At 28.6% G+C, this 51355-nt stretch overlaps 8 protein-coding genes across 13 annotated transcripts; 6 read left to right on the forward strand and 2 right to left on the reverse strand.

The window, feature by feature from the left end:
- Positions 1–13271: 13271 nt before the first annotated feature.
- Positions 13272–14974, forward strand: LOC105256911 (protein fuzzy homolog). The gene is made up of 5 exons (XM_011267188.3): positions 13272–13429; positions 13519–13911; positions 13981–14178; positions 14316–14515; positions 14605–14974. The coding sequence occupies exons 1-5, from the start codon at positions 13352–13354 to the stop codon at positions 14972–14974; spliced, it is 1239 nt and encodes a 412-aa protein (XP_011265490.1). The 5' UTR covers positions 13272–13351.
- Positions 14975–15290: 316 nt separating this feature from the next.
- On the forward strand, positions 15291–17956 carry LOC105256912 (programmed cell death protein 2-like). The gene is made up of 4 exons (XM_011267191.3): positions 15291–15757; positions 16206–16639; positions 16725–17177; positions 17275–17956. Exons 1-4 carry the CDS (start codon positions 15647–15649, stop codon positions 17537–17539), a joined length of 1263 nt encoding a protein of 420 aa, XP_011265493.1. The 5' UTR covers positions 15291–15646; the 3' UTR covers positions 17540–17956.
- A 218-nt stretch (positions 17957–18174) lies between these two features.
- On the reverse strand, positions 18175–20350 carry LOC105256913 (acyl-CoA dehydrogenase family member 9, mitochondrial). The gene has a single exon (XM_011267192.3). It carries the CDS (start codon positions 20256–20258, stop codon positions 18375–18377), a length of 1884 nt encoding a protein of 627 aa, XP_011265494.2. The 5' UTR covers positions 20259–20350; the 3' UTR covers positions 18175–18374.
- An 804-nt stretch (positions 20351–21154) lies between these two features.
- Positions 21155–22540, forward strand: LOC112638106. Its single transcript, XM_025409156.1, has 5 exons — positions 21155–21463; positions 21705–21814; positions 21899–21997; positions 22170–22289; positions 22420–22540. The coding sequence occupies exons 1-5, from the start codon at positions 21155–21157 to the stop codon at positions 22538–22540; spliced, it is 759 nt and encodes a 252-aa protein (XP_025264941.1).
- Positions 22541–22714: 174 nt separating this feature from the next.
- Positions 22715–30036, reverse strand: LOC105256914 (glutamate receptor ionotropic, delta-2). Of its 2 annotated transcripts, XM_025409161.1 has the most exons (10): positions 29974–30036; positions 28843–29023; positions 28294–28478; positions 26887–27074; positions 26015–26410; positions 25479–25649; positions 24801–25024; positions 24318–24520; positions 23811–24076; positions 22715–23483 (listed from the first exon to the last, which is right to left on the reverse strand). In XM_025409161.1, the coding sequence occupies exons 2-10, from the start codon at positions 29012–29014 to the stop codon at positions 22874–22876; spliced, it is 2415 nt and encodes an 804-aa protein (XP_025264946.1). In that variant the 5' UTR covers positions 29015–29023; positions 29974–30036; the 3' UTR covers positions 22715–22873. The 2 variants fall into 2 exon arrangements, with proteins under 2 accessions (XP_025264946.1, XP_019884848.2); XM_020029289.2 differs by lacking the exon at positions 29974–30036 and having other exon boundaries at positions 28294–28465; positions 28843–28918.
- Positions 30037–32420: 2384 nt separating this feature from the next.
- LOC105256915 (acyl-CoA Delta(11) desaturase) lies at positions 32421–36970 on the forward strand. 3 transcript variants are annotated; one of them, XM_011267194.3, is made up of 6 exons: positions 32421–32538; positions 34594–34877; positions 35542–35672; positions 35740–35945; positions 36241–36423; positions 36527–36970. In XM_011267194.3, exons 2-6 carry the CDS (start codon positions 34619–34621, stop codon positions 36801–36803), a joined length of 1056 nt encoding a protein of 351 aa, XP_011265496.2. In that variant the 5' UTR covers positions 32421–32538; positions 34594–34618; the 3' UTR covers positions 36804–36970. The 3 variants fall into 3 exon arrangements, with proteins under 3 accessions (XP_011265496.2, XP_025264945.1, XP_011265497.2); XM_025409160.1 differs by having other exon boundaries at positions 34602–34877; XM_011267195.3 differs by lacking the exon at positions 32421–32538 and adding an exon at positions 33988–34047.
- A 2207-nt stretch (positions 36971–39177) lies between these two features.
- Positions 39178–40645, forward strand: LOC105256916 (acyl-CoA Delta(11) desaturase). The gene is made up of 5 exons (XM_011267196.3): positions 39178–39373; positions 39478–39608; positions 39749–39954; positions 40060–40242; positions 40351–40645. Exons 1-5 carry the CDS (start codon positions 39202–39204, stop codon positions 40589–40591), a joined length of 933 nt encoding a protein of 310 aa, XP_011265498.1. The 5' UTR covers positions 39178–39201; the 3' UTR covers positions 40592–40645.
- A 3007-nt stretch (positions 40646–43652) lies between these two features.
- On the forward strand, positions 43653–50647 carry LOC105256917 (acyl-CoA Delta(11) desaturase). 3 transcript variants are annotated; one of them, XM_025409165.1, is made up of 6 exons: positions 43653–43775; positions 47397–47667; positions 49339–49469; positions 49538–49743; positions 50035–50217; positions 50318–50647. In XM_025409165.1, the coding sequence occupies exons 2-6, from the start codon at positions 47418–47420 to the stop codon at positions 50589–50591; spliced, it is 1044 nt and encodes a 347-aa protein (XP_025264950.1). In that variant the 5' UTR covers positions 43653–43775; positions 47397–47417; the 3' UTR covers positions 50592–50647. The 3 variants fall into 3 exon arrangements, with proteins under 3 accessions (XP_025264950.1, XP_011265500.2, XP_025264951.1); XM_011267198.3 differs by having other exon boundaries at positions 47401–47667; positions 50318–50646; XM_025409166.1 differs by lacking the exon at positions 43653–43775 and adding an exon at positions 44194–44212 and having other exon boundaries at positions 47401–47667.
- The last annotated feature ends 708 nt before the right edge of the window (positions 50648–51355 follow it).

The following is a 51355-nucleotide window of genomic DNA, read 5'->3' on the forward strand; positions in this document are numbered from 1 at the left end:
GATTAATATACATGTATTGCATATATATATATATATGTATCAATAATGAAAACAACAAATTCATTACGCGTAATAATTAGTTTTACAAAATGAATTATTTTGAGTTTTATAAAGAAGATTTATAATTATATATCTATTAATTATATATTATATTATATATAAAATTATATATAATATAACCCTCCCACGGGGTACACCTTGTCGCGGTGGGAGGGCTTAGTACTTGGATGGTGCCTTGAAGTTTATTTTAAATTTTTTAATTTAGAATAAATCTCAAGGAGCCTGAAGAGGAAGCTAAGTACCCTTTCGCGTCGTCGGTGCCGTCAACGTGTCGCGGATGGCGACGTCTCTTACCGCGTTTTCGCGTTTAGCTTTTTCGCGTCATCGCGTCATCGCGTTTTCGCGTTGGACTTTCTCGCAATCCCAATTTCATTTATATGTCATCGAGTTGTCATCTTCCGACGTCAATTAACTGGGATGTTCATTGAGTCGTTGCTGCAACGATCTTTGTCTCACGCCTGGTGCAACGCGGCATTTAGGTGATGCCGGCGCGCATGCGGATGCCAGTACTGTGTATGTGGGCGCGCGATTTTGAGCTTTTGCTCAAAAGTCCGGCTGATTGAGGTCACGCTCTGCTTCGGGCTCCAGTTCGGTACGGATCGGTTAGAATTCGATCGATTGCTTGGAATCGTCGTTAATGGATCCCTTCTCTTGTTCCGTCTGAAATAGGATATTAGGCGTGGACAAGAGTCGAGTGAACTTCATTCGCGTTAATTCCATCAATCGATAGTTTTCTTCCGTTTCGGACTTAACTCTTGTTCTGAGGTAAGATGCGTTGAATTCCCGACCTGTTGACTCGAAGATGACTCTTGTAAAAGTGAAACGGGATTTTCGCTCGTACCGAAACCGGGAGTGCCGTTTAAAGTATATATATATTAAATATATACATCGCGCGACAAAACAGAAAATTTTTAATCGTATCGAATAGTGCGGGAGTGCCGTTCAGTATCGCGCGTAAAAGTGCGAAAATAGCGATATAAAAATATCGCTCGTGAGTGCGGGAGTGCCGCTAAAAGTATCGCGCGATTAAGACTGAGAGGAGGAGGAGGCCTAGGAGAGGCATCGAGCTTCGGCAGAGCAACTGTCTGGTAAATAGTTTATTTATTTGCAATTATATATATATATATATATATATATATATAAATTAAATATTGAATATATTTATTATAATTTAAATTAAGCAATTAATCGTAATTTGATTTTTTTATTCATATGATTTAAATACGAATTTTAAAGAAAAAGATTTTTATATAAAATTTATAATCTTGTAAAGGTTTTATAAAGTTATTCAAGAATTATTAGTATTATTTTATTTTATTAATTTGCTATTATTATATGCGTCGGATATAAAATTCAATGCATACAATAATTTTTAAAATATTAATTATTTTGAACATTATTACAATTTAGATCTTCTATTTGTATGTTATAGAACAACCCAGATGATCTGAGAGGAGGAGCAGGCCTAGGAGAGGCATCCTGCACCAGCGGAACAACCTGATGGTGAATATTATTATTTATATTAATTGTATATAAATGAATGAATTAATTTATTAATTTGATTCATGTGAATGATTTAAACAAGAAAAAATTGGGAAAATTTTTGTAATATTTCTTTCTATATAATTCTGTCTAAAGGTTCTACTTGAAAAAATTAATTAATTATAAAATTATTTTATATTTATATATCTATTTATAATTGCGCACATCGGACATAAAATTCAATGAATCCAATAATAAATTTCTTAAAATATTAATTATTTTAAACATTGATGTAATTTGCATTTTATATTTGTATGTTACAGACAACGTAGCTTCAATATCAGTTCCGCTGTTGCGCATCAGTGCCGGTAAGTGACAACCTTTTTTATTTTGAAGCAAAGGATTTATAAATGCATGAAGAAATCCATTGCTTCTAACTCTCCGTTGGCGGGACAATACGCGAGTAAAAATTAAAGTGAAAAAGTAAAGGAAAAATATTTTTAATAAAGATAGATGATATTTTTGTTGCAATTGTATGATGGACATACATGAAATATTCTAAAATTCTATTATATATTGGTCTCTATAAAAAACAATTTTATAAAAATATAGATAGGTTTTTAATCGATAAATATTTAATCTATAAAATAGAGATATTTCTAACCAATCTGCCAACCGAGAGTTAAAATGCATGCTTTTTATCTTTTATGCATGATAATTTATAACTTGTAATTTTTGACTGAATAACGTGCGTAAAGAAACGATCATAATATCGCATGATCGTTTTTGAAACAAATTAGTCGTCAGAATGAATGGCCAGAAGTGGAGATAACTGGCCTGAAAAATACATGGTCAATATTGGCCAAAAGATGTGTTGCGCGGTTAAGACTCTTTAAATTTTATCGCGAATTTCCGATTAGGGCTCCCCAAATTGCACCTTATCGCGAATTTTTGCTGGTGTAAGCCAGCAAGTAAGGCGGCTAGGGCTGTTAGGACTGCTAGGATTGTTAGGGATGTTAGGGCTGTTAGGGAATATAAAAATTAAATTTATTTTCAGAGAAAAAAAACAAATATTATTAAAAAAAGAAAAAAAAATATATATATATATATTTCTTTTCGTCGTCGGTACCGTCAACGTGTCGCGGACGGCGGCGTCTCGTTACCGCGTTTTCGCGTTTAGCTTTTTCGCGTCATCGCGTTATCGCGTTTTCGCGTTGGACTTTTTCGCAATCCCACTTTCACAAGTGAAACGGGATTTTCGCTCGTACCGAAACCGGGAGTGCCGTTTAAAGTATATATAAATTAAATATATACATCGAGCGACAAAACAGAAAATTTTTAATCGTATCGAATAGTGCGGGAGTGCCGTTCAGTATCGCGCGTAAAAGTGCGAAAATAGCGATATAAAAATATCGCTCGTGAGTGCGGGAGTGCCGTTAAGTATCGCGCGTCTAACTGAGAGGAGGAGGAGGCCTAGGAGAGGCATCAGGCTCCGGCAGAGCAACCTTCTGGTAAGCAATTTATTTATTTGTAATTATATATTGAATATTAAATATATTTATTATATAATTTAAATCAAACAATTAATCGCAACAATTAATTTGATTTGTTTATTTATATGATTTAAATAAGAGAAAAAAAGATTTTTAAATAAAAGCTATAATGTCTTGTAAAGATATAAGCTTTTATAAAATTATTAAAGAATTATTAATAATGTTTTTCTTTAATTTATAGAATTATTTTATGAATCTACTTATTATTACATGGATTGAATATAAGATACACAATACATACAATAATAATTCTTTGAAATATTAATTATTTTGGACGTTATTATAATTTGGATTTTCTATGTATATGTTACAGATGTAACCAACCCAGATGATCTGAGAGGAGGAGCAGGCCTAGGAAAGGCATCTTGCACCAGCGGAACAACCTGATGGTGTGTATTATTATTTACATTAATTTTATATAAATTAATTAATTAATTAATTTGATTTACATAAATGATTTAAACGAAATTTAATGATGAAAGATTGGACAAATTTTTATATTAATAATTCTTTCTATAAAAGTTTTTACTTAAAAAAAATTAATTACTTATAAAATTATTTCATATTTATACATCTATTTATAATTACATCGGATATAAAATTCAATGAGTCCAATAATAATTTCTTAAAATATTAATTATTTTGAACATTGATATAATTTGCATTTTATATTTGTATGTTACAGACAACATAGCTTCAATATCAATTCCGCTGTTGCGCATCAGTGCCGGTAAGTGACAACTTTTTATTTTGAAGCAAAGGATTTGTAAATGCATGAAGAAATCCTTTGCTTCTAACTCTTGATTGGCGGGACAATACGTGTAAAAATTAAAGTAAAAGAAAAAATATTTGTAAAATAACAATAGATATAGACATACATGAAATATTTATTTCCATTATATATATATGGACACACAGACTTTTACAAAACGATTTTAAAAATAGATTTTTAATTTCTAAATATTTAATCTAAAAAATGAAACTATTTATAAGCAACCCGCCGACCGAGAGTTAAAATGCATGCTAATTATATTTTATGCATGATAATTTATTTTGCGATTTCTGACGACTAAATGACGCACGTTAAAATACGATCATAATATCGTACGATCGTATAAATAGTCGACGACTAAACAAATAGTCGTCAAAATGAATATAGCCAGAAGCAGAGATAACTGGCTTGGAAAATACATCAATATTGGCAATATTGGCCAAAAGATGTGTTGCGCCGCTAAGGCTTCCTTTTATCGCGAATTTCCGGTTAGGGCTTCCTAAATTTTTCATTATCGCGGATTCCTAATTAGGGTTCCCCAAATTTTACTTGATCGTGAATTTCTGCTGGCGTAAACCAGCAAGTAGGGTGGCTAGGGCTGTTAGGTCTTTGTTAGGTCTGTTAGGGCTGATAGGACTGTTAGGTTTGTTAAGCCTATTAGGTTTGTTAGGGCTATTAAAGCATATAAAAATTAAATTTATTTTCAAGAAAAAATAACATAAAAATATGTTATTTTTAGGAGTCTGTATTAGGCTTGTTAGGGCTATTAGGTCTGTTAGGGTTGTTAAGATTGTTAGGGCTATTAGGACACATAAAAATTAAATATATATATAATTTATTTCATATAAAATTAAATAAATTATATATAAAGAATTGAAATTAATTATAAAAAAACTATAAATAAAAATAATGTATGGAAAAAAATTAATGTATGGAAAATGTAAAAAATGTAACTTAAATACATAATGTACATTTAAGTTGCATTTTATTATACGTATAACATGTACTAAATTTAATATTTTATTTTTTGTAAATTGTATTAATATTTTATTTTATCACTAAAAATTGTATTTTTTTTTAAATTTTACAATTTTAAATTCAAAGGTGAATGTTATTAGTATCTAATATGATAATATTTATTTGATAAAATATTGAGAGACAAAAGTAATTCAATTTAAATAATTTTTTTTCTAACTTATTTGAAATCATATACATTGATTATCATTGAATAATCATTTTAAATAATAAAAATTTTGCAATTTTCTTATGTTGAGAATATTGATACTAATAGCATCAATTATTAAATTGTAATTAACATTATAATTATATCTATAAATTGTAATTATATTATTTTTTATTTTTCATAATTTTCTTTGCAATTGTATAGAAATTATAATCTAGTTGTAATAATGTAAAAGAAATCTATTGTACATTACACGAAATTAGGTGAATACGTACAATAACAAAATTTGTTTAATTAACACATTTGATATATTTTATTTGAATATTTTTATTGCAAAATTATTCAAATATTTGGATAGCTTATTTTTTATACTAAAAGATTATTAATAAATTCGAGAAACTTTCGTAATCGCGCAAATACCGTAAAAAAAATTTTTTTACATAATATAAAGGTTATTAAATAAAAGTGAATCAAGAAAAACACGATGTTAACCCAATAATTATATATTAGCTTTTTACGTAAAATTTGTCGTTCTTTTAATATTATAGAAAACACAAGTATATTCGAAAATAAAATATTGCGAAATATTAAACATTATCAATCATGCGGAAATTAAAATTTGTAAAACAAAATAATTTTCTTTGATTATCGTTTTTAATTTAATGTATTTCGAGAATTTCGCATCGCGTTAAATATTTATAGATTACGATTTATTGATTTACGATTTTATAATAAATTATATTGCAAACAATTGCGTTCTTTTCACGTGTTTGGATGTGATCGCTGTCTCGACGAAGAAGCCTTATCGCTGTCCCTCATGTCAGGTGGACGCTAGCAAATGCGCGATTTGTACTGGCGAAGAATCGAAACGATTTTCATTGTGGAAAATTATTTCTCGCCGGTTTTTGTGAGATCTATCCGCAACGCTTAGTTCGGTGCCTCATTGAAAATTGAAAGTTTCATTACAGAGTAGGAATTAAACCCAGGTTTTCGTGGCGGTTCCTGGAAACAATGTTTTGGCAGTGATTTAACGACAATCACCGTACATTGTTTGAAATCGAATTACAAAATTCATTATACTTAGAAAGAAGATATATTTTCTCTTTTTGTTAAAAATGTTCTTCCATTAATATCCTTCTATTAATATCACTATTATTTTAATAATGAAAATAATAATTCAAAAATGGATATAATAGATAAAAATCACTTTTTCAAATATAAATTTAATTTAATAAGTTTTTGCGCAAACTTTTTTGTGCAAAATTTTTATTATTTAAAAAATTATGGTTACAAACAAGTATATTTTATTAATTAATTTTGAATTAATTTTATTTTTGGTCTCTTTTAAGAAACCACTTGCAGGAATTACTGGATGCTCCTTACTATCTTATGTATATTATAATTAGTTTATTTTAGATAAGAGTGTACATATAATAAAATACATGTGCGTAAATTGTGACATATTTGAAAAACTATTTTTTAATATTATTCTTAATAATATATTAGGAATGCATGATATGATATAAAATGTGTGATTAATTAAAAAATTCGAGACAAATCGAATGGGTACTCTGATATCAGTAAGATATCTGCAAATTATTGTTACGTGCTAAGTCTTAACTTAAATGCAACAGAAAAATTAATTTCATGATAATCTTTCATTTGATGTTGCTAAATATTCAAGTTGAATTTTTTTTAAATCTTACTGTCATCAGATTTGATTTGTCTCGAATTTTGAGCAAATTTGGTACCCTAAAATTATTATTATTCACACATTTAATCAAGGAACGATAAAAGCGCATGTATTTCATTTTATCTTTAAATATATTTGATTGTAACATGTATATAAAAACTATTATATCCAGTCATTTTTTAGTAAAAAGAAAAGATTTCTTAAAATGGAAGAAGATGTTTTTTTACGCGAATTTTAATATTATATATTGAAAATGATAAGAAGGGTAACAGTCGTTGATCCGCTGCCGAAATCGCTGTTATCGGGAGCAGTCAGGAAGATCGGGGTTTCGTTCTTTCTGGTAGAGAAGCTTCTGATGTTTAATGAATCACTTAACTATTCATTGTGGATCGATTTCGCGAGATCCGAAATAGAAGAAATAAGACAAATTGAAGTCGCTTCCCACTGTTAGGATCGTTCTTCTCTCTGTCAGATATTAACCAGCGTGTCACTTGGCAGAGGGATTTTGATCTGGTCTAATCGTTGGGCCAGTTATTCTTCATTGAGCGTGGCGATAACGCGATTTTAAGGAACATTAAAGTTTAGCCTGTTTGCAATTGTCCGCGGAACAAGATATATTTTTTATTTTTAATCACAAAATTTACATGAAATTGTATATTTGAAAAGAAATCGAGTATTACATTCTGAATACGCGTTTGATTTTTTACGTCATATATTATAATTGCAGATTCCTCGTATATTATAATTGCAGATCATATAAAATGCGCCTGTAATGTCGCAATCTTTTTATTATCATATAAAACGATAATAATTATATTGCGTGTGCGCACGTTGTATTCCGATTATAGAAATTATATGTATTGTGATTAAATATTATTATCAATTTATTCATCACATACATTCGTGAAATGTAAATCGCGATTTTTTCTTTAATTTAATCAAAGTTCAATTTATCTTTTCGCGATAATATTGTAGAAAAGAAAACCTTTTACAAAATGCATTAAAATTCCGGGTACTCTTTCTTAATTGAAAGACATAATCGATAAATTTATTAATGATTCTTTTGGTTGCGATAGATTATCAGCGCTACGCCAATCTAAAAATTTCTAATAAATTTTACATTGTACGCATTTCTGATATTTTCGTGTAATATAATAAAATACTCAATGTATGTAAAATTGTATATATTAACTATTTTATGTATAATGTATTATGAATTATGTATATTTTATTTTATTGTTATTGTTATACATTATACACTTTCAATTTAATTGTATTATTATATATTAAATTAATTTTGTAATTTATATTTTATAACTCTTTATATTATATTTCGAGTTAACATATAGTCAAAATAAAATATTATGTATCAAGTTATACAATTATGGAAATTATAACAAAACTATGTGGAAAAGTTATTTATAACACTCACAAAGAGAGAGAGAGAGAGAGAGAGAGAGAGAGAGAGAGAGAGAGAGAGAGAGAGAGAGAGAAATGGAAAATATATCTCCATTTTCCGAAAAATGGTTTTATTCTCCGAAATTTCCTTTTTCTTTCTTTCTATATACATAATATTATTGTTAAGTCCAAGCGTATATGTTGATGCTTTCAATATCATTATCCATATATTATTGATAATATTTGAATACATTCGAATACACATATTTATTTGATGTTGATAGCACCACCAATTTATAAATTGTATTATAATTATAATAAATATTTTGTAATATATTTTTATATGACTGCGAGCTATGTAATTATACACTATAATATTTTATAATTATATAATATATATTTTATAAATTCTTTGTATTATATTTTCTATTTGGAAAGTTTGAAAAATCTACACTATTAAAAGAAAATAAAATAAAATTTTACCTCCTCGATTGTATCTCCACCTTAACGAAGGCATTTGCCGGGTGAGGAGGTTTGAGTATTCTAATGAACCTAAGAGCTATGCCGGCTGTAACGTAGGCCAGTATTCATATATAATCTGTTCTTATGTTTAAAATTATCTTAGATTGTATCTTAAAATTTTATTTAGTCAATGAAGTGGTCACAGTATTTTCTTTGACTGAAGACGGCCTTAAATATAAAAACAGACTATGAATATTAGCTGTAGTTATCAGTAGGGTCACCCATGCCGGACAGGTCGAAGGGGAAGAGTCTGACTAAGAGAGATACACAAAAATTACATAAATTATATGTATTATAATAATATACAATAATAATATATAATATATAAATTATATATCATTAATCATATATATAAATTATGTATGTTATATTAATATTTTTGAATAAATTGGAGGCAAAAAGAAATAGTAATCGGAAGAATAGAGAAAAGTCGCTTCAGTGAATTGAATATTTTTTAAGAATGCCTAAAGATAAATAACTATGGAAGATATTCCAACAAACATCAAGAAGGAGGAAATGCATGTGCCTATTATCTTAGGAATGCGACAGTATAACAATCGAAAGATTCGAAGAAGAGGATAGCGTTAAGTAAAAATTATATAGTAATAATGAAGAACGAAAAAAATAGCTTGCAATTATATAAAATCTGCTAATATTAATTATATTTTATAATTGTTATATTTTACAATTTAGTATTAGGGTATAGGTATTAAATATTCAAATATTTTGCTGTTATGGAAACTACAATAAAATAATATAAAACATGTTTGTGTGTTATATAGAGGGGAATATATAATTTCATTAATCTACAGAATACTAATTACGTTCAAAAAGATTAAATAAATTATAAAAGATTGAATTATTATTTTGTGGACATTTAAAATCGTTAATTATTACAGATAACGAAAAGTTCTTGAGGTTATTGAAAGAGAGAGCAAAAGTAAATAAAGAGCAAGCCAGATGACATATAATACATATATCATCAAAAGAGTTTTGAAGTCTTTTACATGATACTTCTTTTACTTAATATTATAATTTTTTGCAAGCATTATCTTATCATAAAAAATAAACTGCATTGTATTCGTTTACAATTAATAGAATGTAAATATCCTATAAAGTAAAAACTGAAACTTTTATTTTTTATTTTATTAGTTTAAAATTTTATTTTTATTCTTATTTAATTTTAATTTTAATAGAATAATAAGAATTTTACAATTAAATGACATCAAACAGGACATAAATCGGATGTATTTTATTGTTAAATATATAATAAAAAATTTTTATTATTAGACTAAATTATAAATTATTATTTACGTCGTGTTTAATGTCATTTTAAATCGCAAAAATCTCACTAATTCTTTAAAATTAAATAAAAATAAAATTTCAAACCAATAAAATAAAAAATAAAGGTTTCAGTTTATATTTTATAGGATATTTACATTCTCGTGAGTTATTAATGGATAGAAGAAGCAAGAAAATCGATTGTAAGCGACTTCGAAATTTTTCGATGATAGATCAAGTGCTTTGCGAAAATATTAAAAATTTGTACTATACATCGGAAAGAAAGGAGAGAGAGAGAGAGAAAGATCACAAAACTTATTTATATTGGAAATTTATTTAATATACATAAGCGTATTGTGTTCTTCGTATTATTACAGTTTTTGTATCATAAGAAAGAGAAAATAAAATTAAAGTTGAATACTGAATGTGCTCTAAAGTAAATCTCATCTAAATAAATAAATGCATAAATGTGCGCCCCACATTTCTCATGCAAAAAATACATAATATTAATTTTTATGTATTATTATTTTTAGATATTTATTCTTTTAAATTCTCTAGATGCATTTTTCATTTCTTGTCTCTTTCTTTCCAACTACTAAATATAGATCTATCATTTTTAATATAGATCTGTCATTTTTAGTGTACATTATTGCAGTAAGTGGAATAAAGAGCAAATCTTTTGGCACATTTAAAATGTACAGGAAAGTCAGTTTTATCTGATGCGTTTTTTTCAATAGAAATATCTGAAAAAATGCATACGTCTTTTTTAATCTTAGTCTTTCTAAATAAAAATTAGAATAATAAATTTGCAAAATAATTTGCTTTAATATATTTTTAGTGCAAATATATGAAGTAAAATGTTAAAGGTGCATCACTATGAAAACATCGATAGAATAAAAAATAGATCATATACAAAAAAATTAAAATATTTACACTACATATTTGATATAGCATTTAATCGATATGTGCAGTAATACGGTAAAATCTAATTTTCTCTCGAATTTTTTCACGAAATTTAAACTACTAAAAAAATATCAAATATTCAAATTGTTCAATAGTCTTGTGAGAGAAGCAGTTCTCGCTTAAAGAATCTTTAGAAAAAAAAAAATAAAAAAATTCTAAAGAAAAAAAAGGACAAAAAATTTTAAATCTCACATGGATATTTAATTTTATACTAATATTTTTAATGTAACACTTCATTTATAAAGATTTTATTTTGTGAAACGTTTATACATAAAAGTACAATGATTATACGGCTTCTTTAATCTATTGTTTCATCTTCGCATGGTTTTCGTTTAACTAATAAAATATTTGTGCCTCTGGATATTTTTCTCTGGAAGCTTTATGCAATGTGTGTAACTTAAATCTGTTAACGTACAAGTATTAGAGTAACGGAATAAGTATATGTAATTTGATTAAAAACACGTGTTTTACATGAATTTTTAATTACATATTTTGTTATGTTACAAATAAAAAAATCATGCTTGCGCGACGCGATTCTAACAATTTACCGACATGCACAAAATGATGACTTTACCGGCAGTCGAAGTATCTGGACTACGTAATTCTGGCGTTTAACGCGAATGCAGATGGCGATACTAAACAGCAAAGAAAGATGGCCGCATGAGTGAAACGCGAGGCGTGAAATATTGCATTTCGTATATCGTTCTCTGCGAAAAAAATGTGTGAAAGTGTTGTACGTATTCGCGATTAACAGTTCGGTATTGATGAATACTAATCAACGCAAGTATAATTTGTCGTGCATTGGATATTTCTTCAAACTCTGTATATGAATCGCTCTCAGTCTTTTAAAATGCAAAACTAAATATTATAAGATTTGACTTTGGAAAAGCGCGATAAAACAATCGAATCATTCGTAATTCATATCATTAGCATAATATACTATGAATTTTCTACGTTATATATTGAATCGAAATTGCACGAAAGAGGGAAAAAAGAACAAGCCTATGAATAGACATTTCCATCCTTTACTAAAAGAAAAAGAAATTAAAAATATATCTCAATTTTTTTTTATTTCTTCGGACAAGTCTACATATATGACCAATATGATTAATTGATTCCATCTTTATATATTTATGTGCTATTAATTAAAGCCGTAGACAATATTCGGAAATCAAAGTTGCGCGCAGGAATGGCCATGCGCAGAAACGAATACGCAATGGTTCGGCCGCCATGTTGGCGCGTGACTGCTACGTCATACGCGTCATTGCTACGTTATACGCGTCATACGTGAATCGGAGTCATACTCAGTTACACGGATCGTCGTACGTCCGCATTTTTCGCATCTTTTAACCGTTTTTAAACGAATATCGCGAGTGAAAGAGCGTCGAAAGTGTCCAAGGATGATCGCGCGACTTTCATAATATGTCGGTGAAAGTGCGCGACAGTCGTTTTCGACAATTCAGTGATAGCGCGATCGCGAAGATGGAGCGAAGTCGCGTCGCGTTATTTGCGCCCTTGATGATGATTATCGGATGCGAGCGAATATCGGGAGTGCCGAATAAAGTGTCGCGCGTTCGCGTTGATGATATCGTGTGCATCAAGATCGGAATGGGACGTCCCGAGGCGAGCGAGTGGAGCGGCCTGTGGAACAGCCGGTGAACGGTGAGGAGATGTGATTTATCATATTTGCGTGACAATTCGTGCTCATTCGACGCTTATACAGCATCGCGATGTCCCGAATTACGTTCGAACAAATCGGCGCCGCATCATAATTCGATGCGATGCCGTGCAATTCAAATAAAGTCGATCGCGTGAAGATGGTTAGGCTAGAAGCGATTTCAAATTTATTTTATATACGCGCAGTGCTGCACAGCCTATCTCGTAGGGCTGCCAACTGTTAAGGTGCAATTTCATTGACGCTAAAAATAGCGTCAATGAAAAGGCTGCTTCAATCAATTTACACTAGGTCTGTTCTTTTCAGCTGCACTGCTACACTAGTGCAATTAGTTAGAGAAGAGGGAAGACAGAGCCACTATATACCTGTGTTTATAATCTGTGGTCGAAAAGACGTTAGAGATGCTTCAAAGCATTGCGTTTTAACCAATCAGAAAAAGACACTTTTGCTCTTTTTGTTTTGATTGGTTGTTGAATCGAACATCTCGAAGCTTTTCTGATGTCTATCCGACCGCAGTTTAAATCATTTACAGTCTGTCAATTTTAAATGTTTATTTACTTTTTATTTAGCATATTTGATATTTGATATTCCGAAATTCCCGAGAGATGAGAGATGATAAGAGATAATAAAATAAAATAAATAATTAAGATATTAATTAAGATGGTTGATTTTTAAGTTTAGAATATTTTTTTACAATTTTAAAGATTCAAAGATAATAATAGTGTCAATAATAATAGTTTTGCAATATTTGCAAAATATTAAAGCGAGAATGTCGGTATATGTTATGTGCTTAACTTCCTCTGGAGGGATTCCTTTATTTTCTCGCCAGAAAGGAGATAATGATACAGTTGCGTATAAGTTATATATTTAAAGTAAAAAATTTAATTGTATATTATATAAAATTAGATGTATATATATTTTTGAAACTATTTGCAGATGACATTTTCGAAAATTGCTTCCCTCAATGGAGTCCATATGTTCTTAAAATCTCAAGATATTAGTCTGTTAAGTACCGACTTGTCAGATATGACAGTAATATGGAAAGAATTTGAGCAATGCATTATATTAATAGCAATTGCAAGCGGAGTAACAAAATATATATTAGATAAATTTCTGGATGCTACTTTTGGTGCAATGGTTCTTTTCACTGGCATTGATGAAATAAAAAATTCTAAGAATATAGAAAGACTTAAGAAGGACATGCGTCTCTGTAGTTCTATTATTGATAGCTTAATGGATTGTTTAGACATAGGAGATAAAATTTCTACAAAAACCAATATAGTTAATATGACAGAATGCATCATATCCTCAGAAAATATTTTGCTTCAGGTATTTAAATTTTATTGTGAAATATACAGCATAAAATTATATATAATACTCAATAGATATATATTCAAGACTTGTTTGGAAGGATTTATGGAATATCTAGACTCAATATATGGATGTGTTCTGGTACATGGTTGTGTAGCAGCTGCTACAGAGGGCTGGTGGTCTCTAGATTCTGTGGAAAGAAAATTGTTAACGATAGCAATTACTTCGGAGAGTATTTGTACTACATATGATATTCCAGTTTTTTTACCTTGCAAAAGTCCAAATGTAAGCATTTTTTAAGAAATATATATATATATATATATATATATATATATACATTTAAAAAATTAAGTAAAATATATATATAAATAAATACATATAAATAAATTATATATATACATATATAGTAACATTCTGTTTAGGTGGCTTTCAGATTAGTAGCTATTACTCTTATTAATCATGTACAAATTCTGGCATTATGTGGACCAAATCCTGAATTAACAGAAATTGAGAGATTTGCTGTACAATGCTGGAAGAGTAATATGGATGTATTATGCACTGTTGAACAATGTTATCCACGAAATTTACCTGCATCAGTCTCTTTAGATAATGAAACACTTGGGTAATAGAAATAAATTATTTATTTACATTTAATAGACAATTATATTAAGAGACAATTATTTGTCATATAATATTTAATAAATATTTTAGATTTCTACTGGTAAATTACAAAGTAGAAAAATTTGTACTTGGCAGAAACTTGCAATGTGAAAAAAATCGTGTGATAGGATCGCATAGATTAGATATTTTACGAACGTTTTATCATCAAGCAGTTGAAATGTTTGGATTATCAGTTGAACATAAAGAGAATAGTGATGAAAAGGTAATTACAAATGCTTGGAAATTTACTGGAGCAAAGGAAACATACTTATGTTCTGAGTATCATAAATGTCATGCTGTAAAACATAATGATTACATCCTTTGTGTTTTATATACATCTGTAGTACCTACTCATACCATGAGATTGATTAGTCAGAAAATATTAAAAATGATATTTAGTGATAAACAAATATATTGGTAGATTAGAAATTTTTATTTACATAATGTATAAAATAAAGAATACTCTTTTATATTGATTTTATACATGTACTCTTTATTGTTTCATAATATCACAGGCAAATATACTGTATCATGCCTAAATTCACTTTTATTTTTAATACCGATGTATATAGATATAATATCTATTTTTTTATGTTTTATGTTTAAAATGACATTACTTCTCTAATAGAATATAGAGAATGTAGAGGTAATCTCTTCTGTTAAGTATATACAACTATACATGGATATATTAGTTTCAATTTTATTTCTATACTTCGTTTCCTTTCTTCTTCTCTTTATTATCTAAATATCTCGTTTTATAGAGAATGCATTTACATAAATACAATGAATACGTTTCATTATGTATTGCGTATATATCAATATATCTCATTCATATGGTATTTTGATCCAAAGCGGGAATTGGAATGACATCTTTGCGATTTTACAAAGCATCTACATAACGAGAATACTCGCAATGTCCACTTGATAGCTCAAAAAAATCGATAAGGGAAATGCGCGAACCAGCGAAGGCGCACGCGTCAAGCGTTACTGATGCGTGTCAGCTGTCCTGGTCGTAAGTAAAACGGCTGTGTCAGGTGTTCTGGAGCTCTACGTACGTAGTCTTCCAATGTAGAGCTGCGATTGAATGGTTTAAATGGCTTGCGACAATCGTATGAAAGTGTACCTCGGATACGAGGATGAGTATGTCACGGACAAGCATCGGCCCTTACTCAACTTTACGACGAATAAGATCGGCGGGCATCCGGTGGGTAGAATAAAGAATAAAACAGTTATTTTTAATAAAATTAATCATTTTTATAAAAATTTCATCTATCATGATTTTTACTTTGATTGGAGTTAAATATTTATTAAAAAATATTGTGAACGATGAATAGTATATCAAACGAGATAAACCAATGATATGTATGGAATATTTTTTTATTTTATGGAAAAGAGAATAAATTCATTTAATTTACGTGAATTTTAATTTGTACTGTTGAAATTGAATGTAATTATAATATTAATAAAATTATAAAATTATTCTATAAAGCAATTTCATATTATAACTATATTCAATATACACCATGTATGTATATATATACATTCTTAGAATACAGTATAAATTTTTAAACTATTAATTTGCAATAAAACTTGATATGTAATTATACAATTATATAATAATAAAATATATACAATGTTATTACATTTTTTAGAATTGTTATGGGAAAAATACATTATTGTCACCACAATGCAGACTCTGTGGCTTGTATCAGCTCTTAGCACTCCAGTTGTATGCACCATTAGATAATTCAAAATATCACCGGACATTATACATATTTGCATGTATTAATCCAAACTGCTGGAATCAAAATAAAAGTTGGACATGCCTGAGAATACAGCACTTAGAAGATGAAACAAGTACAAGTATTCCAGACTCTGGGAGTGTTAATGTACCATCCACAACAGCTTGGTTATCTGATGCAGATGATTGGGGGGATAATGTAAATGACAATGCGTCAGAACCAAATGGGAATAACATGTTGGAAAATGATCCGCTACAATTTCATTTTTCTTTGCATAAAGAAATAGATCAAGATATACGAGAAGAATTGTCTATGTTGCGTGTAGATGATCCAAACGCAAATAGGTTTGTATAAAACTATTTTATGTATGTGCGTGTAAAATGTGTAATAATCATTTTATAATTATATTTTTTTTTATAAATGTTACAGTCCAACTAGTGTGGACTCTCCAGTTAGTGGAGGCGCCGTAGGTCGTTTAGATTCTCCTCAAGCCTCAGCAGAGATCGATGGAGATGAAAACGAAGTTGTATGTATTGATACTCCGACGCGACCGCAATGTGATTTAGTTAGTTTATTACACGAAGTAACTCCATTGCCACTGCAAATAATGAATGAAGAAATTAAATACACATTCGACGAAATATTTCTTTCGGTTGATGAAGAAGATTGCAGTACAGATGTGCCCCAACACGTTCGAGATTTATTAGTTGAATATCAGCATGGCAATCCGGATCCATCGATGAAATTTACGCCAGATTCCGGCAATGCTAAGACAATTGAAACGGATGTGGAAAAGTACGAGAAAGGTATTCCTAAGCACGGTGATGAAATGTTCCACAATTTTGTTTGCAGAATACAAAGAAATCCTGGGCAGCTGTTACGGTAAAATCATTAATTATGTTTCATTCTTGATATCTAAGCATTTATATTATACATATGGATGATATATTATGATAGTATATATATTTTTATTTTTTAGTTATTCAAGAGACAACTCTGCACCGTTATTATTATATCCGCTGAGTGGTTGCATTGATAAATGTCGAAATTGTGGTGATGAAATGATTTTTGAGTTACAAGTTTTATCGACGATCATACCAAAGTTGTTATTAAATCCACGCAGTGAACGGAATTTCCAGATTGAATTCGGTACTGTTTTAATATACACCTGCATTAGAAGTTGTTGGTCCGCGACTGATTTATATCGGGAAGAGCAGGTTATTGTTCAAGCGGAAAGACTATAGTAAAACTAGTTGTAAAATATTAAATAAGGAAATTACTAATGCGAAGTCTCTCTCCCCTAAGGTTCTTCCAATGATCCTACATAGAATTTCATATTTATGCATTTAAGACTAGTCATGTTACGTCTGTAGAAAAAAATACCGTCCACCTCTTCATGTATTTGTCAGAAATTCTAAGTAGTGAATGATGGTTGACATAGTGGAAACATTACGAGTATATTTCAAACTATATTAAGCAATATGTGATTCATGATTAAAAAATTTTTAGGAATGCCCAATAGAAAAGTCTGATTAAAAGTATTTAATTTACTTTTTGCGCAACACACACTACACTTACATATACACATATACACAAAATTGATCTTAATATGTAAGATATAACTGTAAAATTGATAAATACAGAATATTGGTGGAATATGATGTACATTCCTTATTTTTAGAGGAAATTAGAGATGCATTATAAATATATATATTGTTAAGATTGTTCTACATTAGTCGCAAACAGCTAGTTGCATGAATATAAACAATACTATTTTCTATGTATTCTTGCATTTATGTAACTAATTGTTGGCGACTGATAGAACAATCTTTACAGAATATAATTTAATTTTATAAAATAGTAGATATAGTTTGGTTGAAATTAATTTACAGATATATCTATGTTATCTTATGGATTCTGCAGATGCTTAACCAATGTGGTTATGAAATTTAAACACATTGCTCAACACATACATTTAATAAACATTTCCGGGATAACTGTTTATTTTTCTTTTTATTATACATACACATGTGCATATTTGTATTCTAAAAGGAATCAAATCTAATATAAAATGAATGTTTAATAACTTCTGCTTAACGGATGTTCGGCAAAATAATCTTTGTTACTGTATATAAGTTCGGCAATATTTTTGTACAATTTGTCACCATTAACCCACTCCCCTGATGTGATTTCATCCGTGAGAGTTTTGATTCTATTGTCTACAAGAATCGCAAAAATGTTGGCCAATTGTCGATCTAAATCGGCATTTCTCAAGCCGATGCAATAGGCTCTAGAAGTTCGCGAGAGAACAGTTAGTAATGCGAATGTTTTCGTTGCTAATTCGCTTATTCTATGTAATTCCATTTGTCGATTCGATATTTCACTACCGTGACGTTGTAGCATTAATATTCCGACAGTATTTAACCTGGTGATACATTTCTCCAGTAATTCACCACCGTTTCTCAAGGACAGATGCAGATGTTCAGCAATGTGTAGCTTTAATTGATATTCTTTACCAAAGACCCAATTTAATACATGTTGAGGAAACTCTAGTGGATTTCGTAATTTCATTATATGTTGGTGCAAATTTTTGCCCATATGTTGTAGACCAAGTAAAGATATGTACATGTTAGAATCAATATTGTAGGAGTCAAACAATGTATAAGATAATGCATCTTCTAAGATTTGTATATAAGGCTTCTCTGTCAAGTAACTTCGTGCTCCAATGATTTGTAGCCCTTCATAAATACGTGTTATACATTCATTTACGCAATACATTTCTACCATAGCTTTTTCGAGGGTACAATCCTGATTCTCATACATGTCCATGATGCCAGTAGTAAAGTACAGTATACTTTCCATGCTATATAAAGCAGTCGATATTTTACCTATTACTTCTTGAACACTTTCATACTCATGCATATTTTCATCCAGATGTTTCCTCTCCAGTACATGCCTCGTTAATAATCTTATAAAAGTTTTTAATATACCAATTGTTTGCGGAGCAAGATTTCTGTTTCCAGGCGCGAGCGAATCTATCAATATACTCATTCCAGATGTTATTTCACCTAATACATGATCCTTTGGAATTATGGTATCTTTAAAAGCAACTGTACAGGTAGAACTATTATGAAGTCCCACTAGATTCTTGATATCCTTATAGGTAATACCATTCATATCGGAGTCTACCAGAAACACTGACAAGGTACTTTGCCCACTGCTGATTGCTTGAGAATGGCCAGATCGAGAGAATACAAGAAATAGATTCGAGTCGTGTCCATTGGCTACAAACAACTTTTCACCATTCAATGTATAAAACGTGTCACAATCTGACAATATTGTCATAGACTTGATGTTATTGAAATTTATTCCACTATCGGATTCGGTATAGCAGATCGTGGGAACGATTTCACCGGTCGCTATTTTCGGCAAGTACTTTGCTTTCTGTTCTTCCGAAGCCATTGTAGAGATGATATGAACAGGCATGATGTGATTTTTGACTATGTAGGAACCCAACCAGGGGAAACAGCTGAGTACTTCTACTAATTTGGCCAATTCTGTCTGATTCAAGTTCAAACCGAGGTACTGTTCATCCACGTGCGCCCGAAAGACTCCAAGATCTTTCAGGTGAGATAGAATATCATCCTTCTCGACACTTTGCGGATTTTCCAGATTCTGCGACAAATACTTTTCGATGGGTTGAAGCCACTCGAAAAATTGTGTATGCCTTTCCTTGGTTTGCGGCTCGGGATAATACATTAATTCGTGGTCAAATACGCCGAGAAATAAATTTTTAGCGAATGGTTGCCGTTGTCGTTGTCTCGTTATAGGAGTCGGCAATCGCATTTCGAAGTTTATCGTATCTAGTGCATGTTGACTTACGCTTTGCGTATATCGAACGGATACGCAGCTGCACGAGGAATGCCATAGTAATTTTCTGCACAGAAATTGACGTGCCAACATCGTTGTTATATTAAAATTACTTTTCTAAAGCTTTGCTAAAGTACAGAAAATATGTATACATCTCATGTATCATACATCCTCATAGAATACGTAATAATAGACTACCAAATCACAGTTTATACCGTGTTGGCTAAAACGCATGCGCGAAATAATGAAGTCATAGATATATAAAATATATAGATGAAGCGACTCGAACCGAATTTATCCGAAAGGAGCAGAACAAAATTGCATCCATTGCCATTTATATGACATTTAAATAGCTTATTTAAATGCCTATATTTGACGGCAATTGTAGGTTTATATATTGCAACAATTGTATATAAGTAAAGCCGAAGGAAAGAAAGAAAAGAATTATTTCTAAAATAAAATGAAAAAACTTTTAATGGCGTAATTGATTACATCATTTGAATTTCATTTAGCTTTTACAATACTGTCATCGAAAAGATTTGTATATGAATTATTTATATAAATTTTTAAATGTATAACTCTCATATCTCATGTCATATTTTGCATGTATATTTTGCTCATATGTCATGTTTTGCATGTATATTTTGCTTTTTGGAATATTAAACAGTTCCGTGCTTCATCTGTTTTCGTCGTTTTCTTAATATATGTTTTTAACCTGATTTGTTTACACAGCATATTAATAATATTAGGATATTTCATGCAAATTAAAAGGAGTTCATAAGAATTGGTTTTTTCGTAAGAGATTATATTAGAGATTAATTTAAAAATTACAAATTATATATTACTTTTTGTTAAAATAAAAAATTTGAATTTGTAATTTCTACATTATAGAATTGCTTTAGTTGACTGCTATTATTTCTTTTTTAGTCTACTTATCTATTTATTCGTGTCAAAGAATTGTCTCTAAAAAACATGACGAGGTCGAAATAATGTCCTCGAGAACGGTATCAGTAATACTATTTTTACTCGTATTCATATTGAATGGCTGCAATTTTAGCAAGCTCGTCAAAATACACACTCGTCAAAGCGGCGACGAGCATGTTTACTCCACCGCAATTCATTATAATCCTTTGAAAGATTCGAATGTCACTGTTGATCCCTATTGCGAGTGTAGCTCGTCCGGTTTTGGAGTGATGAGGATCCCGTATAACTGTGCCGTAAGCATATGTGGCAAGTTATACGTGGATTTATCATCCGCTTGCGTTAGATGCAGCATGTGTACGGTCGTCGCCGAGGAGGTTCGTCTAAGGATCAGTTTTAGATTTCTTTATATTTACAATCATTTACATTACAAACATTTTTTATTAATATAAATGGATAGTATATAAATGCGTAAAATATTAAAATATAATATAATAAATATAATATAAATATATATAATAAAAATATAATAAATATAATATAATAAAATATAATATAAATATAAGAATTTAATCTTGGATTAAAAAAGATACATTTTTTTCTACAATTTACTTTCAGATTAATCAAACTCTGTTGGAGATTCACAATATAATGGCGCCTGACGACTGGTTGAATGATACGGAAGTCGTGTTTGTTCTGAGAACCATCTGCGATCACTCTTTTCAACAGTAAATGCTTTATTTCTTCATTGTGTAATTTTTTGCGTAGCATGCTTATTTACTAACGTAACGCGAATTTTGAAATTCTTACAGTTATAGTTTGCGAGAAATTGATGGTCAGCGATTTATTTCCGTTCCATTACCGGGCGATAAGCTCGTTGCTTCATCCGCCGATGGATTGTGGGAGAAAAAGTGAAATGTTATAAAAAAATTTATATTTAGCTTAGGAAGAATTTAATTTTTATAAAAAGAAGAAAAATTTCGTTAAATTTTCTTTATTATAGAATCGATATATATATTAATTATTTTATCATAAAATAATCCTCTGATTTTGTTACGATACTTTAATCATAAAATTCTCTAGTTTAAAAGATATGTGTCATGAGTATCTTGATGAAATACAAGAGCTGCGATTATACAAAAATTGGAGGAAATGGTGCGAAGATGACGAATATATTCTCAATCTAGAAAATATTCTTTGCAGGTGTAATGCATATTCTTTTAATTTAAAATTCTTTTTCTTTAATTCTCATTTGTTTTTCTAGTTTATTAAGTGATTAATTAAATGCATCTGAGGAACAAATAAAGATTAAAATTTTTTATATTTCCTACAGAAATGAAATCAGCAGTCTACGAGATTGTAGAGGTATAAACAGTATACACAAGCGACAAGGGCCTATGAAAATTGTCAATGCTCATGTGAAGATTCTAGCCAAATATAATAATCATAATTGATCATAGATTTATATCATGTATATTTTTGATATATTATTTAAAAGATTATATATAAAATATTATACATGTAATATTATACACATTAATAATCTGCATAATAATATTTATAATTATAACTTAAATAAAAGAAGAACTTAAATAAAGGAAAGTACTTATTGTATAATAATAATTTTAAACGCTTTCAAGAGACGCGATGTATGATGCGATGTGAAGAATTATCTTGACGGGAGCTGAAGAATTATCTTGAAATATGATAGACATCGTAATAATTATTTTTAGAGTAAAATTAGATTTCTATAACTCTTAAAAGATTTTGAGACGACAAAAGGACAATTAATTGTGAAAGGCCTGGGTTCTAAGAATGGTTTCCACATTCGAAGTCGGCAGGATTTTCTCGATCGATCTTACTTTCTTTTTGGATAAGCCCGAGAAGGAAGACCAAGACGCTCTTTTAGGACCGACCGATCTTCGTATATGGAAACGCGGCCTCAGACCCGGGCCTTTCGATTTTTCAGGAGATGTGTCGCGCTCTTGAAAACCGACGAACGACTGTAATTGACGAGCTTGATTCTGCAACATTGTCAAATACGTGGAATCGTAGCCACGCAATCTATTGGTTAGAAGAGCAGCATGAGAATGAAGATGAGGGTTGAAGCGATCGTGATCACGACGATGATGATGGAAATGAATATGCGGTATCAAATGATGCTCGCGTAGACTGCGCACAATAGTCTTATGCATCTGTTTTCGTTTGTTCCATATCCTCTCGATGATTCCGATGGAAATCGCTATGAGTATACCTGCCGTTAGAAGGAAAAATGCGGAATAAACGTCTGTAAGTCTTGCGCTATGAAAGGCCGCTGATGCCGCACATCGCGGCATCGTCGGCAACATCCGTTCTTGTATTTTGTCCAAGACGCCACGTTCATATATACGTAATATACTGTAAACAAAATTTATGAATATAATATTAAATCTTTTAAAGAGACCTTTTTAAGAAAGGATAAGAAAAATACGTGTATTTATAATACTTTTTAAGAAAGTATGTGAAAGAGATACATGTATTTATATAATAATTTAGTAGTTATAAAGATATAAATCATTAAGAAATGCATTTCTATAAATTTATAGATTTTTAATAATCTATAAATATAATTTTTTAATTTATATTAAAAATCTATAAATATATTTTAATAATTTTTTTCCTAGTATAAAATGTGTTTTAAAATATGACATAAATTTGACAATTTTATTCATTTTATATATGTACTTGAGATTGATGATCTTCCTGTATGGACAACTTTTGGCCATAGGAAGTGCGACGACTGTAAGCGTTTGTGGAAGTAATAGCTCTTTCAAGATACATCGCTCTTGTATAAAAGTTGTTCTGAGAGCTCGTCGTGCAAGAGTCGCGCTGACAAAGAATCCGTATCGTCCTTTAACAGCTTTCATAAGTCCGGTTCTTGTTTCCAAGCGAGATTCGCGACTATTGAATGCCTTTATATACAATTGACGGAGATTACTGTCGTTCGCATTCTGAAAGATAAACGATATAATATGCGAATGATAATACCAATATATCTGAAATCAGTTTTTTTAAGCAAAATTTTTAAAATCTTTTTAAAGATTTCTAAAAAAGAATTTTCGATAAAGTAGAATATCTTTCAAAATCTTCTTGACATTTGATAAATAATAAGGTGTGCATTTTGTGTAAAGAAATTATAACCAAGTATAATCAACCGATAATAATAATTATAATACATATTGATTACAATACTCTTATATATGTATCGTCGGCGACACTGTATCCTAATTTGAAGTTATTAAGGAGAAGATCCGTGATTGATTTGATTCCAGTGACCTGTACCGATAATATGGACGTGATGAAGCCGGCGTAGGCATTGTACATTACGAGAGAGAATATAAGACTGAATAATAGCAGAGTCTTTCCAGATGGGGTTCGAGGACTCCAAGGTGACCCTAAAATTCCAATCGTTATGAATGTACTTTATGAATACAATTATGAAATTAACACACAGAATACTAAGCTAATTCACAATTTTTCAAATTAAATAAATAAATTTATATACATATACAAAAATTATATTTGTTTATGACTAGATAAAGCAATATTTTTGTTAGATATAAGCAATTCAATATTATAATGCTGTATATTTTTTTAAATGAAAAAAGTGATAAGATTAGTATAATATAATAATGTCTGTGTTTTATAATAAAAAGAGAGAGAAAGAAAAGAAACCTTGCATGCACATGATACTCAAACACCAAAGAGCAGATTCCCCGATTCCAATATATCTTTCCTCCTTATGCAAAATCGTTTTTGTGGCGTAAATCACCGTCGCCATTGCGATTAACATTATAAAATATGTTGCCGCGACGCAACCGAGCAATCGGTTATCGAATGGTTGCAGAAATATATCCCTCATCGTGCCGGTCTCCAATGGATGATAATAAATGTTTCTCCTGCGTTAAATGTTGATTGATAATCATGCAATAAAAAATTACTTTAGAAGTATATATAAGTATTATATATATAGTTATACTTATAAAGTTTCAAATATCTTCTGCTATTTAGAAGCATTTTTATTTGTTTCATATTTTTTTTAAATTTATTATTATAACAAAAATAAAAAAAAAACTAAATTTTAATTTTTAAAATGTTTTTTATGCATTTGCTTTGCTTTGAATTTAAAATATAATTTTTTATGCATTTGCATTGCTTTGAATTTAAAATATAAATGTAATTTAAATATAAATGTGAATTGTAATTCTTTTTTTTCTCTATATCACCAGGAAAGAGAATATTTGCATTGAATATATTTACATAAGAAATGAAAATAAGTTTGAAATAAATGTTTAATGTAGCTTATTTGCCAATTAATTGATGCTTTCAATTTTACTTAAAACTTTTACTGACATGTAACGTATCAGAGGATGACTGAATGTCATTTCCGTCCAACGTTCCTCATCATTCGACGTTATATATCCCAAACCAATGTCAACAGTACCTGCCACAACATCACCGAGAAGATGGCTCCATATTTTGTTAGTTAACGTACCAAGCTTTTCATGCGGTATCAATTCGATACTGCAAAAATGTTTATTTTTCACTCAACATTAGATTAAAATTCCATTACATTCACTTGTTTGTTTTGTTTTGCAACGGATTATTCTGAACTATGATTTATTTTTTCGAAAATTTTATTTTTTTCCCATGATATTTATTATCGAAAATTAAAAATAATTTATGTAGAGAAAATATATGAGAAAATAGACTGATATGATTGACTATTTTATTGCATTTGAATATTTTTAAAAAATATTTGCATTTTAAACTAAAATATTTTTTTTTAAATTTCTTGAATATGTATGTATTTTGTGTAAAAAAATTGTACTTGAATATAATCAAGTGATAGTGATAATTATGTTAAATAATTTAAGTACTCTTTTTACCTAGCATTTACGCTGTTGGTAACAATAGTAGCAAAGTCCAAAAGCGGTGCGATATCATTAGCAGTAGCTTCTGTTTCTGCAATATCTGTCTGCCCATCATTGGTTCCATTCAATATACCAAAAATAATAGGAAGACCCCTAAAATCGCTTCTTAGCTTCACGTTTATTGGCGGTTTGAGGGTGTGAGAATCCGGATTCCAGAAACCGAGATATCGGACAATGAGACTTGTATTGTCAGAATGACGTATTTTATAAGTATGCATCAAATAAAACGATACTGAGCGATTCTCTAAAGTGGCGTAGCTTAGATTGATCGTGACGTTTTCGACATTACGTCGTTTCGATGGTCCCATAAATTCGAAACGATCGCCGTAATGTCGAAAAGATCGACATATTCTGTAATAAAATTTACTTGATTATTATTTAATTTAAATTAGTTATAATTAATTAATAATTTAAATTAATTAATTATTAAATAATAATTTAATTATTAATAATATAGTATAGTGTAACATAATTTGTTTAAAAAAAGAAAAATGAAAAAAGATTTATATTCCACTTCAATAATTTAAATTAAAAAGCTTTAGCATTTTTTAAAGTTTACATAAATGAAACATGTTCAAATGTGAAAATTTCGTAGATATTAAAATAAACGATATTTTACGATTCAGTATGATGTAATACGAGCAAAAACAATTAATATGTTTAAATAAACGAATAATTTTCTTTCATAAATCACATTTTACACATAATACGTATATTTTAGGATTTATATATATATATATATATATATATATATATATATATATATAAATATATATATATATATATATATATATATATATATTTTACTTTATATATACATGTCTTACTTATCTCGATATTTCTGTGCATATTTCCAAGAGACGGCATCATTTAATAGTGGCGAAGTAGCTATGACGACATCACTATCGATACCAATATTTAAATCTCGAAGAACCATGTCGATAGTTGAGTCGGTGTTTCTTGTAGTCACCATAAGCCAGGAGATATAATAGTTAAATAGAAATTTTTGAGATGCCTGTCGAAACATTGGCTCAGATTGATAATAGTTTATTATTTAATGTTACAAGATTGAAGAAAAATTTATCAATTAGTGTAATTTTTTATAAAATTATTTTTATAAAGTATAGTTACTAAGATGTCAATCATTTTGGAGTTTTAACTCTAAATTTTAAGAAAAAAGTATTAAAAAGACATTTTTCACTAATTTTTGTATACATATTCCATTTTTAAATTGTTAATTTAATTTAAAAGATATTAAATTTAAAATAAAACAACACAGAGATTATAATAATTTGAAAAAAAATATATTATATATAAGAAACATATTAATATAAAAAATAAAGAGTCTAAAATAAAATTGACAACAAAGATAAAACGGCGATATGTAATCGACCTAATTCTATCATGAAACAGAATTATTGATTATGAAATGTTTGATATCTAGAAAGTTGAAGCATAATTGTATTAATTCCTCTGTGGGGAATAATTCAGTGACCGTAAAAAAATGGTTTTATCGTGTCATTATTAAAGTCGCTTGCGATTATTACACCATTGAAAATTGATAAACTAATTTTTTTGCTAACACAAATATTTAATATATTTATACAATATTTTTATAGAAGATTAAACATTTTTAATATTAAATATTTTAAACAGTTCTTGATTTTTTTGCAAGTATAAAATTCTTTTTTAACGATAATTAAACACTGTTGTCACTGCATAATTTCTTAATATTTAGGACAATTTATAAATATTTGTAATTTTTTACAAATTGTATTAAATATGAATATTATATTACAAATATACACGTATACTCACGCACACATACGTGCGCGCGAACAAATATAAAAATTAACTTGTAATTAATTTCAAATACTAATAATTTTAATATCTGCAAAAATAAGCTTTATAAAATACAGAATGGGAAATAAATCTATATAAAATTGTAATAAAAGAAATTGTAATCACACGAAATCTACATAACATTAAAAGGTTCTTTTTAATTATATATATATATATGTATATATATATACTTTTTTTAATATTATATATATATATATATATATATATATATATATATATATGAACTATTTAGTTTGTTTAAAAAAATATATAAATTACACAATCTTATGTAATGTATAACAAAAGAAGTTTTTAATGTGTATTTATTTAATTTAGCTTGAAAATGTTCGTTTCCGACTTTTTTCAAATACATATAAATATTAAAGTCGTACCATTTGAATAATATTATCAGGCGATGTTAAATTGAGTCCGTCCAAGAGTACAATAGAACCGATGCGATGAGTTGGAATCGTAAGAGCTTCTGGTATATTTGGATTTGTTGCCGATTGTAAAGACACACTGATGCCCTTTTCACCAAAGCACTCAATCAACGGCCGGACATAACTAAGGGCACAATCTATACATTCGCTCGCAATCAATTAAATCTATTTTTATTCGATATTTAATTGATAATACGATTCGAATGCTTCGTCTCCAACTCTATGAATTCTTTTAAAAAATATAGCGGACATTTTACCCAAGAATTTTTTTCATATATATTATTTCTTTAAAAGCATTTTGTTGAAATTAATTAAATTTTTTAATTTTCAATACGCGGTACGCGTTCATTATTAACTTGTAAAGAGAGATAAAAAAGTTAAAGAATCTACCCGATTTATTTTTCGCTTACTAGAGATAAAAATAATTCTATTGTCGGCTGTTAATTCATAGATAATTTTTCTTTCCTTTAAAATTTAACTATTAAGAAAAAAATTACTTACTAAATGGGCTGATATTATCGAAAAGAACCACTTGATCCCAAGACCTCCATTCGGCGTATTCTAATATCAATTGTAGTGTCAATGGTGATGTGAAAATGCAAGGTTTGGCGACAAGGTGAGTTACCGTTAATATCATTAGCATAAATTTTGTTTCTTTAAGCACAATCGACATTATTCAAATCTGAAAAATTAATAAGAATATTGTTACATTTGAAATGGATTAAAAATTTGTTCTTTATCGCGCACTGACTTTAATAAATAAAAAAACAATGCTATACACGACATTATTAAATCTGAATAATGCAATACTCTAAATTCAGATTAAATATGATTGAAGGTATGCTATTTGATTGGTTAATTTTATTACGGATAACAGATGATTTCAAGAATGTAAAAGTATAACAATCGTGATGTGCTATCGCTTGTCGAGACTCGTCCAATTTTTAATTCATCATCCGAATACCGTGTCGATACAAACGTCAACTAGATGATGAATTTTTGACGACAAGAAGAAAGAAAGCTTGACGTTAATTGCTATAACGATGAAAAAAGCAAAAATAACTCATGATTTCGTGCGCGTCACTTCTGATCGAGCAGATGTAGTCCTCTCTCTCTTAATCCCTTAAATTATCTTTCTTTTTTTTTTAATTTTATAGGATTTTTTTTAATTCTATAAGATTGATTTATACAGAATAATATGTATTATAGATAAGAATAAAGATATTCTACAATATTGATCAATAATAATTTTATTTGTATATTACAAGATTTTTTTCGTGAAAATTTAATCTTTTTCTCTAATGAAAAGAAAACTTTTTTTAAGTAATTTAGATTTTTAACATATTGTTTTATAATAATTCTAGTTTATAAAAAAAATAGGATGTTTTTATATAAATAAGTTTACAAAGAATCGGTAAATACACATATAAATACACAGCTATAGAAAAATTTTTACAAATAAATTTTGCACTTTGTATCTTAATATAAAATTATTACATATGAGATACTAATGAGTTGTGTATTAAATAGCTAAAAAAAATTTTTATTATAATAAATATTTTACAAGTTCTTTTATGTAAAACAGATTCTGTTTTAATAACTGATTGATCGATATTACCGCGAATTACTTACATTATTTATTGTGATTCTCTCAAGAAACAGGCTCAGTAACGACAACCGATCACATACTAAGAATGAATTTTCTTTTAGAAATGCTATTTCGATTTGCAGTTCTTCAAAGATAGGAATCAGAATAGACCTTTGTCCATTAATAAATTAGTTGCGTGAATAATGATCATTATTTGCCATTAAGACTCGTGAGTAGCAGCTATATTGAAATAGTGACGTCAGAAGTGAGAAATAACTAGGGAACTTTTCGCATTAAGCGAAAACGCGAATTTTATCAAAATATAACAGGCTGAAGTTGTATATCTGTTTTTATTCGACCAACAACTTTTGAGCAAGATTTTATGCCGCGACAAAATGCGAAATTGATCTCAAATCGCGAATTTTATCTCAAATCGCAAAATTTCATTTTTTGCCTGATTTTCATATTATTTCATTCATTTGAGCACATATTTAACAATAAATGCAGAAGGCAACGGCATTAAACTATAGTATAGTCCGCGATAGCGATTCGATCTCCTTGCAAGAAGTCTCATGAAACGAATCATCGCGCACTATATAAATTGAAACGAATTGGAAGTGGAATCTTGTAAAATAATCGCTATCGATATCTTTCTCGACTCATATTTCTTCATATATTCAAATTTTAGAAACAAAAAATTTATTTTAATTTTCAATTTTAGTTTTGTTCAATGATAGGGGAGAAATTTAATAATCTATTTCCTTTTCTTCTACATTAAGATGTTAAATTTAAAGAAATGCTACTTTTTATTTTTCATAGTTGTGTTATTATTAATAAAAATCATTATTAAAAAAATGTGTGAAGGCCATTTCTCCTCTCCTTTATAACCATAAAATATATCCGTGCACTACAGTTATGAATAACAGAGATCGATAATTCGTTTTAACTAGCCTTTGTGAGCGAGACCATAAAAAGCTCGATAACTTCGAAACGGCTTACTTAAAGTTAGTAAAATTATATTGCTTTGAAAAGGTCTCGAAAAGGTCTCAAGAATGCAATAAAAAGTGAAGGGTTCCTTTTCAAAAATTCAAAGTAGCTTTGTCCTGATCTTGGCGACACCATTCAAGGTCAAACTCATGGCGTCAGTAAATAGATCTTTTTACACATTACAACTTTTGTCGGAAGCAATTTTTTATGAAACTTAAATTTTTTGCGATACGAAATCCGCATATCCATCCCATATATACAAGGGGTTGTTTCTGCCCTTAAAATCGCTTCTTCGCAAATAAAAAAAAATACGTGTGTATTATTTTGCATAGTTTTACAAGTATACAAAATTTCATTAGAATCCGTGAGTGACAGTTGGGTACCTTTACTTGTTAGAGAGAAAGACAAATGATGTTTTCACACTCTATCTTTTTGAATTTATCTGACTACATTTAGTACACTGTTTAATTATGGATAACGCAGTACATGCTCTATGTCGGTGGAAAAAAGGAAATTTTAAGAATTATATTTAAAATAAGTTTTAAAAAGAAAAAGAAAGGGAATAAATCATATTTTTTAAATAAAATTATAAACATTTATTTTCTCATATCTTTAAATAAAACATTCAAAAATATATATTATTATTAAATACATTATCAAATATAAATTATTAATTATTATTAAATACATTATCATACATTATTATTAAATACATTATCATTTTAAAATTTGCAAACATATCTAAAATATTTATGAGTTTATTTACATCTTATAATTGTATATAAGAATAATATTTTCCAAATTCTTATGCTCATAATCTTTTAAATTAAACAATATTGCGTTAATATTTTGTTAGTATTAGTTTTGTTTTTATTGAAAAAGGAAGTAATCAACAGACACAATAGTGTCTCGCGCCAAGTTCATGCGAAGCATGAACTAATTGTATCCGACTGTCATATTGTCTAAAATAGTGATATAAAATAATTGCGCCAACTAAGAATAAAAGTTTGTACAAGATAAATAGAGGTATAAGGAAGAAAAGTTGTACAAGTTAAACAGAAATATTTTAATTGAAAACATTGTTATACAAAATAGTTGCTTTAATTTTCAAAAATAATAATATTAAAAAAATAAAAATTTATTTAAAAATTGGAAACTATAAGATACTTCTGAAACTTTCTGATATCTAATAAAAGAAAAAAAACGTATTTTAAACATATTTTAAACATTTTTTATCAAAAAAGAAACGTATTTCTTAACGTTTTTCAAGTGAACATTTTAACCAATCAGAAACGTTTTCAAGAGTCGGTTATACAAACGTTTCGAAAAAATACTTGTGAAACGTTTTTGAAATGAATATGTGCCTACCTGGAAAACGTAATAAATAAAAGGAAAAAAATGTATTTTAAACGTATTTTAAGTGGTTTTTAAACGTTTCTTTATCAGAAAAGAAATGTATCTCTTAACATTTTTCAAATAGACATTTTAACCGATTAGAAACATTTTCAAGAGTTAGTTATACAAACGTTTCGAAGAAACACTTGTGAAACGTTCCTAAAACGAATGTGTCCTATCTGGAAAGCTACGTGAAAACAACGTATTACGTGGGAAATATTTTGTGTGTAAGTTATATATACAAAATTGAATATATATATATATATATATATATATATATATATATATATATATTTCGCTAGATGCGGTATTCGTGAGCTGATGATTAAAAAAAATCCAGAGGCGATCTGATTTGTGTGCTAGTCATTTTCAAAAATGTTAATTTTTACATCAGATATGATTTGTATGTGCAATCTAGTAACAAAATTTAAACGAAATTTAATTCAGAGGCCATAAAAACACTGCCAACTACAAGATATATTTAATGAGAATAAAATCCAGAAATGATGAATTCGATCAATTTTTATGCGTCATAAGAGATGATTTTCATTTTGAAAGTGTGCTATATTTGGATTATTCTTATGTAATTGTAGCATGTCGTAGCGACAAAAGTAAATTATAATAATAGTTGATGATTTTTTTTGACAACACCAAACTTCGAGTGTACGATAGTTTATCCGGCTGTACATATGAAAAATTAATTGTGTTCAAATTTGTATGCAAACAGATCTATGTCCTAAAAATGTTGCTTGTGTTTTGCATATTCTTATAGCTTACCTCGAGAGCTTTCCAAAACACTATAATAAAATATTTTTCTTTTAAGTACTTTTCGAGTTACGAGACTTGAAATCATTTTTTAATTTTACATAAACCATAAAATATCTAGCAAGATATTCATTGTTTGATTATCTTACCTTAATACTTTTATGTACAAAATAATAAGAGCAATCGATTAGTGTAAAGAAAACACATAGTTGTTTTTGAGAAAAAATATGTAATTTACAATTAAGAATGACGGTGCTATTCAAAGTCAAACTGATATAATCATTAAATAGGTTATTTTAAGCCCTACAACTTTTATATGAAACATTTTTCTCTAAAATGCTTAAGTTCCTCAAAAAACTACTTACGATCGTTCTGATACATCCTGTATATATTCGCGAAATTTATAATTATTATAATTTAAAATTTATATATATATGTATATATATTATATATATATAATTTATATATAATTTATTTTAGCATTTAAATTTCCTATGTAAAATAATTTTGCACAGTTAATTTGAGCAAATAATCGTACAAAGTTTATACTAATTAAAAATATTTTTATTACAAATAAACGAATTGCATTATTATTTTTAATAATTGAAGATTTATTATATCTTTTGTTTTTATTAGTATTAATTTTTAATTAGAAAACAATAATATGATCATTGTATAATGACTATAATATGATTATTGCAATGATTGTAATTGCAAAGTTGTTTACATTATGTTGATATTGTTTACATTATTTATATATATTTCCCGTTTATGTGAATGTATCAATAATTTTATATTTACTTCGTTGCTTTTATTGCATTATGTTCCTGTATTGAATCATAAGCATCATTGTTTTAAATGGAGCAATATGCTGACAATGCAATTTATAAAAGTGCAAGATTGCAACTCGAAAAAAACGGTGCAGTTATTGTAATTCAAACCTGTGATTAAGAAGCACTATTGGATATCGGGTAAAATTTTTAAGAACGCTTAAATATTTCATAAAATAATTTTTAAGTATAATTTTTTTAAAAAACTTGTTTTTCTGAATTATATATAAATTGTTATACTACATATAAATGTTATAATTACAATTATAATTACATTTCATGCAAACTGTGTTATAATTTATAGAAATGCGTTTCATTTCATCGAGTCATCAATTATGTACTTTAATAATAAAAATAATATACTAACAATCTACCTTTAAAATAATATACTAACGATCTTGATAACGAATTATTATTTATATCTATGATGATGTAAAGATATTAATTCTATAACAATAAGATTAATTATCCTAAAAATTTGTCTCAGTAATAGTTCAAAAATTACAGAACAATACACAAAGAAAACAGAATATTGAAATGAGCGATTGTTAACATCAAATTAAATCAATCATTAAAGCATGTCACCTATTAACTCGCAAAATTTAATTCGTAACCGGGAATTAAAAATATCTAAAAAGAAATCAACAATCTACTTCTTATTGGTAATACAATGTTATTTTGAATTAGCGATTCAGTGATTTTCATAAACGAGATGGCACCCAATACGAGTCCTGAAATGCATGTGGAGGAAAATTTTTGCGGAGGAAAAGAGGAATTTTCAACAATCACCACAGATGATGAAAATGATATTCAAACCCGAGACGAAACACGTAAAAAGTTTGAAGAATTGTTTAAATTCAAGACGGAAGTGAAGTGGTTGAATGTCATATCCATTACTCTTCTTCATATGATCATGTTATATGCCTGTTTCACTGTTGAATGGTACAAAGATCTTAGGACGAACATTTGGAGTGAGTATTCTTTGGAAAATTGCAAATTCTTATAATTCGAATTTTTAAATTACAGGAAAAAATATTTAAATAAAAAAGATGAAATTTATCCTTTTTTCAATATATAAGACTGATTTTTTTTTTTAAATACTCTTTTACAAATATATGTAAACGTTTCACATATATAATAATTTCATTCAAAGTGTATAGCATGTTTACTAAGAATGCCGTAGTTATTAATTACAGAAATCGACATTGACTGACTGAAAGCAAATCGATTAGACTTACGTGATAAAAGAGAAGCATAATAAAAGTTTGACAGCAGACAAGCCAGAGCTTTCATTTCTATTGTATAACTTTGATTTCATTACAGACATTGCGTCAGTCATTTATATCAATTACCACAAACATATTGTGAACAAACATATTAGATTTTGAAGATATCCAAGTTAAAAATGTTAAATTTAATTATATGATCAAAGATAGATTTTAATCTTTACATAATTTTTTACAAAAATTTTATATCTTATATTTAAATAAAGTCATTATAATTTAGTAGCGTTTTATAATGGACTTATTATAGATCAATCAATATATGACATCAGTGCAAAATACGTATAATTACATTATTAATTATGTATAATTTTATAAATATATTAATTAATTTGATCCTTCTTGCCTTAAGTGTTTATTGTGAGTGTGATAGGAGCGATCGGCGTTACTGCCGGTGCTCATCGTTTTTGGACTCATCGAGCTTACAAAGCAAAATGGCCGCTTAGAATTATACTTTTGATTTTCTATGCTACCGCTGGCCAGGTAAACAAGTTTTTAATTGATTTTTGCGCTAGAGGGAAAAAGTTTTCTTTGTAATAATTTTTTATAGAATAATCTTTATGACTGGATTCGAGATCATAGAGTACATCATAAATACACGGATACGAATGCGGATCCGCATAATAGCAACAGGGGATTTTTCTTCTCTCACGTTGGCTGGTTGATGTTGAAGAAACATCCAGATGTGATTCGAAAGGGTCGTCAAATCAGTATGAGAGATATAATGGCAGATCCTGTCGTTGTGTTTGGTTGCAAGTAAGTCCATGTCTTAAAGATATTAATTATGTTATATTATGTTGAAATAATTATCTAAGAAGCGGAAAAGAATATAAGATGTGTGTGAAATTTATTTATATCTACACATATAATTCATCTTGAAAATGTATTTATTATTCTAAATACGGTATTTTAGCAATTCTTTCTTCTAAATTTTACACTTTCGTGTTAATCTTCTTTCTTTTCAAGAATTTTTTTGCAAGATCATTCAACATATGATTTAACGTAACAAGAAATTATATATGTGTACTAATTAATTTATATTTCTTTGCAGATATTTCTCGATAATAAAATTCATCTTTGCCTTTCTACTGCCGATAATGGTGCCTGTTTATGGATGGAATGAAACCTGGTCCAGAGCCTGCAAATCACAGATTATACGTTATGTTTTAAGTTTAAATGGTACATGGAGTGTCAACAGTGTGGCTCACATTTGGGGTTCAAAACCATATGATGCGTAAGTAGATAGAAATTACACGAATGCATTTATATAAACTTGACTGAAAGAAGCTTCAGTGTTTCTTTTACAAGTAATTTTATCGGATACATTTTAAAAATAGGTCCATAAATCCGACGGAAAACAAATACGTTGCCCTTATAGCGCTCGGTGAAGGCTGGCACAATTATCATCACGTGTTTCCATGGGATTATAAGGCGGCCGAATTAAACAATTACATTTTCAATTTTACTACAATGTTTATCGATTTCTTCGCGAAAATTGGTTGGGCATATGATCTCAAGCAACCATCCGAAGAGCTCGTAAAAAACGTTGTAATGAAGAAAGGTAACAGGAATCTGCGACAAAGTGTATCACATCCAGACAGTAAAATTGATTAACAAAGATAAATATTTCCTTTTTTTTTCGAAATCCAACAACAGATCATTCGATTAAAATAATGTGAGCATTTATCTTCAACAGATTCATCAGATTATCAGGTTTAAAAATATTAATAATTGTATCAAACTTAACTCTTTATAGAACACCATTACAGTGATATACAATGATATAATAAAAATATAATAAAATTATTTATGGTATTTATTTTTGAATCAATTATTAATGAAATTATTTATAATACTAAGTGCAGCAGTGATGATAGTAAAATAATAGATTTTTTAAATTTGATATAACATTTTTTAATGTTCACTGAAAACAAAAACTGACCTCGAAAATGCTTTGGAGTTGTTTGAAAACTCATATAATAAAATTAATTAGAGTGCAAAAGATTAATATATAATAATTGCATTATATTAATATATATTAATATAAATTAATAATGTACTATATTTTGATATAGACTAGTACTTCAATTTTTAAGATAATCGAATTTGAAATTATTCAATCTTGAGAATACATTTGAATAGTTTAATCAGTTCAAACTGATTTCCGTAGACGAATTTATGTATGATGTAAGCTTGATGATGTTTAACGAAATAAATTTATTTCTTTTGTTTCTCTTTTATTTGCAACAAATATTATTATCGTCCAAAAATTTTCTTTAGGATTAAAAATATACAAATAGTCAAATATTTGATTCAATTTAATTAAATTATTGTTCAATTTATTTAAATTTAAAGCTCAAATAGAACATAATTCGTGAATTATCGAATGTTTTGTCTAATTATAAGATCTAATACAAAATATAATCGTCTTTACATTTTTTCACCAATCAATTTATAACTAATAACTAATAACTAATTTTGCAGCATTTTTCTCTTATATGTCTTTAAAGCTATTAAGAAATGCATATTATATACAAACCTTTCTGTACATATATTATAATTGTTAGATTATTATAAATTTTATTATTATTTACAATTATTTAAATGTTGTTTGTGCAAGAAAGAGAATATTATATAAATATTCTTTATTATATAACTAAATGACGATTCGGTTTTCGTTCATTGTTTTTGCATATCTCATTTTAATACAAGGAAATACTTGTGCTTCCTCTTTGACATAATTTGACCTTACTAATCCACACATATGTCAATGAACCTTATTTTCGTTCTAATATGTATTGTAGAATATGGTCAATCGTTGAATGTAAATTTCAAGGAAATAATAGTCAATGCTCTGTTCTTGGTACATTATATATATCGAACGAATAATAGAACAGAATTTTATTGATATACAAACGTTTCAGTCAGATTGAAGTGCGTGAGTAAGAACCTTGTGAATATAGCTTTGTATTTCGGATTTCATGTAGTAAACTTATTGTATTTCGCATTTACTTAAAGAGTGTTAAATGAATTATTTTTAATAAAAATAATATATATATATATATCTTCCACAAAATTATTATTAATCAATTGAAAATTTAAATAAAAAAGATATTATGCTATATATATTACATTGTTGATGTGATTTGCTATTTATTATTATATTTTTAAGATTAATTATAAAAATGAAAATATGTAATAATTAGATAATTCTTGTAATTTAATCTAATGCTAAAAATTTAATTATATCTTAAAGTAAAAATAGATAATCTTAAAATAGAAATAGATAAAAGTAATAATTGCAATATAGTTAATAACAATAAAATTATTATATAATATATTGAGAACTTAATAATTCGAATTTTTTACATTTTAAATCCCTTGCAAGATTCTGAGAGTTTCTATAAAATGAATTATTATAAACGTTTTGCTTTTATTTTTTCTTTCCTTATATTTTTTCATTATATTTTTATATATTTTTTTAATATCTTGTGTATTTGCATGTATATGCATGTTCTTCAATATAGGAAAAAATTCTGATGTATATATATTTTAAAAAATTAAAAAGAAAATGGCATAAAAGCCAATACGTGCTAGTTGGAGCGCAACAACATTTCCTTCTTTCTTTCTTCAATATATTAGTTTATTAAAAATTCATATTACAACAACAAAAAATTATATATATTTTAATATAAAATATAAAACTTCCTAAAAATACTTATTTTTGCGAGTGATGAATGTCATATAACCTTAAAATAAAAGTAAAGTAATGACAACAGAGATCAAGTATGATTTTAAAACAGAAATAAATAAAGAGTGCCTGCAGATAAAAAATGACCACATAGTTAACTATACGTGATAAAAAATTATAATGTTAAAAATTATTAATATTAAAATTTTTGATAGAAATGCAAGAATATTGTAGAACTTAAATAAAGACACACTTTACTTTTACATATATTAAACACAAATTTTTTACAGCATGACACTCAATACATTGGAAAATTTTTTAATGAAATTTAAAGAAATTGACGAAAAAGTGCCAGCGAAAAAACAACGTACAATCGATTATAAATGGGAAATTGTTTGGAGAAATGTCATTATTTTCATTTATATTCATCTTTCTTGCCTTTATGGATTATATCTAACTCTTTTTTATGCTAAACTTTGGACGTTCATCTGGCGTATGTATTTATTTTTTTGTGCCGTTTTATAAGTTATTAAATTGCATCGCTTATATCAATACAATAATAAAATGAAATATATACTATCAACAATTAATTTATAGACTTCGCTATTGGTATCATTTCGGGAATAGGCGTTACTGCTGGCGCTCATAGATTATGGTGTCACCGGTCTTACAAGGCAAAGTGGCCGATGAGATTTATTCTTATGATTTTCCAGACTACTGCTTTTCAAGTAAGCTTGATTTGAATTCTTTTTTCTCATTCAATTATCATATAGATCTTACATTTTTGTGAACTATTGATTAGAGTTCTACATTTTGTTTTTTTTGTAGCGTCAAGTAGTTTATTTTTTAATATAGCTATATTTTTCAGAATCACATTTATGAGTGGGTCAGAGATCACAGAGTGCATCATAAATTCACTGATACTGATGCGGATCCATATAACGCATGTAGAGGATTTTTTTTCTCACATATCGGCTGGCTTATGGTTCGCAAACATTCAGACGTCATTAGGAAGGGTGCGACGATTGACATGAGTGATCTGGATCAAGACCCTCTTGTGGTCTTTCAAAAAAAGTATGATAAGCACAATTATTTTTATAAATCAAATTGAATAAATATTATTTTGTTTGCTTGATTTTATCGATTGTTTGCTCTTTTTTATATTCGTACCTTTTTTAGATGGTATCTATATTTGATGTCATTCTGTTGCTTTATCGTGCCAACTGTAATACCTTGGTGGACATGGGGTGAGAATTTATGGTTTGCATGGCACATCGCCGTTGCCAGATATTGCATAAACTTAAATATCACTTGGTCAGTGAATTCCGCGGCTCACATATGGGGTGTAAAACCATATGATAAGTATGTACTTGTATTATATACAATTTATTATATACTTTACATAGATATTTAAAAATATTTATTTTATCGTAGGTTATATACTATTATGTATATTATATATATTTATAGATCAATCACCTCTACCGATAATGCTAGTGTTTCTTTCATAACATTTGGTGAAGGCTGGCACAACTATCATCATGTCTTTCCTTGCGATTACAAAGCGGCAGAGTTTGGAAATTATAAGCTTAATTTTACTACAGCTTTGATCGACTTCTGTGCTTATCTAGGTTTAGCTTATGATTTAAAAACTGCATCTGCTGACATGGTGAAGAAACGTATTCTACGAAACGACGAAATGAATTATTAACTAATCCATTAATCGTATAAAATAAAATAACATCAATCAATTTTTTAATTTTTAAAATAGGTTTTCTTGAAATTTTCTGACAAATCTACTTCATATTATTTATTTATTTTTATACATAGATTCGTATCTAATTGATGATTAATTATACAGGACATTCTACGTATCTTATCACTTATTGTCAGTATAATTTCAATGTATTTTTTATTATTTATGTAATTATTATGTATAATAATATAATTTATATAATTATTATAGAATATTATACAAACTACACACAAATACATAAAGATATAAGTGAAATTTTATTGTAATTTGTATGACAAGGCAAATGATATGCATAATTGATATGCATCTTTTATATTTGCAAACATTCTAAAAGAATTTTTCGCATTACAATGTGACTAAAAAAATTGCAGCGATAATAGGAAAAAAATAAAAGAAAAACATTCATAATGTAAATAATTTAAATCCTGCTAAAAAAAGAGTATGTTTATGTTTCATATATTTATATTTTTTTTGAGATTTGAATTTAAAAGTATTTATATTATTGGCATGATATAAATATGTATAAGCTGATAATTTAATTTAGTTTGAAAAAAAAGCGCTTTTACATTAAAATTCTGTTTAAATATTTCTGCATGCATATGTTACTTATTGCTTTATCGATTATGTACAATTATATACTTATACATATATATTTATTTTAATATTTTTATTGATGTTTTTTAGATGAAAATTTAAACATTAAATTCTTGTAAAACAACACGTAAAAATTATAGAGATTTTGAAGATATAATTTCTTTTACTTATTGATACTGCTGGTAAAATTATCATTTGGTTAGTTACAATTAATGATCAATACGCTGTACTTACATCATGAAATTAAACATGAGAAGCACCTTTTATTCTCATTCTTTGGACCTAACTAAATAATCATGTTTCAATTTTTCACTTAAAATTTTTAATTGGTCATCATTGAAAAGTTTACTAGTTACTGATGATGTTTTTTGTAATATGCATACATGATTTTGAAGATTTTTTTATCTTTTAAGATTTTGTAGATTTTTTGATATATTTTTTTATTGTGTTATTCTTAATTTTTCATTTTTATGATAAAACTTCTCAAGTTTTTGATATTTTTCCAAAATATCTGGATTTGAATTTAAAGATTGAAATTATTTTTTATTCAGCAAACAAGTTTCTCCTTCTAAAACTTTCAGATGAGTTTTTATTCAGAATTGTATTTTCACTGACTTGCATATTACAATCGTGTTGTTGACTATTTTCGACGCTTACTTCTTCTGTAACTATAAATTGTTTCTTTTGCTATACCTCCATGATTTAAAATTTGAATTAAAATTGTTTTTTATCGGATTTACATTCTATCTGATCTTTCAAGATTCCTGTACTACTATTCAGGTAGCAAAAATAATCATTTTGACGTCATATTGATGTCAAAATAATTATTTTTGCTACTTAGGAGACGGTTTTATGAATCATTCTTTATTTGTAGAATATTCGTGAATAATGTAGAGGGAAAATTCATCGTTTTTTTTTGTATTTTTTGGCGTATTTTCTCTATAGCGTTTTCTCGTGAATCGCGTATCACGATTCGCCAAAACGCTCATGATCTGATGAGCCGCTAATGTGCTTGTAGCTGAAGCTTAAGTGTTTACAGAGAGTGTTGATTTTGCTCAATATCATTTAATACATCTAAACATTTAGACAATTTATGAAGTTAAGGAATGATTTTAAATTTTACAAAAACATACTAAATGAAAGAAAGAAGACTTAATCATATATATTGTTATCTGTTCACTGATTCTGATAGTTCAGAGTTTTTGGCAACAGTTTCGGATGTAATGGGTGAAAACTCGTATTTCTTTTATTTGAAAAATGAAAATAATGAATTTCTTCTGTCAACATCTGTCATAACTTCTAAAAAGGAATTGTACCTATTAATCATTATTGCATTGATGATATTTTTATGATAATAGCTAATTTCTATCAACTTTTCTCCTCACTTGATATACTAAATCTCCAAATATTGTTGGAACAGCATTATATTTTAATTTATTTTTTCTATCTACATGTGGCTTTTCCCACATATCAGCTATGAAGTGATACTATAGAAAATTAAGAGCAAAATTATATTAGAATTTTGGTATCGAATGTTACACAACCTATGAACGTAACATATAAATATCGATGCATAAAACTTCAAATGAGAGAATATATACATATATATATATATATATATATATATATATATATATATTTATTAAAATTGAAAAAAATACTTCGCATAAAACTGCGGTGTCAAGTGGAGACCAATTCTCTATTCCATCAAGTTTTTCACAATTCGTAATAAATTTTTTTCTTTTTATTAAATCTTTTGGCAATTTGTTCATTTTGACACATTGTCCAGATGAATTTTTACATCTTTTTACTGCACAACCCAGCATCTTTTTAATTTAAAATTGACTGTTTAATTTTCCCAGATAGCACACGTTTATTTTATATATTTTATATATTTTATGTTTTTTAAACATATCCAATGTTTATTAACCATAAAATATTAATAAGTTTCTATAGAAACGTTTATAAAAATGTTTCTATAGAAACATTTCTTATTATTATTTTATGGTTAAAAAACGTTTTTAAAACGTTATGATAAGCTCCTTTTTTTAATGTAAATATTTACATACCTGTAGCTATATAGAACTATTGTGTATATAAATACATTCATACTGTATACATAATGTATATCTATATATGTTGAAAAAAAGGAAGTTCTCGATATGGCAAAGCCAATTAGCAAAAATATCTAGTTCTGCCACATTCTCCCTTGACCCTCTCTACGTTGATAGAGTCTCTCTTTCTAGTAAAGGAAAAATTGTAAGAAAATTGACAAATTATAGTCGAGTATTTCCCTTGTGATAAAAGAATAAACTATAATTGGTCAGTTTTCTTACGATCTTACGGTTACGATTAAAATTTTTGTACGTGCAAAGGCCTTAAATATTACCAATAATATTTAACGCACTGCGTAGTACTGGTCTCGCAGTCTTTTGTCGTCGTTCCTTGTCCTCGTTGCTCGTTATCTCTAGATTGCAAGTCCACCTGTACAATTCATCTGTATTCGCAGACAGCGAAACTACTAGCAGAGGGTTTATAAGAAGAAGTAAGTCGATACGAGATTTATCTATCTATCAAATTATCCTCCTATCAAATTAATCTATTCTGCTTTGCCAGTATCAGTTATTGCTTTTTTTTCAAACCCTTGATATGACGGCCAATTACGCTTTTGTCTTTCACGATAAATAACAGCAAATTAACGTGCATATAGCCCGAATAAAATTATTATTAATACTCACCAGATTCCGCTCTTTTTCTGGTGAGTCATGGTTCCAACTATTAATTTTAAATATAAAAAAGAATCGTATAATATCGTATAATATATTTACTTTTACTTGATTCGTTAGATCTGCTGCGATTTTACGCAGAAAATTTAATATATTTGATGAATTTTTGGAGACAGCACGCTTGCTATATCTCCGCGCGATGCACTTTGGCGTCACCCACGCGTCGAGGAGGAGATAAATCTATCTTTTATACAATGTAATATTTTGTCTTTTTATATTGTTAAGTTCGCGCAGAGGAAGGATCAAAAGACGATACGAAATTTTCGTTATAATTTTTTATAGTTTTTTAGTTAGAAATAAACAACAATTGATAAGGAGGAAGTATTGTTTCTTCCTTGCGCTCCAACCGCGCTATGGCTCTTATATGCTAATTTTGATTTAATTTTTATTTATTCATTTGAGATATTAAAAACAATAAAAAATGATTCATATTAAAATAATTAGAAATGTCATATTAAATTTGGTTAGATTTTGTTGAATTAAATTTAATTCTTTCCATAATATTTAAAAAAAAATAATTAATATTAAAAAAATTATGATATTATGTTGCATTAAGTTTGATTATTAAGTATTGTTAAAAATTAGGTTTAATTATTTTATTATATTATTATACTAGAAAATTATTTGCCCTATTATATTTATCATTTTGCAAATATTATTTTACGCTATAAAATTGCTCCGATTTTTACTGAATTTGAAGCTTATGTTTTGTTGTGAAATATGTGTCTGTGAAGCTAGTACGACAATCTACGAATTTAAAAAAAAACTAAGAGTTCTAACACTTTTCATAGTTTTACAGATCCTGATAAAAATTAAAAGAGTTCCGCATTCTTTATATTAAGGTGCGATCCATACTATCGGTCCGCTCACTGTCCGCTCATGATCTGCTCACGATCCGATCAAATATTCTTTCATTGTTTATAAATGTACATATTCACACTATGGGTCAACTGTCGATCTAGTCTCGCTTCGCTCTCGCTCTAGCAAGGATCCTCCGAAAGAATATTTTGTCGGAGCGTGATCGAATTTGCCCGGACTCGTACCGATAGTGTAAATAAACTTTCGATTAATTCATCGCCAATTTTTGCAATCTGTCTTTGTCGAACAGTGTGTCGCGAACAATGTCACGAGCAGTGAAGCAATATGAGTAAAGAAAAATCTTGGTCATTTGGAAAAGATATGTATATGTATATCGCTTTATAATTATAAATTAATTATTGATATATATATATATATATATATATATATATATATATATATATATTTCTTAATTTTTTTATGAACATGTGCAAAAAAATATAATAAAATTTTAATGTAGTAATTTAGTTAAAAGATAAAAATAAAGTAAAAATAAAGTAAAAATAAAAAAAAGTAAAGTAAAGTAAAAATTGTACTGATCGTCTAGGATTGAATCGTGAGCGTATCGTGAAAGGAGCGTAAGCGGACGGATAGTGAATACTATAGTAATACCGATAGTATAGATCAGGCATAAAAAATCGAAATTGAAAAAATATAATGCTAACTTCGCGACTTAGAACAATATTTTTATTTTTGAAGTACAAAACGCGTTGAATATCATTGAATATTCCTGATAATTCTATTCAAGTTCAGCCTACATATACAATTTTAGACCGATATTTCAATAATTAAATAATTTTAAAATAATTTTTTATGTCCTTGACTAGCACGACACTTAGTGAAAATATGCTAGTAATTTTCCGTAGTTTTAATGGTAGTAATTTTTCCGTAGTTTTAATGGTGCTAGTAATTTTCCGTAGTTTTAATGGTTCTCGATAATTCTAAAAGTTTTATTCTTTAAAAATATTTTTACGGAAAGTTCCGATCGTTCAGTATTTTTAAATAATTTTTTACAATTACGCAACACGACACTTTTCCTCTAAAGTAAAGTCTAAAACGCGTTGAAAATTATTATTTCTAATAACAGTTTTCAATATTTCTGTTCAAGTTAAGCGTATATATGCAATTTTAGATCTAATTATTGATATAATAATTCCATATATATATATATATATATATATATATATATATATATATATTGTGACGTTGCCGTCTTGATGTGGGTCCATCCGCCTCGAAAATCTTGATGGGGCACGAGCCGAGCGGCCGCACCAGAAAAAGATTGTGAGAGCCATATCGAGATCTCCAGAGAGACGAGCGATTATTGATATTTCGTGTCTTTAATGATTTTTTTTTGTATTATTTTGTACTTTGTGTGGGCCGGAAAACATCGGAAAGAGGACGAAGAGGAATCTCTCGCGACAATCGACACGGCGCTTCCATTCCAGCCTCCGATTCGAGAGCGGAAATAGCGCTCAAGGATCAGGACAGCACAAAGTCGCGGGTGAAATTCCTCAGCGATGAAAGGAGGAATATCGTAAAAAGAAACAGCTGTCTAAGACCGGGATTGCAGGGCCCGGTCGGGCGCTACCCTCCGAGGACGGAGGGCGAACGATCGGCGTGAGAAGTCTATAAAAAGGTCGTTAAAATTAGGAGGTTTAAATTATCTATCTACCTGAAATTGCATATGTAGGCTGAACTTGAATAAAATCATAGAGAACTCATGCTAAAAATAATGATGTTCAATGCGTTTTACTTTAGAGGCATGGAGTAAGAGTACTCTTACTTCATGTTTAGAGGAAAGGTTGTCGTGTTAGATTTGCGAAGTTAACACATTTTTTCGATTCCAATTTTTTAATATATATTTTTTAATGCAGAACTCTTCTTAATTTTTATCAGGATTTGTAGAACTATAAAAAGTGCTACCAGAGTTCTTAATGTTTTTTTAAAATTCGTGATTATCGTGCTTGCTTCACAGACATATGTTTCATTGTATCGGAAAGAAAACGCAGTTTCATTTACAAAATAATTCCACCATGCTAAAATGTTTTATACAATAAGTATAATTTTTTGAAAGACTTGTTTTTTCTGAATTATATGCAAATGTATTGTTATAATTACATACAAGTATTATAATTATAATTACGTTTCATGCAAATTGTGCTATAACTTATTCAAATGTGTTTAATTTCAACGAGTCATCAATTATATACTTTAATAATAAAATAACGATCTCATAATAACTAATTATTATTTATATCTGATCATGTAAAGGTATTAATTATCTAACACTAAGATTAATTATTTTAAGAATCAGCAATAGCTTAAAAATTACAGAACAGTACACAAAGAAAACGTAGAATATTGAAATGGGCAATTATTAACATCAAATTAAATCAAGCATTGAAGTGTGCCCTCTATTAATTAGCAAAATTTAATTTGTAACCGTTAATTTAAAATATCTGAAAAAAAATAACAATCTACTTTTTATTAATAATGTAATGATATTTTGAATTACCGAGTCAGTGATTTTCATAAACGAGATGGCATCCAATACCTCGAATCCTGAAATGCATACGGAGAAAAATTTTTGCGAAGAAGAAGAAGAATCTTCAATCATCACGGATGATATGCAAAACCGAGACGAAACATGTATAAAATCTGAAGGATTCTTTAAATTCAAGACTGAAGTGAAGTGGTTTAATGCCATATTTATTATTTTTCTTCATATTAGCATGTTGTATGCTTGTTTCACTTTTGAATGGTGCAAAGATTTCAGGACGAACATTTGGGGTGAGTATTCTTTGGAAAATTATAAATTCTATTAATTCGAATTTTTAACTTACAGGAAAAAATATTTAAATAAAAAGATATTTAAATAAAAAGAAATTTGTCCTTTTTTCAATATATAAGACTGATTATTTTCTTACTTTTTTACAACTATATGTAAACGTTTCACATATATAATAATTTCATTGAATGTGTGTCGCATGTTTACGAATGCCGTAGTTATTAACTACAGAAATCGATATTAACTGACTGAAAGCAAATCGACATTAACTGACTGAAAGCAAATCGATTAGACTTACGTGATAAAAGAGAAGTACGATAAAAATTTGACAGCAGACAATCCAGAGCTTTCATTTCTTTTATATAACTTTGATTTCATTACAGACATTGCGTCAGTCATTTATATCAATTACCACAAACACATTGTGAACAAACATACATATTTGATTCCATTTTGAAGAAATCCAAGTTAAAAATGTTAAATTTGACTGTATGATCAAAGATAGATTTTAATCTTTATATAATTTTTTGTAAAAATTTAATATCTTAAATTTAATTAAAATTGTTATAATTTATAGTAGCGTTTTATAATGGACTTATTGTGATTAATCAGTACATGACATCCGTACAAAATACGTATAATTACATTATTAATTATGTATAATTTCATAAATATATTATTACGCACGCACCCGAGTCGTTACGGCTCTGCCGTTGTCCGGATCCCGTTGACAGGAAGATTGTTTGTCAACAACGACTGTCAGCTGAGTTTGGAGCCAGCTGACTTGCTGTGAGGACGCGTTTTCTCTCGAGCCGATCCGTTGCATTATTATTCCGTGTTATTAACGTTTGTGTTCTTGAGTTGCATTAAAGTTCCTTTGCTTCTTTAAAAGTGCTTATTTATTTCGCGCGTCTCGCGAGCGGCCGATTCATTAGTGCGCGCCTTCGATATTAATCGAAGTCCTCGCCGCGAGCGTAACATTTTGGGGGCTCGTCCGGGATCGACCGAACTAGACGGACAATAGTGTGTTTTAAAGTGACGGACAACCGTGAAAAGAGTGATGGCATCGATAGCCGTGAAGAGGGTAAGGCGCGAGCAGTCAGAGCCGTCGTCGGAAGCGCGGGCAACGGAATCGGCGACGTCGGAGTCGACGGCAACAGAATCGGCAGCCGGAGCGACGAGAGGAGGAAATCGCCGCGATGTTTCGCCGACACGACGAAAAGATTCAGCTTCTTCGGAGGAGCCGGTTACAGTATTCTTTGCTACAGCTAAGTCGCTCCAATATTAAAATTGCGACTAAATCGCACGCGAACAGATTCGCACGCGTAGCTTGTAAAAAATGTTACGCTCGCGGCGAGGACTTCGATTAATATCAAAGGCGGGCACTAACGAATCGGCCGCTCGCGAGCCGCGTAAAATAAATAAGCACTTTTGAAGAAGCAAAGAAACTTTAATGCAACTCAAGAACACAAACGATAACGTTAATAACACGGAATAATAATGCAACGGATTGGCTCGAGAGAAAATGCGTCCGCACCGCAAGACAGCTGGCTCCAAGCTGACAGTCGTTGTTGACAAACAATCTTCCTGTCAACGGGATCCGGACAACGGCAAGGCCGTAACTCGGGTGTGCGCGTAACAATATTAATTAATTTGATCCTTTTTGCCTCAAGCGCTCATTCAATTTGCGATAGAAGCGACAGGCATTACTGCCGGTGCTCATCGTCTTTGGACTCATCGAGCTTACAAAGCAAAATGGCCGCTTAGAATTATACTTTTGATTTGGTATGCTTCCGCAGGCCAGGTAAACAAGTTTTTAATTGATTTTTTGAGCTAGAGAGAAAAAGTTGTCTTTGTAATAATTTTTTATAGAATAATCTGTTTGACTGGGTTCGAGATCATAGAGTGCATCATAAATACACGGATACGGATGCGGATCCGCATAATAGCAACAGAGGATTTTTCTTCTCTCACGTTGGCTGGTTGATGTTGAAGAAACATCCAGATGTGATTCGAAAGGGTCGTCAAATCGATATGAGAGATATATTGGCAGATCCTGTCGCCATGTTTGGTTACAAGTAAGTCCATGTCTTAAAGATATTAATTATGTTATATTATGTTAAAATAATTATCTAAGAAGCAAAAAAGAATATAAGATGTGTGTGAAATTTATTTATATCTATACATATAATTTATTTTGAAAATGCATTTATTATTCTAAATACAATATTTTAGCAATTCCTTCTTCCAAATTTTACACTTTCGTGTTAATCTTCTTTCTTTTCAGGAGTTTTTTACAAGATCATTTAACATACGATTTCATATAACGAGAAATTTTATATGTGTAATTAATTTATGTTTCTTTGCAGATATTTCTCGATACTAAGCTTCATCTTTGCCTTTCTAGTACCGATAATGGTGCCTGTTTACGGATGGAATGAAACTTGGTCCAGAGCTTTCATGTCACAGATTATACGTTATGTTTACGGTTTAAACTGTATATGGAGTGTCAACAGTGTGGCTCACCTTTGGGGTCCAAAGCCATATGATGCGTAAGCAAATAGAAATTACACGAATGCATTTATATAAACTTGACTGAAAGAAGCTTCAGTGTCTCTTTTACAAGTAATTTCGGATACATTTTAAAAATAGGTCCATAAATCCGACGGAAAACAAATACGTTGCCTTTATAGCGATCGGTGAAGGTTGGCACAATTATCATCACGTGTTTCCATGGGATTATAAGGCGGCCGAATTAGGCAATTACAGTTTAAATTTTACTACGATGTTTATTGATTTCTGCGCGAAAATTGGTTGGGCATACGATCTTAAGCAACCGTCCGAAAAGCTCATAAGGAATGTTGTAATGAAAAATGATCATTCTCTACGACAAAGTGTATCACATCCAAGCCGTAAAATTGATTAACAAAGATAAATATTTTTTTTTCGGAATTCAACAACAGTTCGATTAAAATAATGTAAACATTTATTCTCAACGGATTCGTCAAATTTTAAGGATTAAAAATATTAATATTTGTATCAATTTTTTAAATTTGATATAATAACATTTCTTAATGTTCACTAAGAAAACTATAAAAATGCTTTGAAGTTACTGACAGATCATATAAAATTAATTAGAGTGCAATTGAATTATTTTTAATAAAAATAATTCATTTTTCATAAAGTTATTATTTATGAATTAAATAAAAAAGATATTATGGTATATATATTGTATGCTATATATTATATTGTTGCTGTAATTTGCTATTTATATTTATATTTTTAAAATTAATTGTAAAAATGAGAATATGTAATAATTACATAATTCTTGTAATTTAATCTAATGTTAAAAATTATATCGAATTATATGTTAAAATAAAAAAAAGATAGTTTTAAAAATAGAAATTAGATTAAAGTAATGATTGCACAATATAGTTAATGATAATAAAATTATTATATAACATATTGAGAATTATACCATTCGAATTTTTTGCATTTCCTACAATTTTAAAATTTTTTTCAAGATTCTAAGAGTTTCAATAAAATTAATTATGCGATATAAACGTTTTGTAGCTTTTATTCTTTCTTTCCTTAATCGTATTTTTTAAATATATTTTTGTATATTTTATCTTGTGTATTTGTATGTACATGCATGTTCTTCAATATAGGAAAAAATTCTGATATAATCAT

Source organism: Camponotus floridanus, unplaced genomic scaffold (genome assembly GCF_003227725.1).
Source record: "Camponotus floridanus strain SB8 unplaced genomic scaffold, Cflo_v7.5 scaffold246, whole genome shotgun sequence".
NCBI classification, from domain to species: domain Eukaryota; kingdom Metazoa; phylum Arthropoda; class Insecta; order Hymenoptera; family Formicidae; genus Camponotus; species Camponotus floridanus.

Excerpts from the sequence above, each read along its gene's own strand:
- LOC105256914 (XM_025409161.1), bottom strand. The coding sequence starts at position 29,014 with ATGTCGATTGTGCTTAAAGAAACAAAATTTATGCTAATGATATTAACG. Across the intron at positions 25,025-25,478 it reads CATCCTCTGATACGTTACAT|GAGAAACATTTATTATCATC; the intron begins GTCAGTAAAAGT and ends CATTTAACGCAG. Across the intron at positions 23,484-23,810 it reads AGGAAGATCATCAATCTCAA|TATATTACGTATATATGAAC; the intron begins GTACATATATAA and ends TTTTGTTTACAG.
- LOC105256911 (XM_011267188.3), top strand. The coding sequence starts at position 13,352 with ATGTCGGTATATGTTATGTGCTTAACTTCCTCTGGAGGGATTCCTTTA. Across the intron at positions 13,912-13,980 it reads CAGAAAATATTTTGCTTCAG|ACTTGTTTGGAAGGATTTAT; the intron begins GTATTTAAATTT and ends TATATATTCAAG. Across the intron at positions 14,516-14,604 it reads TTAGATAATGAAACACTTGG|ATTTCTACTGGTAAATTACA; the intron begins GTAATAGAAATA and ends TAAATATTTTAG.
- LOC105256916 (XM_011267196.3), top strand. The coding sequence starts at position 39,202 with ATGAAATTTAAAGAAATTGACGAAAAAGTGCCAGCGAAAAAACAACGT. Across the intron at positions 39,955-40,059 it reads CTTGTGGTCTTTCAAAAAAA|ATGGTATCTATATTTGATGT; the intron begins GTATGATAAGCA and ends TACCTTTTTTAG. Across the intron at positions 40,243-40,350 it reads GGTGTAAAACCATATGATAA|ATCAATCACCTCTACCGATA; the intron begins GTATGTACTTGT and ends ATATATTTATAG.
- LOC105256912 (XM_011267191.3), top strand. The coding sequence starts at position 15,647 with ATGGCTTGCGACAATCGTATGAAAGTGTACCTCGGATACGAGGATGAG. Across the intron at positions 16,640-16,724 it reads GATGATCCAAACGCAAATAG|TCCAACTAGTGTGGACTCTC; the intron begins GTTTGTATAAAA and ends TAAATGTTACAG. Across the intron at positions 17,178-17,274 it reads AATCCTGGGCAGCTGTTACG|TTATTCAAGAGACAACTCTG; the intron begins GTAAAATCATTA and ends TTTATTTTTTAG.
- LOC112638106 (XM_025409156.1), top strand. The coding sequence starts at position 21,155 with ATGTCCTCGAGAACGGTATCAGTAATACTATTTTTACTCGTATTCATA. Across the intron at positions 21,464-21,704 it reads GTACGGTCGTCGCCGAGGAG|ATTAATCAAACTCTGTTGGA; the intron begins GTTCGTCTAAGG and ends ATTTACTTTCAG. Across the intron at positions 21,815-21,898 it reads TGCGATCACTCTTTTCAACA|TTATAGTTTGCGAGAAATTG; the intron begins GTAAATGCTTTA and ends AAATTCTTACAG.
- LOC105256913 (XM_011267192.3), bottom strand. The coding sequence starts at position 20,258 with ATGTTGGCACGTCAATTTCTGTGCAGAAAATTACTATGGCATTCCTCG.
- LOC105256917 (XM_011267198.3), top strand. Across the intron at positions 49,470-49,537 it reads GGTATGCTTCCGCAGGCCAG|AATAATCTGTTTGACTGGGT; the intron begins GTAAACAAGTTT and ends AATTTTTTATAG. Across the intron at positions 50,218-50,317 it reads GGTCCAAAGCCATATGATGC|GTCCATAAATCCGACGGAAA; the intron begins GTAAGCAAATAG and ends TTTTAAAAATAG.
- LOC105256915 (XM_011267194.3), top strand. The coding sequence starts at position 34,619 with ATGGCACCCAATACGAGTCCTGAAATGCATGTGGAGGAAAATTTTTGC. Across the intron at positions 35,673-35,739 it reads TCTATGCTACCGCTGGCCAG|AATAATCTTTATGACTGGAT; the intron begins GTAAACAAGTTT and ends AATTTTTTATAG. Across the intron at positions 35,946-36,240 it reads GTCGTTGTGTTTGGTTGCAA|ATATTTCTCGATAATAAAAT; the intron begins GTAAGTCCATGT and ends ATTTCTTTGCAG.